This window comes from Miniopterus schreibersii (genome assembly GCF_964146895.1).
Source record: "Miniopterus schreibersii genome assembly, chromosome: 21".
NCBI classification, from domain to species: Eukaryota; Metazoa; Chordata; class Mammalia; order Chiroptera; family Miniopteridae; genus Miniopterus; species Miniopterus schreibersii.
In genome coordinates, this window is record NC_138123.1 from 1,455,085 (window position 1) to 1,525,827 (window position 70,743).

At 50.2% G+C, this 70,743-nt stretch overlaps 2 protein-coding genes across 5 annotated transcripts in view; one reads left to right on the forward strand and one right to left on the reverse strand.

Annotated features, from left to right (window-relative positions):
- Window positions 1-30,988, reverse strand: part of PTPRC (protein tyrosine phosphatase receptor type C) — a 62,212-nt gene extending 31,224 nt beyond the window's left edge. For 3 of the 4 annotated variants that reach the window (XM_081123884.1, XM_081123883.1, XM_081123881.1), the window contains exons 1-2: window positions 30,305-30,982; window positions 30,105-30,220 (exon numbers count right to left, since the gene is read on the reverse strand). In XM_081123884.1, the coding sequence (XP_080980010.1) occupies window positions 30,105-30,177 (73 nt within the window). In that variant the 5' untranslated portion in view covers window positions 30,178-30,220; window positions 30,305-30,982. Of the gene's footprint in view, window positions 1-30,104; window positions 30,221-30,304 lie in introns of all 4 variants that reach the window. The other variant, XM_081123882.1, reaches the window with a different exon arrangement.
- Window positions 30,989-46,925: 15,937 nt separating this feature from the next.
- Window positions 46,926-57,161, forward strand: ATP6V1G3 (ATPase H+ transporting V1 subunit G3). The gene is made up of 3 exons (XM_081123891.1): window positions 46,926-47,601; window positions 56,043-56,143; window positions 56,713-57,161. The coding sequence occupies exons 1-3, from the start codon at window positions 47,520-47,522 to the stop codon at window positions 56,884-56,886; spliced, it is 357 nt and encodes a 118-aa protein (XP_080980017.1). The 5' UTR covers window positions 46,926-47,519; the 3' UTR covers window positions 56,887-57,161.
- Window positions 57,162-70,743: the final 13,582 nt, after the last annotated feature.

A 70,743-nucleotide genomic window follows, 5' to 3' on the forward strand; every position in this document is an offset into this window, starting at 1 on the left:
AGTTTCAAATTTCACACACACACGTGTAAGCATAAGTTAGATTTATATACATAGGTAGATATATATATATATATATATATATATATATATATATATATATATATATATGTGTGTGTGTGTATTTGTATATATAAAATCTCTTAGTTCATTTCCACAAAGTGACAATTTCAGTACCTTTTACCCCAATGAAACTTAATATTCTATTTACAAAGCCTAAGTTGTCAAAACTACGCTACACATTTTTGAATTTTCAGGTAAAATAAAATAGAGTAAAGGAGAACCATTGGGATTCATTTCAAGCCTGCAAAAGGCTTTGAAAGTTTTTTCCGATGGCATCACTTATTTCTTGGGTACTGAGTATTTTTGAGGCCCTACTGTGTGCTAGACACCTTCTAGGGGTGTCATATGACCAGGATGGAGCAACTCCCTGCCCCTAATCGGCTCAGTTCAGTGTGAAGTTTAGACCCACAAAAACAACGACAAATGCCACAGTGGAACTCAGACGACAGGCCACGAAGAGGAGGGTGAGTTTCTCCTGAGCGATGGACGCCCTTGGCTCCAGGGACACCGAGGGGAAATCTGATGGGAGGGTTGGTGGCAGAGGCCCGAGGACGCCACTCTGCCTGCTCTGGCTCCATTGCTCACTCCACGCACACTGTGCTCTGCGGTTCTGACTGACCGCCACCAAAATACGGATAGAGCATCTTATAAAAAGGAATCAAAATCCGTCACGAGAAGAAGAGTGCGGGGACCGTAAGGAAGCTACTGCTTTTTTAACATCAGAACTGCGGGCACAAGAGCAGATACCCCAGGACGTTCTCCACGGTGCCCTCTCCACCAGCCCACTCACGGTCAGAGCCGCAGACGTGCTACCTTAGTTCCAACGGGGTCAAACGCGACGCGTTTTTAGAAGGAAATACGGGATAATAGAGCTAGTTTACGTTTTGAAAAGGAGAGAAAGATGAAGTACCCAAATGCAGAAGACACTGTCTAGAGAGTCATCTGCTCTACAGAATAATTTAAGGATGGTGTATTAGTTGCCAGTATTTATGGAGCGTTTGCTGGGTGCCGGACACGAGGCTGCACCTTTTGCGCGTATTTCCTCTCTCAAGCACCACAGCAGCCCTGAGGAGCTTGGAAAAGCCGAGCGCCTGGCCAAGGCCGCAAGGCCTGTGTGTGCTCGCCCGGCCTTGGCCTTAGCCCGCCAGGCTCCGCAGGCCACGCTCTCAACCCCCGGGCCCCCTGCGTTCCTAGTCCTTCTAGCCGGTTCTCTCCATCAGGCATGGAGAGTCTCTTAGCCAATGTTTTAGGTTCCAGAGAGACTGGTGTTTATGAAAAGCTCACAAGCTGAGTCAGAAGCATCCTACTCAGAATTAGACTACAGAGTCAATGACACAGAGGGCCACAGATGCTAAAATAAACTTACCCCTCAATAACAGATATTCAGATGAAATTCTACATGTATGGTACAGACAAATATTAGAAAATTTAGAGAGGTGTCTGTTTAATTTACTACCGAATATTATTTTGATGGGAAAGTCAACCAAACTACAGAGGCATCCATATTTCTAAAGGTATGAACTGCATTGAAATCTCTCTTACATTCTAGAATCAAACAAAAAAAATTAATAAAATAGAGCTCAGTGATAAACTTAGTGTTTTTATATACTATCTGTTTACTTTACTCTTCTGGGGATATTTTCTTTTCTTTTTTTAAAAATACCTGCTGGGTTTTCGTCTAGACAAAGGAATATCTGGAAATGTTCCAGTAGGCGGCACCATAGCACCAAAAATCTGTCAGCCGCCTCTCAGTGGGCTCTTTCCCAGTTACGGCGCTGCTGAGAATCACCAGCGGAACTGACCGGGGATATTAAACAGATGAAAATGTGATCACAGGCCTCTTGATCTTCAAAGCTCCGTTGCTCCAACACATGCGCCGTTACTGAATTTACCTTTCCCAGTGTGTTCCTCTTATGACTCAAAATGTTCAAGGGATGGCCCGGCGATGCTACCTTGAAGTCCCACCCCTCAGGCCCTCCCCATCAGAGATTTCAGCAAGCACTAGGGCTCAACTGAGTGAAAATGACATTTCGAAAGACGGACTTGGGCTTTAGATACCCCTTCCCACTCCCCACACCCGCCCCCCAAGAAAGAAACGGGATGCCATTTCCAAGGGGAATGAAACCCGTCTGGTTCGACAGATCTAAGAACAAGGTCAGAAGGGTGGAATGAAACGATGAAATCAATACTGATTCTCAGCATCTCCCTTAAAAAACCTCAAAAAGCGAATCAACACAAAAAATAAGGGCCAGCTCAAACATACGCGTGGTTTTTCTTGCTTAGTGAGGCACAATCATAACCCAACTCATGAATAAAAGGAAAGATCCCCCTTTTACCTACTCTGTAGACCTGATAAGCGGGCCACAGGCAGCCAACCCAATAGGTCCTGTCAATCGAGCGAGTATTTACAGGAGCGAGCGCACTGGGCACGTGACAAGTTCTTATCTGACCTCATCGAGCCGGAGGAAACCGTCTTTCCTTCCCTCCCTCTGTTACTTTATCAGTAAATATAATAATCACGGCGCCCGTGGCTGAAACACTGTCATGGACAAGACACCACGCAAATCTCTTCACCTGTGATTTTGCGCGTAATCGCTCCAGCCAGCCAACGAGTCGGCAGTTACTTCTCCTATTTTATGGGGAATGACTGTGAGGCTTAAAGAGGTTGGTAAATCACATTGTTGCAGGCCTAGGAAGGGTGGGATGTAAAAGATGGTGTGTCTAATAATAATTATCTTGCTCTTTTTATGGGAAGATGTAGCTTCTAGTGTCATTATGCCTGGAATCCCACGGATATAGCAGTGGCCTCCCGCCACCAGAAGACAGTTTCAGACAGTTCAAATCGCATAGAAACACAGGACGCTGATCTCAACGGGCATGTAGCTCCTTTGATAAACTCAACGAGCTGAGATGCCCCTGTGATTTCATGCAATTGAGTGAGGCCCGCGATCTACTATGCCTAACAGGTCGTGTGAGCCATCCAAGTGGGATTCAGAGGAAGTCAGACATCAAAACTTATTTTTAAGAAGAGCAAATTGCTGAACAATGACTATAAAATAGGTAGATGTTGACTGTTTAGGAAAAAAAAAAAAAAATAGAGGGAGGGGTAACGTGAAGGGGCCCTTGACGACCGTGGTAGGAACCCGACCTTCAGAATGTTTACCCGGATCCTGAAGGAGGGCAAAATGGAACATACTTGCAAAGGTTTTACTCTTATGAAGCCTATGGTTTAAACACACACAAGAAAAAGCTTGTACCTTGTCCAAGAGGCGACGAGGAAGTGCAGGGCAAGGGGAGCTCTGGGTGGGGAAGGGGCAGGGTGAGGAGGGTGAGGGGGCCGGGCCTCTAGTCCTGTAGCCGATTCCTTACAGCGCGGTCCACACAGCTTTCAGAAGGAACCAGGAGGGAAATCTAAACGATGTTCTTTGGGGAGGTGGGAGGGACCAAATGCAAGGCAAGAAGCTCCAAACAGGCAATGAATGCTGGATCGTGGGGAGGCCGCCTCACCCCCTCGAGTCCCATCTCGCAAACAGGACCAAACGTGGCCGTGGAAGTTGGTCATAAACGCCGACCAGGGCCCCGCCGGCTTCCCCTCATTTCCCCTTAATGAAAACGCCCAGCGGACGCCCCTGAGCACCCTCAGCACGAAGGGAGCCCAGGCGGGCCGAGCGGGGACAGCCGGGCTGTGACACAGAAGGGCTTAGGGTGAGCCTCACGCAGGCTGTTTGCACAGCTCGGAGCTCGGGGGCTCTGTGGTTTCTCCTCCTTGCTCTGCTTCTGTTTCTTCTTCTGAGACGTGATAGGAAAGGAAGGGGTGCAGCTCGTGTGGTTAAGCTTCCAAATGGTGCAACGGGGTTGCCATGGCACCAGGACAACCAGCCCCACCTGGGGGGAACCGCAGCTCCTTCCCTTTTAAATCCACGCCGTCTGCTGAGGCTTGGGACTGCTTGCCCGGGAACGGAGCGTCGGGGGCCTTTGCTTTTGTTTCCGTGAAAATGCGTTTCAAAGATAAAGCGATTCACTTCATTTAGGGAAGAGTTCTTTTTGTAAAGCCTGGCCAAGGATATTTTCATGGAAAGAAAGAAAAAAAAGCCAATCTTGTCTTTAATAACTTTAACAAGTAGCCCTCTCTTTGGCCAGCAAGGAAACGGGATTAATTAATTACATAGTGAAACTTGGAGAAGATAGGTCACAGAGAAAAAAGCAGGATAACTGTGCTTGCTGGTAAATAGAATTCACATCCCTTCGACCTCAAGGTGATCAGACGGCCCAACAGAGTCAAGGCGAAGGCATTCCCCGTTGGAGCAGAGCCTCTTGGCCTCACGTGTGAGATCACTCTCCCTCTAGCACACACCACGTCGGGTCCTCCGCAAGCGAACGTCCTGAGCTCGGTAAGCCGAGCGACTTCCTCAGTGTCACACTCCATGTCTCACAAAGGTGCCATCTGAACACACACACGTGGGGCCACTTTGCCCCCTTGCCACGTTACGTGACGCGCTTCAGGCCTGCGTGGTAACAATTTTCCACGCTGAGTATGTCTGCCAATTGTCTTACATTGTCCCTAAAAATAATTGCTTCCTGAAACAGAAACTATTAAAATAATATATTAACGCCCATAAGTCATAAATCCTGGAGGGGGTTAGGAAGATAACTGTTTATTTAACGGCTTTGGTAAAATTCACGTTGGCTCAGTTTCTCATGCCCTTTTAGGTCATAGTTTTCCTTTACCTTGAGTTTAAAAACCAAACTTTTTTTTCCTTTTTGAATCCTCCTACTATCTCTAGGTGACAAGGCTTGTGACTCTTGTTTTATAAATGAGGAAATGAACACGATGCCTGCTTAAATAAATCGCTCAGATACAGAGTGGATCAGTAAGAGGGTCAGTGAATCCCAGGTCTGCCAGGAGCCCAGGCCTGTGCCTCTCCCGCTGACCGCGCCAGGCCACTCCCTGCGGCAGAGGGTTCATCCGCATCACTCCCTGGAGCTCAGGGGCAGAGCCCTGACTCTCTGATACCTGGAGCCTGGGCTTCTTCCCCCTGCCCTTACCCTTGACTATGTCTAACTGTGTCCTGTCTCCCCAGCTTCTGGGCTTGGTTTCTAAATTACAGCTTCCTCCCTCCCGTGGGCCAGGCGCGGCCCCGCCCGCCCCCCGGAGCCGCAGGGTGTCTTTCCTGTGAGGGGTTTTAATAGAAAGCCCGACCTCTTTCCTATTGTGAATGAAGGCCCTCCACCGGCGCCTCCGACCGGCCTTTCCAAGAGCGTTATCCGCATCCTGGCGACTCTCCCAGCAAAGGGGCGGGTCCTCCAGCATTTCGAACAGTCGCCCCCACACGGCCCCTGCCCAGCCCTCCTGCAAGAACGGCCCGTTTATCCGCTTGGGGGGAACGCGCTCCCCCGGAAAAGGAGCCAGGCCGCGCTGCACGGAGAGGCCCGGGCCGAGTCCGTGGGATGCGCATTAACGGTTTTCATGTTTATAAGCTTCTCTGCCATGTTACAAAAGTATAAAATTCTAATGTTAGATCTTTTTTTTAAAAAAAATAAATAAAAGAAGATGCTTCCCGGGCAGAGTCGGGAGTGTTCTGTTACTACTTGTCTAGTTCTCTGTGTCCAGAGTTGGAAATGGATTTTTATTTAATGACAACAGTGACTCCTTCAATAGCCCGATTCTCAGGGCATTTCACACGTGCCTCGTTGGGACCGCGTATTATGATCATTAAATCAGAATTGTCTTATCCCTTCACTCACCTTCTTAATTCATACCGTCAGCGGCAGGATTAATCAGGAAATCAATACCACATTTTCAACAACAGGAACATTTAAGTGGTGGGGTTTATTTTTAACCCAATGCCGCCTAATGTTCCTCTCTTATTTCGCATGTAGCCTGCGTAAATTTATTTTCAGCATCTGCGTTGTTTAAACTTAATTTATCTCAGGGTCAGGCCACTTGTCTTCAGGACAGAGGCCCGGACTTTCTCTTTGCTGTGCTCTCCCCAGCTCAGAGCTCACTGCTTTGCGGTGAGTATTCGACAGCAGCTAGAACGTGTGAATGAAAACGAATGAATGAATGACTGTCCCTGCCCTTGTTGCCCATCAGCATCGCAACCACACCAAAATCGTGGCTTTCCAGACTCATTTGGCCCGAGAAGTCGGCAGCTTATATCACCACCTATTATGAGGCGGAATTATTTCCATCTGAGGCAAGCTTACTGTTTCCCTTTGATCTTTGCACATCGGGAAGTTTGTCTGATCGAATGACCTCCTATAAATTCAATCACAGCAAGTGATGACCGGCTGTGCCAAGGAGCAGACCCAGTCAGGGCCCCAGTGCCTTTCATAATCCCATCATTCCTCGTCTGACTTTACCGGAGGGGCTGGAAGGCTACACTACCTTCTTTCTCTGTGCCTCCCCCTACCCCCTAAAGCAATGAATGGCCATGTGATACATTTCTGGCCAATAAGCGCAGACAAAGTCTCTGCGAAAGGTTTCCATCCCGAATTTTAAAAAGTCGAAGGTCACAAGAAAAAAAAATTCCGTGCCCCTCTGCCTTTTCTTTTTTTCTTGCTGGAATACAGGTGAAAGGGGCGGATGTGCGCAGCCATTGTGAGACCTGAGACAGCAAACGTGACAAAAAGCCAGTAGAACAGGGTGGCAGAAGCCACATGAAAGAGTTTGGGCTGCTGGTGGCAACCTTCGGCCTCTGTGCCAGCCAGTCATGGACTGAATTCCTCCTGATCTCCAGCTCCTCTCTATTGGGACCAATAGGGATTCTGTTTCTAGCTTGTTTGCTAGAAGCTGACTGAGACAGTGACCTGACAGGAATCATTCCTGAGGTTTCCTGCAATCGTCTGTATTTAAGCAAGATTGTGTTTCACTTACAAAGACAAAAGAAAAGGAATCTACTGTTTTAAAAATATATATATCGATGATGGAAGTGCTCATAGTGCACCTTGAAAATCGTGTTGAGAGCCCTTTGCTCGTGGAATATTTTACGCCCTTCACTTTTGGGTCTGGTCTGACTAAGGCTGATGTAATGGGTCCCGCAGCACCTCTGTTAGGACCTTCTGTGTCTCTAAAGCTCCTAAACTCAGTTAGTAGATCAACAGGCCTGTTTGTTTTGCAAATGCTGTCATTGTTTCCATTTCTTTACAAGATAGATTTTTTCCGAACTGGGAGAGCTGGATTTTTCACACTCGGGCCCCAGAACAGCAGCCTTGGGAGAATATAGGATGTGTTTTTCTTTCTCTTTTGATCATAAACCACTGTTATCACAGAGTCAAAAGAAAAGAGCTGACCAAGCATTTCCTCCAGCGTTAGACTCTGTGATAACACACAGGGAGGCCTGTGCAGGTGGGGTACACGTCCTTGACCTGCTGTGTGGGAACTGTCAAGGTCATGGAGCCTCGAGGGGGGATTTGTGTTCTTTCCCAGCCAGTCTGTTCCAGAGCTTGACACCCACAAGCCTGAAGTAACCACTGGGCACAAGAGGAAAGCAGCTCCTGGCATCTCTGAGCTGGGAGTTTCTAGACTTTCCAGAAGCATCCAGTAACTATCCTTAAAGGTTACTCTACTAGACTTGGAAATAACTTGACTGTTAACAATTATTAGCTGACAGCCCTGGGCACTGGGGCTCAGTTGGTTGAGGGTCGTCCTGGGCGCCAAAAGGTCGCTGGTTTGATTCCCAGTCAGGGCGCAGGCCCGGGTTGCAGACTCCAGTAGGGGGCGTGCAGGAGGCCGCCCATTGGTGTTTCTCTCTCTCCTTCCCCTTCCTAAAATCAATTTTAAAAATATTTCAAAAAAATTATTAGCTGACAAAGGGGAAAAAAAACCCCACACAGTTGTTTTCTCCAGGGAAACAGTTTCTACACGGGCCCCGAGGATGTGGCTATAAGGACCCAGGGGAGCATCGCATCCTCGGAGACTCTTCTCAGAAGGACGCGCAGGGACTTGGGTTTTCTCCACACGCAGCATATTTAAGCCTCTTCTCGTCAACCAGATGATTTCTCCGGCCGTCACACACTTCACAGTCGCGGCAGAATTCACACCAAACAGCCATTTTGAACAAGTTATCTTCCTGTCTCCGCCCACTTCCCTTTCAAAAGTGGGAAGATCCTCTGTTCCCTTTTTCTCACAGCTGCCACAGACACCGTCGGAAGGAAACAGAATGGGAACCGGGCCCCTCCTCTGAATATCCACACACCAGTTCTCTTAGAGCATAGAAGCTTATAGGAATATGTAAAAATCACACTGAACACTGCTTTAAATAATAGCATTTTCCTTCCCGTTTACCCTGATATAGTCTTGCTATTTGGGCGTAATATCCTTTAGATGACCTAAAGGCATGGGGGGGGGGGAGATTTAGCTCCGAAGCATTGAACATATTTATTGTTATTATTACAACCGAAAAAATCCTCTCGCGTGTGTCCTCCTGCCCCCTTAGTAATACGATGTTATGCACAGAGAAATAATAATAAAGAAAATAATAGCGCAGCCGTCATAATAACTCCTAATGTAGACTCATACGTTCCAGGTGCCAACCATTTATTCTTTAGTACCTGTGAGGAAGGTACTCAAATGATCCCCGTTTACCACCGAGGAGGAAACTCAGGCACAGAGAGGTCAAGCAACTTGCCCAAAGACACACAGGAAGGGGCGGCGCTGGGACTTAGATCCGGGAAGCCTCCTTATGAAAGTCTGCAGTCTTCACCGACCACAAAGCTACCCTGTAATCAAGGCTGTCGGGTCAGTTCTGGGTTCCGAGGGAGGCTACAGGTGCCAGTGTCTGGGTAGATTATCTGCCAGACCAAGCTCCTAAAGAAAGTCCCCTTCCACTGCTTCCAGCAGCTCGCCAGTCCCTCGGACGCGTCAGGCTCAGATCCTGGCCTCCCCCCCCACACACACCCCCACCTGCAGGAAGTTTAAGCTTATTTCATTAGATAAAGGAAACTTGTGGCTAAAAGCGCTCCCCGGAACTCTATTTCTAAAGAAAGACTAAAGAGGTAAAGGCCATTGTTATTCAAATGGTTGCCACCGGCAGCTCGGCCTCGCTCAGTTCGGGGACTGAAAAGATTGGGACTCGGCGAGGTAGAGAGGAGGCCCCTGAACGCAGCGGGGCGCGGCCGAGGGGACTCAGAAGGACGCCGAGGAAGGACCCCGAGTTCAGCCCCGCCTGCGGGGCCTTTGTGCTGGGGGAACGTCTTTCATCCCCGGGGGAGTCATCACGGGCTCGGGACTCGGTGGCATTTTCCAAGTGCAGAGACCCGGGAAGTGGGACCCAGACACTCCCGGGGCAAGTGGCTCGAGCTCCGGCTGGGACCCGGGACATTCAGCCCCCGCCTCCCTCCCTCCCTCCTGGGACTGGGCCAGGGACACAGGGCACAGTCCCAGCAACTCACCCAGGGATGCGGCGTCCAGAGGGCGGGCGGGAAGTCCTGGAGCTTGGGGAGGAAACTGATTTTCCTAAAGGCCTTTGGAAACCTCTAGATGAGGCAGGTGCGGGGCCGGAGTGTTAAAGGAGCAGAGGCATCTAAGGCTGTCCCGAGAAGGGACAGAGCGGAACTGGTTTAAAATAGGCACTGATGTTTACGTTGACACGAATATAGGCTTGTTTGTATTCTTCTATGGTATTTGTCTAAACACACGGCTCCCGGGAACTTCCTAGTCAACGTGAGCCTGGCATCCACTTGTTTGGGATCAAATCTTGGCCCTGCCTCCAGCTGGCTGTGGAACCTCACACAGCGAACCTGCTGTCTCGGGGCCTCACATTCTCTGTCTAAAAGGTAGAGATAATGAAAGAATAAATATAAGTACACGCAGGAATATTGTAGGAATTAGAGGAGCGACTATGTGCGTTACACACAGCACCTGGTACGTCTCAGGCGCTGAATATTGTCAGTAGCTTTCATGATTATTAAAATAACAACACAGCAGGGAGGAGGTGGCGTTTCCTGAACCTGGTCACGCTGACTCTGAGGTTGTTAATACAATAGGAAAAGTTGGCCAACCGGTTGGACACGGTAGGTCCTCAAGAGCCATCCTTGGGGAGATAAATGTTTGCTGAGTCGAGGTACAGGCGTCTGAATTGCTGTGTCCAGTCTGGGGGTGGGGGTGGGGGTGGGGGTGGGGTGGAAGGATTGAGCCAAAAAATTTTAAAAAGAGAGAGAGAGAGAACTCAGGGACATGGACGACAGTGTGGTGAGTGCAGGGAGGGGGGTGGAGCTGGAAGAGGGCATGGGAGGGATAAATAGTGATGGAAAAAATAAAATAAAATAAAATTTTAACAAAGAATGCAATTAAAATCCAAGAGGACGCTGAAGAGGTTAACCCAGAAGGCAGGGACCGAGCAAGAGTAAAACACCACACACCAAATATAGATGAGAAAATGTAGGGTATTTTTTTTTCTGACAATAAAATACAAGATGTTTTACAAGATATACATTCAAACACGTGAAATATTGTTATATAGAAATATCGTTATAGTCCACGTTTCTAATGTAAGGGAAAGGATTTTCCCCGGGTGGCTTTAGCCGGCTGTTCTCAAAGCGTGTTCTGGAGACTCAAGGGGGGGGGGTCCCCAAGAACCCCGCAAGTGGACTTCAAGGTCAAAACTTTTAACAATAATATGAAGGTGTTGTTTGCATTTCTCTCTCTCGCTAGTAGACTAGGAGTTCACGATACGACACACGATGTTGCGAAAGATAGAATCCAAAAGCGAGGTGAGAATTGCCCTACCTTCCCCTGAGACGGAGAGAAGAGAGACTTGGGCAAATATAAAACAGGGCCGCTCGTCTTTTTCATTCTTGTTTTTAAACATGAGTGTATCTTTCATAAAAATATGCATTTCCCTGAACACGCATGGGGTTTATTATTACTATGAAGGGAATGGTAAGTAAATATTTTTAAATCCTCAGTTTTAACTTTCCTGATAGTAACTAGAGATCTAACTCGTACAAAGATAAATCCTCCAGGGTCCAGAGCTCTGTGTCAGAATGGGGTTTATTTCACTTTTAAGGATGTTGACGAAGGAGTTTTGAGACTAGAACGTCTGAGAAGCACAGTTTCAGCCGTAGGGTGGGAGGTTTCGAAACCGCACATTTTCAATCGTTTCAGCTGCTCGCCACCAAGTGAGGCTTTTCTTTTTTCCTTCTTTTTAGAAAGTGGCCTTTAGAAAATACTCAGGTGGAGGGGCTGCGTGTGAAGGGGAGGAACTCCAGGGCCCCTGAGCTCTTTCCCAGCTCAGGAGCTCACTACCCTGCAGAAGGGATGGAAAAGCGGCCTCCCCGAGACTCTGGTTCTCATGAGACTGTGGGGAAGTTGGCAGCGGCCTGCGGTCGGGCCCGAGGCACAGCGCGGAGGATGCCAGGCTCGTGGGCCCTGAGCCCTGGGCTGCTGGGGGGTCTCTCGTGAGAATGACAAGGCTCAGGGCTCACTGCCCGTGTCACCTACGCTTCAGCAGGGGACCTCGTCCCGGGGGGATGGACACCGGCTTTCACGATGGCCTCACACGTCTCCCCTGAACAAGCCAGAAACTGACAGCTGAGAGCTTTTCAGAGGACAACTGGCAGAAGCAGGCAGGTTTCTCCTCTAAACCACGTCCCAGCTGACACCCTGGGGACCTCTGCTCGCTACCCTGGTTCTAATGTGTGTGTCCCCTCGGAACCTATAGATCCCCCGCCTCTTCCATGCAGCTGCACATCAAAGTCGAAACAGACCCCCGAAGAATAAATGGGCGAAGCAGGTGAGTGCAATTTACAGAAGACGCAGTGATGCTAGGAAAGTGGAAAAAAAAAAACCCACACAATAAAAAACCAAATTAAATGCAAAACAGAGATTTTGAGAAATACTTTGGACCCATAGAATGAACACTTGCTTGGAAACAATGAAAAAAAAAATACAATGAAAAAATATAAATGTGTGAAAAAGGAAACCCACATACAGTGCCAGGAGGGGCACAAGGCAAGAAAAATACCTCCCAAAGGCCATTTGTTAATATGCATATAAAGACTTAAAACAGTCCTAGTTTTTGCCACAGAAATCCCAGGTCGATGAACCTAAGAGAAGCGGCCGAGTATCTACGGGCAAGGATTTCTGTCGAATGATATCTATTTTCAGGAAAACCTGACAAAACATTCCTCTTTGACTGCAAACTTATGAACTAGTTCTACAGAAAAATGAAGGAAACGATCCTTTGGGGCTGAACTGGTTGGGTCACCAGACAGGCCTTGTCCGCGTCCCCTCGGGGTCTCGGCGGCGGAGCGCCTCCCCGTGGGGGGCCACACAAGAAGCTCCACGTGGGGAGCAGCCGCAGGCTTCTGGTCGCTGCCCCGCGAAGAGCGACGCTCACATGTGCTGAGGGCGACAGTTACGGTGCATGTAACTACCGCGACATAGAATTACTCAGCGGATGTTGGCCATGACGTAGGAGGTGTCCAGTGGTGGCTGGCGAGAGAGCGAGGCTGGGCCGAGACGCAAGGATGCGGGAAGGTCCTCCTTAGAGACTCAGGGCGGCGCAGACCCTGCCTCAGGCCCCCTTCTCCGGGCCCGGCTCAGCCTGCCTCCAGTTCTCACCCAAAGGACAGAGCCTCACAGCCCTAAGAGCGCCCACAGCACTTGAATTTGGTCCTTCATCGTAAGTCCGTCATTAGGACTTTTTAAAAAGGTTCTTTTGAAAAATCTGGGAAGAAAACACTTTTTCTCATTTGCCACCACGAAGGCAGAAGGCTGCCCCCCCCTTGCCCCCCGCATGTAGACTCTGGCCACACGGCCCTGCGAGGTAGACCAGGTGGCCCGTTCAGCTCAACACGGTTCAACTTGGCTCTTGGGCGCTTGGAGTGAAAAATTTTAAAAAAACCAGCAACACAGCTTTCTCTTCTAAAAACTTACACCAAGGAAAAGGGAGAACAGGGTTTCTTCAAGAATGGTTACGAGCCCGGCCGGGCGGGGCTCAGCGGTTGAGCGTTGACCTAGGATCCAGGCGATCGGGGTTCGATTCCCGGTCAGGGCACAGGCCCGGGTTGCGGGCTCGATCAATGACTCTCTCATCATTGATGTTTCTGTCTCTCTCTCTCCCTCTTCTTTCCTCTCTCTGAAATCAATAAAAATATATTAAAAAAAAAAAAAAAAGAATTGTTACGAAAAGCAACCAGAAAACTGAGCTACTCTTTCTAAAGTCTTTGCGGGGGAGGCCAAAGGGCCAGGATTTTTCCAGAAAGTAGCAGATGAAGACCAGGAAAGAAATCCCACCAAGTCTTGGCCTGCGTGTGCGTGAGAGAGAAAGAGAAAGAGAATTTCTATTTATTATCCCAGGTGACAAATACCCAAGTGTTAACCACCGTTTTGGGGGTGAGAGGGACAGGAAAGGGTGGAAGAGGCACGAACTCTCGGTCCCTTGGTCTGTAAAAGGTCAAGAGAGGCTTTGCAACATGGACCAGCTCAGAAAAGAAACGCGCTCTGGTCCACCAGAGGCCACGTCGCAGAGCATCCCACCCTCCCGCGTCCTTCTGTCTCAGGAAGTGAGAGAAACAGCGAAGTTTTGTCAGAATGTTTCCCAACTTCTGCTTCTGTGCTGTCAGAACCCGGAAGCGGCAAGAGTTAAAAATGAAAACATTGTTGTTGGGTTTTTTTTTTTGGTTGTTTTTTTTTTTTTAAATGACAATTAAATTTTCTTTAAAATCCCCAACACTTAGGATACTTCATTCAGGCATGTTTGGGATTTTAGGTGACTGTCCACGATGAATCTGTTTTTATCTAAAGTGAAAGCCTGGTTTACTCTTGACATCCTTCGGCTTAACTTGGGGAAAAATGAAATCACCCTTGTTTGACTCCAATAAAAACAAAAAAAAAAACAGGGGGGGGTAAGGCTTATAAAAGTTGGATTTCTTTAATTAATAAATAAAAATCGAAAGCCCCGGTCATCTAGCAACAATATTCAGTATCAGAGAAGGTTCTTTTCTCCAAGAACATGTCATCATGTTCTAGGGGAACTTGGAAAAAACTTCATCTTCTGAAAGATTAATGATGAACGCGCCGTGATTAGGAAAGAGACCCGGTGCATTTGCTGTGCTCTGGAAACCGAATATTGAGGACATGAGGGCAAAGCCCGCCTTCCCAGGAAAGGTGGACCACAGTGTGTGTTCTACCTGCTGCGCACAATAGGTGCGCAGCGATGGAAGGTCCCGTGAGCGCGGGGGACAGGTCTTCCCATTGAAACGCAGTGGATTTTCCCCGCTAGCTTAGGCTCTGGGGAGCACCGCTCTTACTCTCCCACAGACGTCGGCCCCCTCGAGCAAGCTCTAGTCACAGGATGTGGCCGCTTCGACTTTTATCTCCATCTGGCAGAACACAAGCAACCCATCTGAGCTCTCAGCTTCTGCTCTAAGCAACCAAACTTTCCCCGGCGCCCGCCCCCCGCCCCCCGCCGCCCCCCCACCTCCGTGACGCGCATTTCTCGTAAAACCGCAAGTCAGTCAACTTCCTCAGGGAGCCTGGCGGTGCCTGGCAACCGAGGGACCCCGGGGGGTGCAGCCCAGGTCACCTGTAGCTCTCGGGCCTGGCATCTACCACCAGACACACGTGCCTGATGGCCCCTGGCCGTCCACGCACTGTGTCTACGCTCCCCTGTCACCTTCCACTACCAGGTGTCCGGACCCGTGGAAAAAAGCGAGGGTGCGGGAGACAAAGAAGGAAGCCGCAATAGCTTTTCATTTAAAAGCAGGTCAATAGGTGTCTGTTTCTTCGATGTGCAAAGAATGAAAATACATCTGTGACCCCCTTTGGAAACATTTGCTACTTGTCCTAGTAAATCTTGTCAGAAATAACAGCCCCACGCTGCGGAAATGGTCTTAAAAAGAAACCTGCGTCGTGGGCACCCCCGATTTGGAGGGAGGCCCAAGCCGTCCACGAAACGGCGCCCAGATTGTTGTGTTTCTGGTACAGCTGGTGAATTCGTAGATAATTCTTCCCTGAACAAATGCACGCCATTACCATGAAGGGATTTTTAGATTATGCTGTGAAGCTTTCTCGGGCCTGCCTGATATTTAACATCTCATTGCTACTACGAAGCTCTCCCCGTGAGTATTTCTGATGTTTTATTCTTGAGTTTCTAAACCTTGTAGGATGCCCCCTTGGGTAATTGTAAGGGGTACCCAACAAGCTTCATGCTGAATAACACGTAGTGGGTGCTTTCTGACGAAGTGTCCGAGAGTTAGCCACGTGGCCCGGGATAGCTTAACGCCACCGCCTGGTGAATCCTGGAGAAATCATTTCAACTATACCAGCAGCTCTCAAGGACCAAGGTGAGAGCTGACAGTTTTGCCCTCAAGGGGCACCTGGCAGCACCTGGAGGCAGTTTTGGTTCTGATACTGTGGGGAGGGGAGGGGGAGGAAGGGGGGCTCCTGCCTGTGGTTTGCCAAGGCCGGGGGTGGTGCCAACCCTCCCACGATGCGCAGGACGGCCAGTTATCCAGCCAGAATGTCCATCAGGCCGAGGCTGAGGAACTGGGCTGAGCCATTCATTTCACTGTTGAACAGGCTTGAAGAAGTTAAGTGACTCAGCCAAGACCACACCTCAGAATCGAAGTCCAGTGACGATGAGAGAGAGAGAGAGTGAGGATTGGAAATTCATCCCTGAATGTCTCATCTAATACTCATTTCCTTACATCAGACAAGTGGGCAGATGTCTCATGAGCAACTGAAGGAATTCTGCACCCAATGCCCCCTCTTTTTGGTATAACATAGGCCAAGTCGTCAAGGAGTTCTGAGTTTCAGTTTTGCCATTGGTAAAATAGATGAGTTAAAATAGATGATTTCTATGGTCTATTTTTTCCTCTAAAATTGTACTCGTGTGTAAATGATGGTGCTCCCATGATAGGAGTCTCCAAATCTCCAAATTCCCTTTCACTCTCTTCAAACTTCTTCTCTAGGAATCCTAACCACAGTAAAAGCAGGAAATATTGCTGCTAATTTGAAAAACCCAGTGTCTTGAGCAATACTTGACTTTCAGTAAATAGCCAAGAACAGAATAAAGTGTAAATTTGTTATCTAAACATAAAGGGGCTGGAATAAAGACATGTTCACTGTCTGGTATTTTAATGGGAAAACCAGTTATTCTGGTCCTTTTATATCCTGTGTACATATTAACTTATTTAGACCATACACATGCATTTTAAAAACTATAAAAATGAAGGAAAATGAGCCATGGAAATGGCAAACGGTTGTCCCCAAATGAACTGAATTGGTTTGGCACTTACAACCCAATGATATATTTCCTGAGATAAAAGTTTCCCAAAGTATTCAGGGATCTGTAATTCATTCTTTGTCATTTTAACATTGTAGACAAGACAAACTGATCAGTGTTTAAAATTTTCATTTTAATACTCATGCATTTGGGGTGAGAGAGGAACCAAAGTTGCTCGTTATGTGCTTTATTTTTTTAGGCTCAAGAGTTTATTAGAGTAGCTGCTACAGGAAACAGAAGGAGAAAATGTAACTAGTACTTGTAACCTTTGTGTACAAATTTTAGGGGTACCATATAGACTGTAAGCCCTAATTTTAAATCCCCCTTTCATTATAAAATAAAAGAATAAAATTTTAAATGTCAGATTACTTCATTCCACTACCTAAATTATTTTTCAACCAGAAGAAATTAAGCTATCATTTTATTTTTATTTTTATTTTTTTTAACACAGAAAGAATTTTAATCTGGCCCATGTGCCATGATGATTGTTAACCTCTGGATATTCTAACAACATTTTGATGGATCTTAAATCAATTAACACTATAAAGGAAAACATCTGGGGTCCTAATACTTCTCAGAGTGGCTCTTAATATTGTTTTAAAAGGGAGTTTAAAATGTATTTAATTAAGAAGCCCATTGAAAATTCCATAATTCATTGTGTGTGAAAACAGTAGATATTAAAATCATGTCAATGTTATGAACCAACCTGAAGCATGTGTATCTGTTAGAGAGGATTATTGGAAAAGTCAGCGGAAGGAAATGCTCTCTCGTCCATCAAATCCAGATGCTCAGCCCATAAAACAGGGGCTTAGCCTAAGTGAAAGGTGGCTTCGGGCATCTGACATCCTTAAGAGGTGTCACCGCAGAGGAAATTCATGGATGGGGAGAGCCAAGAGGGGCTCCTAAATGAATTATGCTTTACTCTCGTTTTAAAGGAATCATACTAATTATTTTCTAAATTAAATATGGATGGCTTAAGATAAAAAGGCACGGGAATTTTTCTTTCCAGAAACACCATCAGGTAAATATTTTGATTTAAACGAAAGGTTACAAGTCCTAGTGACATGTTCTCCTTCTGTCTACTGTAGCAGTTACTCCAATAAACTCCTCAGCCTAAAAAATGATTTAAAATATTTTTATAAAGATTACTTTTTAGCAAAAAATAGATCCATGATAAGCTTTTTTTTTCTTTTTTTTTTTTTATAAACTGATAAAACATACACAGAAGCAAAGACTGCACAAAACCATGGCTGAATGGAGCGCCTCGGTTCCTTCTTTCCCGAGCCTCTTGGCTCTTGAGCAGATACAGATGGTCGTGGAATCGCTGACTCACAAACTAGAAACCGACGTTGACAGGGGTCGAACGTTCCACGTCTCTAGTTAGATACATAGATTAATAGGTAAACCATTTCTCTTTTAAAAAAAAAATAAAAAATCAAGATTTCAACTTTGATTCCAAGTGAAAAGCCAAAAGGGAGGCCAATCATAGTAGTAGTAACACAAGTGCTTTCCTTTTCGGTTTTCCAAGCCCTTCAGGAGGTAACAGCCCCTCGTATTTCTTCATTTCTTTCTAATTAACAGAGGGCCGTCGCGCTCATTTCTTAGAGCCGCCCTCTACTTAGAAGTGTAAATATTAAAACTTAGCTCGAGAGAAGACGTCTTATTACGGACAATCATAAAAAGTTATTTTGGATTCTTGGAGCATCTTGGTTTTTTGCTTTTTTCCCCTTAAAATGGATGGGTCGTCAAATTGGCGTCCGTGGAGCTATTTTTAGTGTTGCGGCGCTCCCGGAAAACACACCGTGAGGAAGCTGGCACAGATTGTTGCCTTTAACAACTGAAGGTATTTTTATTACTCCTATTTTCGGCCTTTGAAGTGCCCACTGGTCGCACGTCCAGAGCTCGGAGGCCCCGGGGCTCCGATCCCCTGGCCACCCCAGCCCGCCTTGCACCCCTGCCTCCTAGCTGCCCCCCACGCAGCACCACCTCCTCCTCCGAGCCCAGGGACACTCTCCGCTTCAAAGGCCTGGCCGGTGTTCTGTCGTAGGTCACCCTGAACATGTCTTTCATCTTTTCCCCGGGCGAGAACCTCTCTCTCTTGGGCCTGGAGCTGGACCCGTGGGTTCCAGTCGCCCTCAAGCCCCCTGACGTCTAGGGCGGAGCACACGCAGCTCCTCACGTGTCAGTGATGAGCTAGATCCCTCAGTGAATGAGATAGAAGCTTATTTCACTTATTCACCTTTGTCCTTGAGACCACGGGCCAAAAAGGTCACACCGGCCCGCGTAATTGAGCTGACCCCCCTGAAAACGGGTCCCTTAGGTTCACGAGGCTGTTACCTCCCGAGGACTTGGACGCGGCTAGGTTTTCCTGCCTGGCACGAAACTCTGCTTCCTGGGCCACCGACACTGACCAGGGCGCCTACACGTGTGACCGTCTGGTCCCCACGCTCTCACAGGCTGTCAGCGATAAGCGGGCCCCTGCGCAGCAGGCTCCCCTGTCTCTGGAGCAGAAGCAGATGTGCTCCAGCTGATGTGCTTTATGTCCTTGTGAAGATGGAGCCGGGCAGGAAGAGAAAGGCCTGGGATGGGACTTTCTCCTGAGCCCAGCTCTTCGCCGGGGTCCCGCTGTCCCGATCGCAGTGAACGGGCCAGGCCGCTGATGTGCCCACTGTTCAACGCAAGCGACATGCCATCGTACAAAACCGCGCGTCAGTCATGTGTAGATGGAAAGTTAAATAGGGACTTAGTCTCTTAGCCAAGTTTCTGTTTTCCTCACTTAAGTCTAGTGACCAAGGGTCGGGGGAGCCTTTATTTAATACTCTGAGCCCGGCTGGGTGTGGCTCAAGCGGTTGAGGGTCGACCTAGGATTTAGGTGATCGGGGTTCGATTCCCGGTCAGGGCACAGGCCCGGGTTGTGGGCTCGATCCCCAGTCGGGGGCGTGCAGGAGGCGGCCGATCAATGACTCTCATCACTGATATTTCTCTCTCTCTCTCTCCCTCTCCTTTCCTCTCTCTGAAATCAATAAAGATATATTTTTTAAAAAAATACTCTGAGAAATAAGAGTCAGAAGGTACCCGGAAATCAACACCTGAAGAGCACGTGGAGTGAGCTCAGGGCCCCTTCCCTCTCCTGGCTCCTTCGGTACTTAAAACAAGAGCGGGGAAAATTAAATCCAACTACCCCCTTTCGGGATATGATCATCGGTACATTTTATGATAAATGCCAGGGAACAAATGAGTACATTTACTTATGGTCAAGTATAGGCTAGACTTCATAATGGTTTGTAAACTTAAGTTAAATGAGACCACATTTATATAAAATATTGAGAACAGGTGCCTGGCCCACGGTAGCCCTACTTTTCTTATTAGCTAACTATTCCTCTTATTAACTGACTACCAGTTAATACAAAAACAAGTTGCTCTAAGTATGTATCTCTTTTAAGAAAACCTGCCAAGCCTGAAAGTAAAATTTTATATGCATATGGTCCCAAAATAACAAATCTCTACTTGTATGCTGGGTAATTATCAAGGCTATTAAGTTCTACCTCATATAAGCCCAAGTGATAACCATTTTTCCAAATTTCTGAAAGCAATGAAAGATATAAACTTTGATTCAGAAAGAAGACTTTTATGTAACTCTCAACAAGTCTCCCAACCTGCCCAAGCATTGGCTTCAACAGTATTTTAAAATATTTTTATCAATATGCATCAAGAGGAAATATACGCCACAAGGGACTCTACAGAACCCTACCTCTCGCAGACATTTTCAAATTACATTTCTAATCATTGGTCTCTCAATGTATATTCTACACAGTTTTCATTAAAACAAATTATTTTGTTTGTATCTTTCCCTTTTTAATCTCTAAGCCAGCAATATATATGGTACTCAACTTCTGCAAGTGGTGTTGTAAACCCCTTCGCATTTACTTTTCTGATAATATTAAATAGGGACATTTAACAGTAATTAGTATATTCACAACCAAACTTCCAAGAGCGGATGTGAATTTTGATTTTTTTATGGAATTTACTGGATTCCCACTGTAAGTCAGCAGCAAGCTTGCTACGCTCTTCACGGCCGTCAGGTCTTTTTTTTGACACCTGAAGCGAACTGTTTCCCCTGCTCCTCTCTGACTCTCCCCCCATCCCTGTGGTTAGTTGTCCATCTAACACGCTCGGACCCCGTCACGCTCGGCCCCGGGCTGTAGATGCAGACTTAGGGTTCCAGGGATTTCTAGGCCTCTCTAGCTGGGTGACTAATGAGAATCCAGCATTAATGTGGACAAAGCGCAGCCCTCTGGTGCCTGGCCCTAATCGGGGAGTTTCCCGCCCCAGTTGCTCGTGGAAAACCGTGAGTCCTTCTGCGTAACTGCCTCCTGCCCAGCCACCCAGCGAGGCTCCGGCTCCCGCCTAAAGCCCCTGCCTTCTCTCCAGCCCAGCCCTGCCCTCCCTCCCACCAACCCAGCTGCCTCCCAGCTGCTCCCCAGGCCCTGGGCTCACTTCCAGTGTGGCCCCCTCACAGCAGCCGGGGTAAGCGCTTAAATATAGACACAAAATCAGGTCGTCGTCTACTTAAAAATCCCGAAAGACTTCTTGCCATTCATGCCACCTTGGGCGAAACCCAAACTCACCCCATTTCCACGCAGGCCCTGCAGGCCCCACCCCCTCTGTTTCCGTCTCCGGCTTCCCCACCCACACAGGCTGGGCCTTTACCCACCCCCTGCAGGCACCTGCCTCCCCTCTTGTGCCTGGAGCCCGCCAATTTTTTTTTTTTTTGCTATTTTCTAAAGGGCCTTTGCACCTGCCAGTTCCTGTTCACACAAATCTTTACATCTTGTCAGCAGACGGGAAGCTTAATGACACCTCTCCAAAGAGGCCTTCCTGGGTCACTCTGTTTAAAGGGCCATTCCCCCTCCCGCCCAACCTGGCCTGTCCCTCCCCTATCACTGGTTCATTTCACAGCACGTATCAGGAGCTAAAAATTTCTTAGTTATTTATTTGGGTTTTTTGGTTTTTTATCTGTCTTGCTAAGAGGTAAGGTTCGTGGAAGGCGATGTTTTATTTACCATGTGTCTGCACTTCCGACAGTTCTGGGCACATAGTAGGACATCCATCAACAGCAGTTGAATCAATGAGTGAAATCATCTCATTTAAACAGCGGCTGCTGTTATACCCATTACACAGATCACCAAACTGAGGATCGGAAAGGTAAATCCTATGTGGTTCATGATGGAAAAGCCCAGAATGGAGTCCAGGGAAGATATCTAAGTAGAGCTGGTCTGCACCCAACATTTCAAGAATCATCCCTTCAAGCTACTTCCATGAGTCCCTGAGCCTTTGCATTTGCCCGTCTGCTACCCTCCCATCACCTCCTCTCACAGCCATCACTTGGAACTGATACCGTCTGCTCTGTTCACTCCTAGCCGCTATGTATCTGGATTATACCTAAAATATCAATTAGCAAATTCAGAAAATCAAAACACGAGCCCCGAGAAGTAGAAAGACTTAGGGCTTGTTAGAAATAAGCTCTAGCCTTCATTTAGAAAACAAAAGAGGATTTGGAAACCCAAGTCTGAGAAGTGAAAGTAGAACCGTGGGCCTGCATTATCTAATCGGCGGCACACATTTACCCTACCAAACAAACAATCAGCGAAGGTTTCCTTTAGTTTCCCTCAAGTTATGGCCGACTAGTTCTGGAGTGGGGCCCATGAGACACTTGATTCCTTGATTCCTTGATTCCTTGATTCCTCTACCTGGCCTCCTGGGTGACTGTGCAAAGATGACCTGGCACCTCTGCTTTCTGGAATGAGGTGAGAACCTCCCTCGTTTTCCATGATCAAAGTGTTCAGTAAAGGTCAAATTACTTCCCTTGCACTTGGAAAAAAAAATCTAGACACTCTGGTGAATTATTCAATGGCTTTCGCTTTATGTAATATCAAAAGCCAGCGAGGGAGGGGGAAATCCATTCTTTCCATCGTGGCTCTCCGCTCGAGACAGGCTCAGCCCTGGGCGTCACGGTGGGAACAGACCAGCTTTGCCTTACACACGTGGCACCAGCACTCACAGCCGAGACAAGCTGACCGAGATGTCGTCTCGCTTTTCATGGGGGGCACGTGGTCTCAGCTGACTTAGATCTTGCCACTTACGTAGGGGGCTCGGCGCGCCGCGGCCCACCCGCGTAGCTACTCCGGGCGGATGGGCCTTGAACGCGTGTTTCACGCAAATGGCCTCAGAGAAGGACTGGCTGCCCTCAGTCTTGGGGGTGTTTTCTCACCATCACGAGGTCACTCACCTGGTTGTTAAGTGGACCACTAAGGTGCCGAGTGACCCGGGGGGTAAACACGGAATAAACACGGAACCAGGCAACCCCAGGATGGCCTCAAGTCCTCGCCACCACCACCCAGGCCCTGCTCCTTACCAGCTGGACACCTTAAAACGTTACTGTGAGAGATCGCCCCAAAGAGCGAAGGATTTATCGGTGCGGTGTGTAGGCCTTAACTTTTGCCTCTAAATACATCTTTTCCTTTCAGTTTCACTCACTAAACCAACCAAAATGAAGTGGGGCTGGTTCCTCTTCCTGTCCGCCAGCCACCTTTATTTATTAAACATCTAATAATAACCGACTGAAAGTCTGCACAAGGGACCCGGTGGGAACAGGGGCCCTGGGGTAGTCTGGCAAGGGTCGAGTTTTTACTTCAATCGTGTACTGAGCCTAGATTGAAAAATAAAAATTTTTATTCATAATTTCTAAGGATTGAGAGCACAAATGCTTCTCTGTTGCAAAAAGATGTTATAACTTTGAGGAGAAAGCTCACGAAGAATCTGGGAGATTTAAGACCTCATTTCTCAGGAGCCCCCACCGTAGTGAGATTAGACTTCACAAGGATAAGCGTGGGATGGACTCACAGCCCCTGGCACATGGGAAACGCCAATAAAATATTTGTTCACAAAATGAATCAATGAGCAGATAAGAAGACTTCGCTAACCTGGTGGGATGAACCACTCAGGGAGTTTGTAGGTGACGGGTATTGGGAACCTGTGAACTCCCTGTAGCTTATTTACTCATCTCTGTAATTCTCAAATTGCCGACAACAATCATGGTTTACTTAGAAAAAAAAAACACTTGGGCTATTCAGTGTATACACAGCACGTGACTGCAAGAGAGAAAGAGAGGGGGGAAGGAAAAAAACCCCAAAATGTTAGCAAGGATTTTAAGCAAGTTCTTTCTTTCTCTTGGTTCCTGAAATTTTCTACCAGGTAGAAACGTTACCAGGAGTCACTCACTCAAATAACAGCAGCAAAAGGGCAGCATTAAAAGAGTTTTTTATGAGTTGTTAAGTGCCTTCTGCGGATAAGCCTGGGCTCCATGCTCAGGCAGGGCCCAGCATTTTGGAGACAGAAACACATTCTAGTTTTAGGAAAATGTCACAAAGTGGGCGCAGACAGAGCTGGGGGACCTGGAGGGGCTGACTTAGAACTGCGTGCACCCCGTGTTTGTTCCAAACGCAGACACGGACCGAGGATGGTAGGACCCCTTGTCTTGGCCCCCCCACCACTGAACTTTGAGGATGTTCTGAACTTGTTATAGTGACTCTTGTTTCTCTTTGCTCCACGGGCTGATCAGAAGAATAGCTCCGGAGTGAGTAAGAATTAAATGCAGTGATTCCAGACGACACAGCCGTCCCCTCAGTGTTTCTAACGTGGCCACTGGCTGAGAAGTCACCAGAGATCCCCGATCTCGCCAGGAAGCTTAGGGATCGCTCTCAGTTACAAAACGAACGTTCCTGATACAGAAATCAACGTGTAAGCTGCACACTGGCCCAAGCTCAAGCTTTCGACAAAGGTAAACAATTACGTAAATTACTCTGTTATGTGACGTTAACATGCAAAAGAAAAAAAAGCCAGCGATGGCAAAATCTGCACGCAAGAAATTTCATTTCTGACTAAATAGAAAAATTAAAAGCTTTTTGGAAAATTAAGATCTGTATTGTTTGCCAAGTCAAATTACCCTTATGAAAGTCATAACCCTACAGGAAAATTCCCAGAGGCGGGAGCCATAATCGGGAAAATGATGCGGATAAAGATTCGTTCATAAATTTAATAGTAATTATAAAAGTTAAATGAAAATTGATTTTCTTCGAGCATGCGTTCAGGAAAATAAAAATAAAGATGGAAAAAGCTGGTCATGGTCTAATCATGCTCTGTATAAAAAATACTCAGGGAATTAAACTGGCCTTAATAGAATTGTTTTCTGTGAAACCTGTCCTCCAGGAAAACTCATAAATGGTGGAGTAGCCTAATTAAATGTTTATTTTTCACAAAAGCTGAGTCAAACGCTTGGAAGCAAAATCACGGGACCGGGACGGTCTCTCTCCCATAGGAAGCGGTTCGAGGGGCGTGAGCGAAGGTGAGTCGTGCCCTGCGCAGGACTGTCCTGGAGGGGCCTGCGGGACACGGCGGGGCATCGAGGGAGGCGAGGTTTCAGGCTGGAAGGGGGATGGATTCGCAAACTATTTAAAAGGCAGAATCCACACTATCCCCAAACTCACCCTAAAACAGGGGAGTCAGAGTTTGAGCATTCAGAGATTTTAAGGGCGTACTCGGCCCCATGGCCTCCCACTGCCTCCTGGAGCCGCCTACGGGGTGAGGGGTGATCGTGACCGCGTCCGGATGGTAAAAAGCCTCGAGCTGCGATTTCATGGGATCACGGAAATGATATTTACAGCTCCGCAGGGTATCTCGGAACTGTCAAGGCATTTTCACAAATATTACCACTTTCAATGCCCACAACATTTACAGGTGAGGAAAGGGTGCCTCCAAGATGGAAATGGTTTGGGTCAAGATCATGCAATTCGTAGAGTTAGATTTCCCAAAATAGCCCTCTCTCCAATTGCAGTGGTTTTCTCCAACTTGGGATGGCTCCCAACTCACTTCCTATGATGCTTAATGTTTCTTTCATCAGGAAATATTTTATTTTATTTTTTACTTTAAGGGGAGATACCTAACATCTAGTGGCCACACTTTAGTGCCATGATTACGTCCCCTTGATACTATTTGTTAATGTCATTGTTGTCTACACAGGTTTCCCTAATCGACTTTCACAGCTACCAGGTTTCTACGTTTTGCTTTTGTTTTATTTATAACTCAGTCTAAGGTTGATTTTTACGCTCCCTTTCCCAGCTGTTCATTTCCTAATACATATGAGCCTCACCTGAGTTGCTCTCAGCTCTCCCCCCTCTGCCCCAGAGTTGGCCGGGCGCTCTGGGGACGGTCGGTGATTTTCCTCCAGGTGCTCACACTTTGGGTTGGGGGTCAGTAAATGGTGATCATTTGCACTTGAATGTCGTCACACGGAGCTACCATTTCACCACACTATATACGGAGTGTCCCCCCAAAATGTACATACACTTTGAATAATCATTAATTGCAATGGCTTAAATCTGAAAAGAAAGAAACATCAATGGAGCCATCAAAAATATATATGTATACATTTTGGGGGACACTATATATATGTGGAAATGAAGTTTAGAGAATCTGGTGGGAACATTAATACTCCTGCTACCTTTTCAGAAATGAATCAGCTGGAGGCCCCATGGATGGACGTGGAAGGTGCTTATGAACTGCACTGACATTGACTCTGTGTACACTCGGGCTCGTCCTGGCCGAAGGAGTAGGAGGGTTTTTGTTTCTTTATGTTTTCTTCCCAAGACTCCTGACAGACTGAAGCTGAAGCAGCAGGTTGACATGTAAAAAAAGGAATGCACGTTAAAGATTTTAGGCACTAATGAGATGTTTCCTAATGTCAGTACTGGTTAGGGCCTTGTACACAAAGGTGAAGAGCCACCATTGTTTTATTTCTGTGTATTTAGCATCACGTAGAAATGGGTATTAATCCCAGCATTCGGCTAAATACACAGCCTGCGGTATTTCTTTTTCCCCTTGGACTTCCCTAAAGAGTCCTGTCCTTATGGATGCAAAAGTCATAGCACTAATCCTTCGGTGACAGACAACGACCGCGGGTATCTATTGCTGAAAGCTGCTTAGACTGGATTGAAATTAAGTTTAAGCGGCGATTAAGTTTTCATTCCAGTTTTCTCCGGTGCAAATACACTCATCAACTCATGACTGGAAAAAATGAAAGATTTTCTTTTTTGTCTGCACCAAGGGGACCTACGTCCACATGGTCAGCACTCAAAGCTTTATCCGCATCAACTCTGGGTTCTCACCAGGGAGGGAATCCATCGGCCTGACTACCGATCTCTGCTCTGGACCAGCGCGGACTGAAAGTCCCTCTCACGTCGTCGAGTAAGAAACGATGCGCAGCGAGCTTGCAAACACACACGCAGAGCCAATGGACGCCGCAGACAAGAGCGTGGTGAAGGCCTGGGCGGGGCGGGGGCTGGGAGGAGGGGTGCGAAGGAGGGGAGGGAATTGGGGGGCATCCGCAATACCACCAGCGATACGAGAAAGAAAGGAACTGATGCCCAGGCTCCCCACAAGCTTCATTGTCCGCTTGGTCGACGTGGAGGAGCTCCGCAGCACGAGCGCCCGTGGCCAGGGCACCGGCACCCGCAGGGCCGCACCTGGCCCCCCGTCCGGTCCCCCCGCCAGGGGAGTCTCTCTCCCCCCATTTTTTCCTGCCTTCCCATCAGCGTCTGGGTCTGAAGAACCAACCTGGCCCACCATTGAGATGCCATCGGCGAGAATATCTATCCACAGAGCAGGCCAAGGCCGGTGCAGTGTGTCGAACTGTGAATTTTTAAGAAGCCGGAGGATCTCTCCGGAGAAGAGGTGCAGCAGGAGGTGAAGGAAGGAGGGAAAGCCTGCAGGAGCGCGGATCCGAAATACGTTTGCTGAGACTGTCTAACCGCCCCCGGCCTGCTCTGGGTGCCTGTCCCGCGGATTTTTGCCTCGCGTTTCTGCCTCCTCGGGCCCTCGCTTCCCGAATGCGTCTCCCCCCCTTTCCCTCTTTTATGATAATCTGCAGTTTCGCCCCAACACACCCGTCACTTTTTCCAGTGCCTGCTGAGAAATCAGGTACGGCTGATGACTCAAAAAAAAAAAAAGGCATAAGACGTGGTTTCTGCCCCCCTTGGCCCCAATGGCAGTCAATCGATTGGTTAAAAAAAAAAAATTAATAATAACCCCGCCAATGGCAACTTGAAATAGATGTGAAAATGCCAAGGAGAGGGGGTTAAAAAGTACAGAATTTCAGCGGCCGTGTTTTGTGGCAAGAGTGATAAAAGGACATGAGAGAGGAAACAGGATTTGCTCAGAGCCCGGGCGGCCTTGAGGAAGTAGCGAGAAGCCGCTGTTGAAAGGGCCCGATGCTCACACGATTTTAATCAGCCGCAAAAGAGAAAGAAAAGGGGCCCCCGCCCAGCTCCGGGCCCAGCCCGGGCCCAGGCCCTCGCTCCCCCCGCACCCAGCTGCCCTGGCCAGGAGTTTAGGAGGCGCACCCGAGGCAATGAGAAGGAATCGGGGGACTTCCCCCCACCGCGATTTTTTAAAATATTTTTAAGCTGTGGAGTGTGGGAAGAAAGAAACGAGACGGCAGATGAATTAAGAACCTGCTGCAGTCCTCCAGGTGGAAGCCGACGGGGTGTGAGTTGAGGGGCTGGCAGCGGAGATGAAGGCGAGAAAGATTTTAGAGATTCTTAAAAGCTAAAACTACAGAAATCGGGGAGTATTTAAATGCATATTTCAGATTGTGGTGTGGGTGGGGTTTTTTTTGTTTGTTTTTTAGTTTTTTTCAATCACAAAACAAGATTAAATTTCCAAGAGCAGGTAGGTCCCACATGTCGGAAATGAAGCCAGAGATAGTCCAGAGCAGGAGTGAGCACAAAGTGATAAACGCAGGCTCTGTGTGTACAGAACACAAGGAAAAATGGCCAAGAATTAAGCCCCCAGGACCCTAATTTTTTTAAAAAGTAGACAAATACAGAGACCCAGTAGACAGATGATAGACTGACCTATAATATATATAAAACTCCATATAAATATATTTTTATAACATAGAACTAGTACACATAACTCACACATACCCTGTGCTTACATAGAACAGGAGAGAAAAGGGGAAGGAGACCCCTAACCCCACCTTATCTTTCCTCTAACGCAATGTCCCTGAAATTCTGGCGATGAGAAGGGTCCCAGGCAGGTAGTTATTACAAAAATATTTTTTTTTAATCGATAAATAATCACACTCCTCCCCCCAAATTCTCTAAATCGTAGACTATTTAGAATTTCACAGGATTACTTATCAAATTCAATTTGTAATTTGTACTGACACCTGCGATGTGCAGGTTTGCCACGTGAGCTATTTCCTTTCGATGTCGATGGAAAAATAAAGATTTGGGTCCCGGAAATGAATCTTCACTGCTAAGACTCAGCTCACACACTCAGAGCTGCAGCCTCAAGTCCATCCTTGGCCCTTACAGTTACTCAGAAATTTTAAACCAAGTTTTGGTTTTCAGTGTTCAGGGCACCTTTGGAAGGATGGTCATCACACACATGCTCTGCCCTCAGACACAATGCTGTCCCCGTGCGAAACACCTTCAATTCATTTTTGCAGGTTATAAAAACAACACACTCTCTCACACTGGTTTCTACTGTCCTTGGCGACACAAAATATAAATGGACAATGTAACTTGCTCAGGAGGGAGCTATTGCCTCGTCTTGTAGAGGAAAGGAGACTGAGGCTGGTAGAAAGACCAAAAAATAAAAATTAAAAAAAAAAATATATATATATATATATATATATATATATTTTTTTTTTCCAAAGTGAATGCTGACAAGTAATATTTTTTTTAATTACTTTTTTTTTTTTTACTTATTTGGAATTTCTACAAAAATATCATTTCCATAACCAATAAACAGCTTTAGATACTACATCATAAGAAGCAATATTAAATATCAACTTGGCAGTTAATAATCAACTGAAACGTACTCATGACCTGAACTGACACGGTTCAAAAATGTTCCTTAAATTAGACCAAAGATCTGCAAAGACCTGTACAAAGATCTCAAACTTTAAAAGGTGCCTAAAGTTCCGTAAGTTGCACTTTCCTGTGGAACAGAGCATTGGGCATGATCGTGGAGTGGACTTGTTTTTATCTGGCTGAGGCTCTAATATCGACCCATCACCCAGGAAGGGCGGTGGCCCCGTAAGAATTTCCAAAGCAAGTATTAAAGCCACTAGTGAGGAACCAAAAGAGCTTGATTTAGAACACGTTCTGTGATAAGAGTGTGCAAAAAGGTAATATTTTCTTAACCAGCCACATGTAGTATTGCCACCTACCACACAACTAAATATTCAATAAAGTATATGACTATTAATCAAAAATTGAGGAAGCAACCTCCTGGCCCGGAAAGAGGGGGGGAGGGTCGGGGTAGCTACGTGCAACCAAAGGCAGATTAGGACTTTTAAAAAATTCATTCCTTGTTTAAAAGATAAAAATTCACTTGTTTTGTCACCAAGTGTCCAGTTTCCTTAGACTTGACAGAAACTCACGTCCATGGACTTAGAAGGACTAAGGAGCATTGCTTTTGTGATACCCTTGAACAGTTTGTAAATGAAGATAAAAGCAGACCAGGTTTTCCCTTTAAACTGTGATCCCCCCCTTCCAAAAAAAACCCACATTTATGTCTTTTTAAGCAGAAACAGTGCGCGTCTCAGAGCAAGCCGGCTCTGACATTTCTCAGGCGGCTCCCTCGCTCCCGGGCAGCAACCCTCCGCTTATATTTATGCTTCTTTCAAACCGAGGTCCGTCCACAGGCAAAAACGAGGTAAGGAAATAATGCCATGTGCTTGCTTACCTTGAACGAAGACCCCTACGTCCAGGAAAACACAGCCGATTGCCAAAAGTTTAAGCCACAAATCCATGGTCATATCAGGAGATCGGCCGTGTCCCTAGGAACCAGCATGCGCCCTCCTGCCAATGGAAACCAGTGGTTATCTCCGGGCCGAGTTTTCCTCCCCGAAACCAAGAAAAGAAAGAAAGGCCCTGAACGCGTACCCTTCGCTGATGTCTTATCAGACCCGGAGCAGCTTCCTCCTCTGCTGCCCTGAGAAGAAACCGCTCGCTAGCTCCACGAGCTACCAGGTAGTGATGTCAGATTCGGTTTTACTGACTTCTCCAAAAATACTGCACCAGGGCCTTTAGAGGAAGTCGAGAAATTATTGTTCAAATTCAATGCGAAGGCATCTTACTTCCTTAATTCAAGCCATCAGACCAAGTCGCTGGGCCTTTTGAAGGGTTTTGAGTATCCAGATGAAGTTCCCTCACAATATCCGTTACTGTTCGGAAATGTCCTATCCTGTCCCAAGGAACCAGTGATGTCCTTCCCGAAGCGCTGGTCTTGCATGGGTGGGGGGTGGCCAGATGATCCCCGAACTGAATGAGCAGGCAATGCCTGGATCTGATTTTAAGTGAACAAATGAATGATTAAATAATCACCTCTCTGGTTATTTTTGGCCACCCTTTGTCAAGTACCACTAGGGCATCCGAAACCCAGCCGTGTGACAGTTTGAACAAACCATTTGCTATGCAAAAAGCCCTCCGGGAGTCCAACAAGGTGGCCCCAAATCTTTCATTGATGTCCTTGGTGGGGTTGGGGGGCCCAGGATTGACATCAGAACTCACTTCACGACAGCAAATCCTGCTGCAAAAGCTTCGTGCTTCCTCGACTTCAGATATTCTAATTGCAATAAAAGTCAAGATCTGTCTCTTACAGGAGTTAACCCATGTTTTCCCCTCAGCAATACTTCCCGAACTTTTTCATTAAAAGGCGACAAACTAGCCCACAACGCTCATCAGGACTCTGATGGGGTCCTTGGCGTGTCCGTGGGCCTGCATACTGGCCAAAACCCACCGTGAATTCAGCAGTGCAATTAAATGAATGATCACAGTGGCTCGTTCATTTAAAAATAATAGGACAAAAAAATAGGACACGCACATGTAAGGCATGATCATTGGAACTATATTGCTCAGGGGACTGCCAGACAGATGGAGCCCTTGCAGGAACTCCCCAGGCCCAAGTTAGGAAGCACCACGGTGGGCCGCTTAGATTTAAGAATTAAATAAATCTTTTGATGTTTACGAACTTATTTGTTTTACTCTTACTTCGGCTGCTGGGATCCACTCAGTCGCAACTACATGCACGACCCTTTGCGCAAACAGAAATAATCCCACATCGGAAATTCTGGATAACAACATTATAATAAGATTTTTGTTTTGATTACGACTTCAGTAGGATGATTTTTGTAGCTAACTTACCAGGCCGTTACCACGTCCTGGGCTATGCTTCGCACTTTAATTGCAGAGTCTAATTTATACAACAATGTTTGAGATAGATAATGTGATTATTCCTCATTTTATCGATGGAGTTCAGAGCCGTTAGGTAGGAAGTGGACAGGTCATGCTTTGAACACATCTCTCCGTTTCATCTTACTTTCCTTACTTTCCTTACTAACCTCCTTCATTTTCCTCCCTTCTTTCCCCGATTGTTTTTACTGTGTCTTTTTTATTATTTTTCAATCTCTAAAAGATAGAACACTGTTTCCAAAAAGATTACCTTGCTCTCTTTTTGCAAATGTATTTTTAAGTAAAATAGCCGTAAATGTAAGCCCAGCTTTTCTGTAGGCTGGCCCATCGAGTGTCACGGGTCATACATTTAAGTACCGTTGACCCTCGAAGAACACAAAGGTCGGGGCGCCAACCCCCTGCACAGTCAAAAATGCGAGTATGACTTTTGACTCACCAAAGACTCATCTACAGTCACCCCTATCTGCGGGGGTTTGGTTCCAGGACCCCCATGGATACCAAAATCCGTGGATGCTTAAGTCCTTTTATAAAATGAAAGCGAACAACGCCTACAGTCGGCCCCCCACATCCACTGACTCCCAGTTTTCCATCCACAGTTGGTTGAATCCATGGATTTGAAACCCGAGGATACAGAGAACCAACTGTATATTTATTGAAAAAATTGGGTATTCGTGGACCTTCACAGTTCAAACCCATGTCGTTTAGTTCCACAGCCTATTTCTTAAAATACATTTGCAGTGGAAACCCATTTTAGCTCTGAATTTTTTAAAGCAAATACTTGTGTTCTGTTAGCTCACTGTCCTGGCAGTAAATCTGACGGGGGGGGGGGGGGGGGTGCTTGACATCCAATCTTTTAAATGAAAGTTAAGTCTATAAAATATACTCTATAACAAGCTAGAGATGGGGTGTAGACACCTTAAAGAGACATTTAAAAGGTTTTTTGAAGATCACGGCTTTGAAGACTTAATAAGAATTTAGGAGATTCAATTCTGTTTGGACAGGTGGGCTGAGTGATTCTACCCAATGAATGGAGATTAGTGATCAACCAATGAGTTAGGTTATAAGTTTTATTTTAATGTGTCAAAATGGAGCTCAGTGTCTAAAAGAAATATGGTACTTTGGTAGCAAGATTGATATTGCATGACCATAGAGGTGCAAACAGAACCTAAGGTAGAGAGACCTCGATGGGTAAGTACGTGTCCAGTTCAGCTGCTCTCAGGCTGGAGGCAGTGGTGAGCCAGGGGGGTGGCGTCCCTGAGCTACTTCGGTCGGGGGGGGCGGCGACAAGGAAGCCCTAGCGGCTTGCTGGGGTCAGGGCTCAGCTCCCCATTGACAGTGGGCAACTCTAACCTGGACGCCTAGGCCGGAGTCTGGGTAGGAGCCGGCCGTGCCACCCGGCACCCAAGGAAATCTCCACGCTCACAGCGGGGCCAAGCATCGGGCCCAGAGCATGCCCACAGTGGTATATGTCAATTCTAGCTCGGTTAAAAAAACAAAAAACAAAGTCAGACATAAAAATCAAAGAAATAAAGATGACATTTCAGAGGGAGATAATAGCCAGGGTCGGCCGACCCTGTGCATCCTGAGAGATGTGTCTTTATCCTAAGAGAAACGGGGACCTATGGCAACATTGTTCTGTTTTTAAAAATATGTTTTTATTGATTTTTTTTTTTTTTAGAGAGAGAGAGGAAGGGGGAGGGAGAGAGAACATCCATCGGGTGCCTCTGCGCGCCCCCTACTGGCCACCGAGCCTGCAACCCAGGCATGTGCCCTGAGCGGGAATCGAACCGGCGACCTTTCGGTTCACGGGATGAAGCCCAACCAACTGAGCCACGCCGGCCAGGGCTGTAGGACTGTCCTTGAATCTTCCTGCCGATGGCATCCGCATGGCCAGACCTTGAACCATCCCTTCTTTCTCCTCTCATGTGACTTCTCAGCAGCATGTGACAGTCAACTTCTCCTCTAAACTCTTTTCTTTGTCAGTTTCTAAAACACCAGGATGGGCTGACCGTCCTTGACCTTGGCTTGTCCTTGGTGGCCGCCATGCTGGGTCCCCTCTCTCTGCCTGACTTCTGAAGACTGTCCGACGTTGAAGCCCAGCCCGGGGCCCACTTCTCTGTTTCTGGGTGAGTTCCTTCAAGCTGATGACTCACGGATCTTTATCTCCAGTCAGATCCATAGCTCGGGCCCCTGGAATCCCACCTGCTGATCAACAGAAGTGGCAGTGTTGGCCCATCCCCTGCTTCAACGGCCCTCACTCGCCCCCCTAATTCCTACCTGTAAACACACCGACGTATGTCTCCAGTAGCTTGCGCCAGAAAGCTAAGCTTTACTTTGTATTCCTCCTTCTCTGGGCTGAAATTGAAAAGTTAACAACGGCTGGAGTTGGAGCTTCTCTCGCCCCCGGGCCAACTCTAAATCTAACGCCAAAGCAGCTTAAACGCAGCCACGGAGGTGGGAGCCGAGAGACGGGGGAGGACGCGCTATTGCCGGGAGCTCGGTCTGGGCCCAGCTGACCCAGGCCTACCCCTCCTGTCACAGCTCAAGCCGATCAACACAGCACCTCCTCTCGCTTACACTGCATGGGGTCAGGCTTGGTGACGGGCGCAACAGAAAGTGCCCGGAGCCTCCCTAGGGGCTTGCTGAGGAACAGTCATTCCTTCACTCCTCAGCCAATATTTATAGAATTATATGGAGGATGGGCACTGGCGATGGGACTGAGGAACACGAAATCAGTGGTAGCGGAGCCCATCCCCACCCCACCGGGAGCTCGCTATCCAGTAGTGACAACGGGCTGGTAAACAAACAATTAAAACGCGGCGCGAGGTGTGGTGTGGCCTGCAGGAGGAAGCGATCAGCCATGCCCGAGTGGCCCGCGTGCCAGGGCCCGAGCTGGTGGCGGCGGGCGGCAGGCCTGCGCAGGTGTCCCCCCAAACACCTTGTCTGAGGAAGGGGGGCGCTTGGGTCTCCCAGCACCGCGGGCAGAGGAGGGGCCTGGAGAGACGGGCGTCCTCCAACCGGGAGAGGCCTTGGATGGGATCCTGGTGGGTTAGATTTCAGCCTGTGGGTGGGGTCGGGGTCCCCAAAGCCTCGTGAGCAGGGAGGACAATGGTGAATCTCTTCCTGGTAAATCACTGTGTCCCCAGCACAGGGAGGCCTTGACGGAGTCGGGGGACAGTCATCCTGACAGCGTGACCAAGGTCAGGCCCAAGGAAGAGCCAGGAGGTGGGTGGTGGAAACCAGAAGCCAAGGATAATGAAGACGCCGGGTCCGCGCGTTTGGGCTCGTCGGTAGGAGGGGCTGAAACGGAAAGCCCTTGGATTCAGGGTCGGCGTGGGTCCGAGCAAAGGCCGCCCCGACCTCGCCCAATTCCAGCCCCTCGGGCTTTGCATCTGTTACAGATGCTCCCTTCTCTCCTCTGCCGCCAGCTCGGTTCCACCTTCCCGCCCAAAACAACGCACACGGAAAAGGCATAAACTGAATGGGAGCCGCCCTGCAGATGCAGGGAACCAGCTGTGGTTGCCCAAGGATGGGGGCAGGGGAGCTGCAAAAAAAGGGGTCCATGGGGGGAGGCGGGGGGCATCTGTAATACTTCCAACAATAAAGATAAATTAAAAAAAAATAAGAATAGAAATATACAATTTGGGAAGAGCTCATTTTTTTAAATTTCATCTTTATGTCTCGCCCCTTCTGGACGCCTTTTGGCCAATACAGTCTCTCTCTCTCTCTCCCCCCCCCCCCAGCCTCTCAGGACGCGTGTGAAGTGACATTAACTCCCAGGAGAGAGGAGAGGGAGTGGACCCGTGTGATGGATGCTCCTGGAAACTGAGGGAGCACAGGGAAGACTCCTCAACCCCGAGCGCTTGCAGGGTGAGGTCCCCTACAGCAGCACAGCCACGTGGTCCCCACACACCCCGTGTAGGGAGGTGTAGGAAGTGGCACCTCGGTCTGTGAGATGAAAACAGCTAGGATGTCACACCTCACAGCCCCTGTGGGGCCTCTGATGTGGGCAGAGAGGAGCTCGGCTGAGATGCTCCACTGGTTCCTCCCTCCCAGGGCTGCTACAGCTGCAAAGCACATGTTCTGGACCCTGAACGTGGACCCTGGGGAGCCACCGAGGGGGCCACAACCGTGGCAGTAAGTTAGGAACCTACAGAAACCAGAGGCATGGTGCCCGTAGCAACAGGACCGTGGCCCTGGGGTGGGATGAATGCCTCCCTGACCTGCAACCCTGGGCTCCTGGGAGCGGGTCCTCTGGGTGCTGGGGGCCCCTCCTTTGTGATGAAGGACCAGAGAGGCCAGAAAGCTCACAGGAAGCCGTGGTTCCCCTTCTGCAGTGCCTGCTGCAGCTGAGCCCCTGGGTGCTGTGCAGAGCTGGCTGTCCTGCTGTGGGGGACTCTTTCCAGTGGCTGAGTAGAGGGCAGGTTGTGGGGAGCAAGCAGCAGGCTGGGGTTCACAGCGCAGGTGGGGGACTGAGCTTCAAGGTTAGAGCCCAGAGCTGAGTGCAATGCCCGGGTCAGAGCCCCCTGTGGTTGCGGTAGACGCAGCCAAGTGCTTTAACTTTCTCAAGTCAACGGGCGAGCCTTCACATGTATGTGACATGCGTGCTGGGGACAGGAGCTCCTCCCCTCGCATGCATCCCTGCCCCTGCCTAACGTGTCCACCCATCCTCACTCCAGACAAGATCCGTAGGAGCAACACCACCGAGAATGGCTTAACAATGTCTGGTACGCCCAGGAGTAGAGCAGCGAGGGGGAGAGAGCTCTTTGCTTGTTTTCAAGACTTTTGTTGGCTGTAAAATGCTAAATCAGTGATTGAACAAAAAGACGGAGGGCTGACTAGCCTGTGTCAGTGACGAAATTGACTGTCTTCTCAAGTATATTATGAAAGTCTCATTTTAATCTTAGACACCTGATTAAACACTGTTGAAAAATTCAACTCATTCTATCCGATTTATTCATCCCTGTGATCCCAGCAGACACAGATGAAGAAGGCTCATGGTCCCTGAACTCTCCCCCTGTGCCCCAGACAGCGTCCTCAGCAGGGGGACCCTCCCACCCAGACTCCATCCCCCCGGCCAAGTCCCGCTGGGAGTGACTTAGCCCTGGGCAGCTCCTTGCAGAAAATGTTAACAAGCCCAGGCCTTGAGCACCGGCCGCCCCCCTGCTGGGGCTCCGCCCTGAGGCCACAGGTTCCTGGTGACTTTACAGCCCCACCGCCTGTTTTCAATTTAGTCATCTCTGAAGATTTGTGCCCCTCAGACTGGCAGGCTGCGCACCGGCTCCCATCCCTGGGCGCCCCCGCCCCCGCCCCCACCCCCAGAGGAAGTTTCCCTTGTAAAGAAAGCCTCCGGTCGGTCGCTAATGAGCTCCACGCCGCTTGACCCACAGGGCTGTGTGTTTTTCTTTGAAAAGGCACTTTGTGTGTGTTCACCACAAGCAGCCCCCACTTGGTCATGTACATGTTTTTATTGATTTTGAGAGAGAGAGGAAGGGAGAGGGGGAGAGAGAGAGAAACGTCAATGATGAGAGTCACTGATCGGCTGCCTCCTGCACGCCCCCAACTGGGGATCGAGCCCCCAACCCGGGCCTGTGCCCCGACGGGGAATCGAACCCCAATCTCCCGGATCCTAGGTTGACGCTCAACCGCTGAGCCACACTGGCCAGGCAGGACCCCCTCCTTTTAGTGTGACACTTCCTCACGTGTAAACCGGGGGTGATAGTAATACCCAGCTCACAGAGTTGGTGTGAGAATTAAATAAATCGTGTCTGCAGAGAATCTAGCATAGTCCCTAAGGCATCGTTGTTGTCAGTAAGAGGTCCTGACTCCATTTGGACAGATGAAATAATGTAAGAAAATAAAAAATTAAATTAAAAAAGGGGCCCTGGGTAGGGTGCCAGTATTTATCGGTTTGCTTAGACCCGTCCTGGTTTTTGGGTGTCAAAATCCAAGGCAATAAAAGATTATTAAAATGAAGAGACGCATCCAGAGAGCTCAAGTACCTCATTTCTGAACTCGGCCTTTGGAGCTCATGTTCTTACCACGTGTCTCTGTTTTACATTTTCACAAAAATACAGCGTTCTTGCTCTCCCACAGCGACTTTTCAGGACATAAGTCCCAACAGGTTATTTAGATTTTTTTGGTGAAAGAAGAAAATATTTACCTAAAAGGCCATTGTGAGCAGAGGTAGGAAGGGAGTGTGTCTGTACGACTATTGCATTTGGAGATCATTTCATAAAGCAGAAACTAGACACTTGAGAACCCTATCCCTGTACGTGGCCTGCCATAAATAATAGAAGATTTCCTGTGGGTTGCTTTTTCCTGCTCTGTAGAATGAAATCCCTCGGGAATGCGGTTGGATTATACATCGAAGCTTCTCGGGCCCCATTTCTGATCCCTTTATTGTGACTCAGGTCTCTGAAAAGCTGAGCAGCTGCATCTAGGGGTCCAATGACATGAGACTTTGTCTTTCCTGGTTACTTTTTTATTCTGGACACATAAGCACTTACTACTTTTTTCTCTCTGGGGAACATCATATTCCCTGCCCCCCGGGGAACGAATGTCATCGTTGCCCACAGGAGGAAGGGAGTGGGCCCTGGGGCTGTGAGTCTGGGAGCTTCGGGAAGAGTTTCCAGGCTGCAGAATGTCTCCGGAGCCTGTGCAGAGGCCCCACGTCTCAGAGAACCTTGGAGCGAGCAAACCCGATTGGAAAGGGAGCCGGAGCTTCTGATCCCGGTCACTGCTGACGTGCAGGGAGCGCCCCCGCCAGGCGCCCCTCAGCCTCAGCGCGGAAGGCCGCGCGGTCCAGCCCGTTGTTTCCCCGGTTGGGTTTGTACAAACCCCCAGACACTGACGGGTGCCAGAAGGCCTGGGCGTCTCAGGATGAACGCCGGGCATTTTCTGGGGTGACGGCTCCCCTTGAGGGAGGGGGTGTCGGAGAGTCAATCATTTATAGCAACTGGACTGTAAGTTGTTGACAGAGATAACACCGAAGTGGACATGTAATGGAGTAAAAGCCTAAATTTGCGCAAACTTTAAGGTCATCTTAAGATAAACTTTGGATCCTTAATAGGAATGTGACGCCTCCCCAGGATACGTCCAGCAGCAGCATCCCGTGTCCTCTGGGGTGGACAGCGTCTCCCGCCCTTAGACACTGTAAAACCCGCTCCTCGGAAGGGTACACACAGGGTGTCGAGCGTGGTCGTGGGGAGGCGACAGAATTATGGGCCGGTTTTATTTTATTTTCCCTGACTTATGTATTTTCCAAATTTTCTTTGTGGACTCTATACGGCTTTTGTAATGGGGAGAAAATTAGAAACAGGTGGGGGAGCCCAGAAGTCCGGGAGTCAAACCAAACAGGTCACTAACGTCAATCGCTCCCAGGCCCGAAGGACAGGAGAGGGGCAGTGGGCACTGTGGAGGTGTCCCAGCCTGGCTCCCAGGGGACGGACGAGCGCCCATCGTCCCCTCTCCCACCCGGAAACACAGACCGAAACTCACACACACCGTGTGAACTCACGGGCCAGCACACACACACACACACACACACACACACGCACACGCGCACACACACACACACACACTCATTTCGGCTCTTTTTTCTCAACAAGACAGGAAACCCTCAATACCATTAACACGGCGACCACAGCCAGGCATCTCCGAGGGCTTGCGCCTGGCCGTGGACAGTTCCGCCTGTGCCCCTGAGTGTCACCCGGACGCCGTGGACAGTTCCGCCTGTGCCCCTGAGTGTCACCCGGACGCCGTGGACAGTTCCGCCTGTGCCCCTGAGTGTCACCCGGACGCCGTGGACAGTTCTTCCTGTGCCCCTGAGTGTCACCCGGACGCCGTGGACAGTTCTTCCTGTGCCCCTGAGTGTCACCCGGATGCCGTGGACAGTTCTTCCTGTGCCCCTGAGTGTCACCCGGATGCCGTGGACAGTTCTGCCTGTGCCCCTGAGTGTCACCCGGATGCCGTGGACAGTTCTTCCTGTGCCCCTGAGTGTCACCCGGATGCCGTGGACAGTTCTTCCTGTGCCCCTGAGTGTCACCCGGATGCCGTGGACAGTTCTGCCTGTGCCCCTGAGTGTCACCCGGATGCCGTGGACAGTTCTGCCTGTGCCCCTGAGTGTCACCCGGATGCCGTGGACAGTTCTTCCTGTGCCCCTGAGTGTCACCCGGATGCCGTGGACAGTTCTTCCTGTGCCCCTGAGTGTCACCCGGATGCCGTGGACAGTTCTGCCTGTGCCCCTGAGTGTCACTCGGATGCCGTGGACAGTTCTTCCTGTGCCCCTGAGTGTCACCCGGATGCCGTGGACAGTTCTGCCTGTGCCCCTGAGTGTCACCCGGAAGCCTCGGGCACAGGCTAACGCATTGGGAAGGCTAATTAAAGTCAAGACACTTCCCTGTTTAATATTTCAAGTCCCTTCTCCCGCCTCTGTCTCTCCACTCCCATCTTCACTTCCCAGTAAAACACATTAACAGAGAGATAAATGGAGCCCCTGTCCTGGAGCTGTGGGTGGCTGAAGGACAACACATGACCCTCGAACCAATAGCCTTATTGGGGGTCCCTGAGTGATTCATTAATGCCACTACCTGGGCGATTTCTCTCCAAAAGACCATCCTCCTGAAATGCGCACACTTTCCCTTCTACCCCCCAGCGATCGTGGCCTATGTGTCCGGTTTATGTCCATCCCAACGCGACACTTGAGACTGGCTCTCCCGTGCTCCCATGTGTCGCCTGTCCCTCCCGAGATCACGGATCAGGGAGGAGAAACGTGCAAAAGGTACAAAGAAAGTAGGCCCATCCTGGCAACGAACCAGGGCTGCGAAAGCAGAACCGTCGGGTGAGCCACAGCCGAGAAGCCCCTTTCCCCTGATGAGGTGTTTCGTTTCCCCGACACACCCGACTTCTAACAAGCAGTAGTGGGCAGCGGAAAGGGCCAAGGCCGCCCTTCCCGAGGGTTTTCCTGCCAAATCTGATGCCTGTCAGTTCAGGAAGGATTGGCAGGGCGCGGGTTGGGTTTTTCAACATCCCAGGAGAATTCTGCAGCGAGGGCCCAAATCCCCAAGTCAACCTCGAGACCGATCGAACTGCCCTCGGGAACCCTTCAGACTTCAGGTTGGCGCCCAGCTCGCCTCCACCCCCGACCTTCTGCGTGAGGTAGGTGTTGACTGGTCCGTAACAGCAGCCCCAGGAATTGGGGTCCTGGGAATGGAAGGCAGGGCGTCGCGGACAGGTAATTTGCCTAGAGCCTCCTTAGCTTTTCATAATCATAATGGCCCTGCTCGCTGGTGTGGTCTTAATACCTAGAATAGAGCTACCTGGAGTGATAGATACTTGGTGAATGAATGAATGAATGAATGAATGAATGAATGAATGAATGAATGAAATGCTTACTGTGCAATAGACATTGAACTACTTTTCGTATATCACTGCACTTAATTTACAAGCTTACGATCGCCCTACAGGCCACTAGGTATTTCTCTTGCCATTTTAAAGGTAAGTAGATAAGCCTCAGAGGGGCTGGGAGCCTTGGCCCGGCTCGAAATGGAGCTGATTCTGAAACTCCTGCAGCAACGCACCATCACCTCATCTCACCCTTCAGTCTTAAAATCAAGGACTATTCAGGGACCATCTGATAATCGGGACAAAATAATTGCCTGAAATTATCCTAAAATATGCTTTGCAGAAAACCAGTCCCATTCGTCATCGCCGCGTGCGGTCAACTTTCACTCACCCCCTTTCCAGCTGGAAATCTTGGGGGTTGTTTTTAAAGGGTTGAACACTGGGTGTTAGCATTCCCTGCTCCCAGACATCCCGTTTTCTGACGTGATGGCCCTGAAATCACACCAGGTGCTTTCTTCTATGTCCCGTTTCTGTTTTCATCCCGCTCCTCTGACCCATCCCGGCTTCTGGATTTTTCCCTGTCTCTAAAGGTGGGCACATGGGGCAGGTTTTAGGTTCGAACCAAAGCAAATTAGACAAGCTGTGGGAGAAGAAGCCAGCAAAAAAGCGAACACACCCAAAGAGGCTGCAGAGCCTCATTACACAAGTTGCCAATTCCTGCGTAACTTCTCGTTTGCAGTAAACATTGGTCTGTTTACGCTACAACACCCACCCTCCTGGTTGGACCCTGTGTTTTCTGTCACATGGGTCACAAAACAGAGGCTGCTTCGTGGGAGTTCATGGATATTATTATTCTGACTACCAGCAGAATGCTTTAGTTGCTTTTTTTGTAGCTACAACGGGGGTGGCTGGAAATACAGAAGCATGTCCCTATTTGACGCTTTCCTTAGGGTTTATCTCTGACGTGTAGCTGTGCTTCGCTGAAACTCTTCAGATCAGACAGATAAATAAATAAAAGCAAATAAATACATGAAAAATAAAACTATGATAAAAGCACTTTGTAACAGTGAACACTTTCATAGGTAACTTTGGTGCTCCCCACACAAAAACACATGGATTTGTTACAGCTGATAGGTGCTGGTTAAGATAGAGAGACAGATGGGTGACGGACAGAATGATTGATAGGGAGATAGGATAGATGAGAACAGCTAAATTTTCTATATGCAAGATATTTTTCTAAGTGCTTTTCATATATCAAATCATTTCATCTTCACGGCGCAGTTACTTTACAGTTGAGGAACCAGAGAAACAGAGGTTAACTAACTTCCCCAAGGATGCACAGCAAATAAAGGGCAGAATTAGACTCAAGAGCAGCCCTTTTCCAATGCAAATATAATAGCAGCCATGTCTGTAATTTTGAGTTTTCTAATAGTCACATTTTAAAAAGTAAAGAGGGGAGTTAAATGAATTCTTACACATTTTATTCCACCCGGTACATCCAAACTATTATTTCAACACGCAATGAGTAAAAAATACTGAATATGATATTTCCACATTTTTTATGAATACTACATTTCTGAAATCGGGTGTGTAAGTGCATTTGCAGCACCGCTCACTTTGGACTGGTCAGCCACAGGTCACGACCTCAGTAGGCAGGTCCAGCAAGTGGCTGCCATTTGGCACAAGGCTGCTCTACAGTCTGGACATTTTCGTTTTATGCTTGACATTGATCAATGTCGGGCTTTAAAATGATGCACCTGGCAGACTGGGATAGAGGATTGAACTTGCATAAATGCACTCAGCTCTAAAGAATAAACAAGCAAATCATCTGTTTCAGCTTCAGAAGGATCCTGTGCTCTCAGGCTGAGAAGCTCTGCCTGCATTAGGCCAGAATGGGAACCTATTTTATGCCGATGAGCTCCGCCCTCCCCAGCCGCCCACCCTCACCCCAAGCCTCGGTTCCACTCTGCAACATCAGGACCACTTCTTCCTCCTTCCCCTACTTGTACCCATTTCCTTCTGCTTGGTGCAGCTCTTCCTGCCTAAGACCATCATCTGAACAACCCTCCTTTCTCGTGTGAGTTCCTAACACAGAGATCTTTTTTTTTTTTAATTAAAAAATATATATATTTTTATTGATTTCAGAGAGAGGAAGGGAGAGAGAGATAAAAACATCAATGATGAGAGAGTCGTCGATCAGTAGCCTCCTGCACACCCCCTGCTGGGGATCAAGCCCACAACCTAGGCCTGTGCCCTGACCCAGAATCGAACTGAGATCTCCTAGATCCTAGGTCGATGCTCAACCACTGAGCCACGCTGGCCGGGCACACAGAGATCTTCTTGAGATGCAAGTGGTTCTTGCAGGCCTCCTAATACCTCTGAACACCCTCCTGTACTAATGTTCTCTGAAGTCCACTGTGGTCAGCTGCTTCTTTGACCAAGAGAAGATGGTACCTTTGGAGCCAAAGTCGCAGAACTGGGCATGTCCCAGAGCCCAGAAAGAGGGTGTGGGGATGGGACCTACCCCGGGGCAAAGGCCACATGACACAGCCTTTTCTCTGTCTCTTCGATGCCTTATCTCCCCCTCATTGAGGTTTCCTGAACATCTCCCAGGGTCACCAGTGGGTAACTCATTAGCTGTTCCTCCTTCCCTCGCCCATATACCGTAAAGGAGGAACTAGGCTAAAGGAGCATTTTGGACTAGTCCTAGAAGATTTAAAATAGCTCATAAAAGGCAGCCTGGGGGGGAGGTGATAGAAAAGAGGAACACTGTCCCCTCCTCACCTCCCAGACAAGTTTCTAGTAAGAGAAGTTATGGGCCGATGGTGTGCAAAGCAGTCTCAGTTCTCTATGAGATGAGCTGGGAAACACCCTCTTCTCCCAATCTTGTGATGTCCTGGGTCCCCCAGGAGCAATCTTTACCCCAACCAGGGACATGGGGTCCCTACGGACAGCTTCAGCCACACCTCAACAATGGTTTCAGCAGCTGGGAGTCTCAATCCCATTTTACCTCCAGGAATCACCTTGGGGACTACGCATTTTCAGGTCCATCTCGAGCTTCCCTCCCTGTTTTCTTTGATCGGGTGGCAGACGGGCAGACACTGAGTAAGGAAGAAGCTAAAACTTTGAGTGGTGCCCGGCCGGGCGTGGCTCAGTGGTTGAGCATTGACCTGGGATCCAGGAGATCAAGGTTCGATTCCAGGTCAGGGCACAGGCCCGGGAGGCGGGCTCCCCGATCCCCAGCAGGGGGCGTGCGGGAGGCAGCCGATCCATGACTCTCATCATTGATGTTTCTCTCTCCCTCTCTCCCTCTCCCTTCCTCTCTCTGAAATGAATAAAGATAGATTAAAAACAAAACAAAACAAAAAAAACTTTGGGTGGTTTTCCTCCCAGGCTGCCGTGAAGAACTGATAACTCGGGATCATGGTCAACGTACACCAGCGGGGTGTCTAACAGCACAGGCTTCGCCAGGCCGTAAGAATGTTCTTCTGCAGAACGTGACGTGAGACTGCGCGGTGTGGACCCAGGAGAAGGAGACCGCGCCGTTCAGAGGGGGCTGGACAAGCCCCTGCCCTACCTGGTGCGTGTGGAAGTCCCGTGGGCTACATACCACTTTTTGGCATGATCTCTGCTTTACCCAGGCAAACAGGGGGACGCTTTTCCAGGCAGCGGGGAGAGTCTGAATAAAGGCGCAGAGGAAGGCGTCTGGGGCGGGAGGGGGAATGAAGGGTGTGGCTGACGGGGCGAGGGAAGAAGAGACTCAGACGCTGAGAGGCGGGAACGAGGAAATCCTTTCTCCCTACCTAGTGAGACAGGTAAGAAAACAGGTGTGATCAATATTCGATTCGTATTTGCCCGATAGATCCCTGCTCAGCTGTCACTGGGCCCCCAGCCGGTCCTGGAGCTGTCCTTCGAGGCTGAAGTCGACGGTTTTAAAAAACCTAGAAGCTCCAGGCCTTCGGGAGGCCAGGGATCCATCGGCTGTTTGCTACGATTCGGGGCCCAGGGCGCAGCCAGCATGGGCCAAGAGGAGGAAGTATCCGGGTATCTGAACCGTGCAGGGGTGGCGATGATGGAATGACTGGAAGGGGAAGTCTGAGCAGAAACGAAACTTCGAAAAAGAGAAACCAAAAAAAAAAATTAAAAAAAAAAAATGCACCGAACACTGGCTAAACTTATAGTTATTCAAAACATTCAACGTTCAATCTTTTTTTTCTTTTTTTTTCTCAAGTTAAGGACAAGAAAAGATCAGAGGCTTTCCCGTGTCATCCTGACCGTTCAACGCTGGACGTTTTCCAACGGGCACTGATTTTGTGTTTAAGGTTTTGTCATTTTTAGTAACTTTTTTCTCTCTCGCTTTGTAGTAATAAAAAGGAAATATAAAAATATCTAGAAAAGAACAGGGATCTAATTTACGCCGTACTCATCTGACACTTCCCTTTTCACAAAGCGGCTGTGAGCAATGCGCCCATTTCTCTCCCTCCTCCAGCAAACCAAGTCCCTTCCACTCCTTGGAATCTCTGTAAAAATGGGCAACTGAATACTCAGTTTATCATCGAAGATTATAATAAATAACAGTGACCACGCCTTATCACATAAGAAATATCCGTTAATCGTTAGATTGTTCGACGACACAGAAATGATCACCGTTAACATCCCATTAAAGCAGAAACCAAAGATGACTGAGAACCACTCCAGCGAAAGAGAAACATGTTATTGGATTCACAGGCCGTAGGAAAGACTCTCCTAGTCGACAAGTCACGAGAAGGGAAACCTTTGTCTTAATGTGAAAAGGTCGGTGTGAGATCTCACAGGGAATACGGTTCGAGTTCCCTGCCCCCGATACGTCCGCAGGGAGTCAGGGGCATTCAGAAGGGGCCCAGCAATATTGCTGCTCTAGTAGCTGGACGCATCTCACAGGGTCCCTCCGAAGCCCAAGGCCCATGAACCAATGAATTTATTATACATGCATGGTCCGTGGACAGACAGGAAGCCTGGGGAGGAGAGGGGAGCAGGGTGGAGGGGGCCAATGGGGGGAGAGGGACATCTGTAATACTTTCAACAATAAAGATTATAAAGCAAAAAAGATCGAGCCTCACTCGGGGAACTGCCTCCAGGAGGTACTGTTGGTGCAAGATTACAGCCAGTGTCTTCTACTGATCCCTGTTTACCACTCACGGGACCCTCTCCTGTTCTACATCTTTTTGGTTAATAAAAAAGGGCTGACCCAGGCCCAAGACGGCTGAACCGGAGCCTGAGGAGCCTCTCTCCAGTTCACGTTCGCGTCTGCTCCTCGGAGTCAAAATGGGCTGTGCCTATTGCCGCTGTGCTCACGGCTGTAAGGATGTGATAAAAGTTAAATGTTACCAACCGATTCCATGGGAACGCAAAAAGAAAGATGTTCCTTTTGAAAATACGCCGTTCCTTTCAGGAAGATTTGCTCGGGGGGATGTGCCCGTAGTGTTGTGACAATGAGAGGACTCTCAACCGCCGGGGGAAATGCCCATTAAAGCCTCAGAAAGTGTAGCTCTCAGATTTAATTATCTTTAAATCCGCACACCGGCTTAGAGAAGTTGAAGCCGGTGTTTATAGGGGGGGCGGCAGAGGTGTAGTTCAGGGAAGCGATAATCCACGAAACCCCAATCTGCAGATCTTTTGGGGGGGGGTATGTCTTGGCCACAAGTCAAAAGACTAGCTTTTCGTATCTAAAATAAAAAGTTCAGATACGTATAAGCGATGTTTGGTAATTCCCCACTGTGACCAACGTTCCCATTTGTCCCCTCACTGCCGGACCAAACCCAACCGAGGAAGGTGGATTTCCCGGCCCTGTCTCAGGACAACGCCCGAGGCAAGCGCTGAGCGACGCAAAGCGCGCGTTTAGATGATTTCAATTCAACCTCCAAACCTACAGCGATGATGTCCCTTGCTGCCGGTTTAGTCACCTCACTGAAGCCTCCCGGGGACTCGAGCACACGGCGCAGGTGGAGGGCAAGGCGGTCGGCTCCCCGACCTGTTTGCTTCCGTCCCCTGAGGGCTGGGGGGGAAGAGAGCACAGCTCCCCAGCCCCGCTCTCTGCTCAAGGCCAGAAATCCCCTTCCTCCCGGGAGCTAAATAAGCTTGTCCCAGGGAACCGTCCAGTTACTAGAAACAGAGGAGGAGCCCTGCAAGTGGAGCTGCACAGACTAAGGACAAGGCCAGCGCTGTGACCCGGGAGAAACGCTGGCCGAACGGGTCCCGGCCCCTTGGAGGAAGAGGGAAGGACTCTCCCTCGTTCTTTATAAGTGGGCTCAGCACCTCAGCCGTGGGCTTATTTCGTGAAGAACTGACATTGGCAGAAACAATAGGTTCTCAGCTTCCGCCTCCACTTAACTTGTTTTTCTGGATTCCACCCTTGGGCTCTCCTTGAGGCCCAGCGGCCCCATCAGGCCCTTTGGGAACGAGGAGCTGTGTTTACAGCTCGCTGTTGACACCACAAACTGAGTGGCCGGTGATTTCTAGAAGGGTAAAGAGACCTGTCCCCTCCCGGACTCCACAGAGGCCACCTGACTCGGACAGGGCCACCATGGCCAGCCAGTCCCAGGGGATCCACCAGCTGCTTCAGGCAGAAAAGAGAGCCAAGGACAAGCTAGAGGAAGCCAAGAAGAGTAAGTACCCCTCGGGCGCGGCTGCGAGGGACGTGTCGCCGTGGGCGAGGGGGGCAGTGGGGTGAGCAGGGGGCCAACCCTGGCTTTCCTGTGAGACCCTGGCCAGTCCTAGGTTCCTCATCTCCGCCATGGGGACAAAAGTCTCTAAGGCAGATCCTTCTGAGAGGTTGAGAAATGCGCATGGATATGGAAATTTGGAGACACGGGCTTCCCCCCGTCTCTGCAACTTCCTTCATGCTCCTTGCCTGGTGTCGCAATATTGTGAAACGACTGAGAGGGAGACAACTCCCTGATTGAACCTCCTGCCGTGGGGGGGACTCGAGCCGGTGACTTATCCGTGGTCAGCGCCCCCGCCTGCCCCTGTAAGATCATAGCACGGTTAGCAGCTCACTCTCCGCCCCTTCTTGATGACTTTGAGTTCCCGATGTCTCGGCATAGTCCCATTTTATTATCGGTTGTTAGCTTTCTGCCGACGTCCTCATGCATCTATGTCCTGAGCCGCCGAATTTCTCAACAGACTTCAGCTCCCCCCCTATGTCCTTTCTTATGCACAACCAGCCATGTGATTTCGGAAGCGCGATCACTCCCGTTGTAGGTACGGAGAGGCTGAATTTTAAAACATAGCAAAGCCTGTGCCAGGCACCAGGCTCAACACTTGCTCACGGGAACCCTTTTCACAAAGGGGAAGGACACGGACGGGCAGGGAAACCGTGCGAGCTGCCGAGTCCACACAGCGGGGAGAGGGTGCGGGCGGGTCGGGACGGGGTCTGATTCCCAAGCCAAGATCTTAACGCGGGCGCTGCCCCAAATGTGCATCGTTTCCACGGCGGGGAGTCCGGCGTCAGGGACCCGCGGCCCGGGTGCAGGCTGCTGGGGCCGAGGCCCGTGTTCCCCTCACCCAGCCATTTCCCACGGCCGCTTCGTCTGTAATAAATAGTCTGTGTGCCTTAATTTCTCCTAATTACACTCAAGGTCCCGCGAGATAAAGGCCGCGTCTTAAACCGCGGCTCGCGTCCCTCTTGGGGTGAGGGTGGTGGCCGGGGCAGGGGAGGCCCCGACCGCGTTTGCCGCGGTGTTTTGAACGGGACCCGGGAGCCGTGGCCACAGGGCCCGGCGGGCGGTCGGGAGGGAGCCGCATTGGGCCCCCGGGGGGGGGGTTGGGTCGCAGGTAAACCACTGTCCTGTCTTAAGACGAATGGATTTTCTGAACACTCAGCAGCGTGGGTGCCGACGACATGAGGGAAGAGTCCCTGGGGTGGGTGGGGTGGCGGGCGGAGGGGCTGCGGGGAGAGGAAGGGAGAGAGGAACGGAGGCAAACCTGACCCACTTCTCGGTTTCTTCTACAACAAGCCATGCAAATTAATTGCAAAACAGCAGAGCGCAGATAATCCTCCAGAAAACAGACCAGGCAGCACCTGCTGGTCCGCCAACGGGGGGGAAAACCCTCCCTTTGCATTTATTCAAATATCTGTCACCGCGCTGAACGCGCCCAGGACGGAACGACTTAGTCTCAGATGCTTCCTCTTTATGGGAGAGACAGAACGACAGTCCCGTCATCACGGGCGGCCGTGTAGCCGATGAGCCCACGGGCGATCGACACGAGCACCCGGTTCAGCCGATTTGGGGCCAATCGGTTCCCTTTTCAAAGTCATCTCAGATGAAAACTGTTAGGAATCGTCGCTGGGAGGCGGGAGCCCCTCCGAACGATCTGTCCCCGGGCTTCACCACAGAGACAAAAGCCAGACGCCGCCTCCTTTCCTCCAAGTCGGAAAGCGCGCCCCGCGTCCTGCCCCGACAGGTGCCCGCGGCCGCGGCCACTCGCTTACGGCGCCTTCTGCACCTTTCCCTCAGTCTCTTTGCTCATGAATTTTCAAGCAAATTGTCAACCAGGCCCCAGAGACACCCAGGCATTGAGAACATTCTGGAAAATATTTTGACTTTCCACAACTAACCTGTGCTCCAGGGAATGTCAGCCTGTCCTTCGCTTCAGAAAGTGCAGGCTCGCAGGACGGCTGTCACGGGATGCGAGCTGCTATCTTCCCCGGTTATCGGCAGTGGACGCTCCTGGTGGCAGCCTCCCCGGCCGCACCCACCACGTAACTTCTTCAACGGTCTAAGGCAAAAACAAGCATTGCTTTTCGCGCCTGGTATTTTGTAAGCAACTCTCCTACTTCCCTCGTTTTTATTTCATTCCCTCCTTTAATTTAACGAGTATTTACGGGGCGGGTGCCTGTCTCGGAGACGCGTGCGTGTGTACGCGGAGGACAAGGCCGAGGCTCTTCCTTAAAGAATCTCCCGGTGACACAAACGCATAAATGAGCCTGAACAAAAAGAGAGAGGAAGGCGGTCGTGAGAGAGTCAGGCAGCCACCCCTTAGGTGTCACCGTGTATTTTATTCCATAAAGAGATGCGTTTGAAATCTGACATGGGTGAAGGCCAGACAGGGACTCAGAACGAAAACCCACAAATGAGGACAGTGGACACCGCTCAGAAGGCCTACGGCCACATCTCTCGCTTAAATCCATTTATTGGAAAGCCACTCTGCAGCCGGCAGAGTCTTTGCTACAGTGGGCGATGGAATATATATTTAAAGACATGAAGGGGCGGGGGAGAGGGGGGTGGTAAAACCAGAGCAATGCACGTGCTAATCGGTTTAGAAAGATGCACGATGAGTGAGGTGGTCGCCTTCCTAGACCACGCTGCAAACATATTCACGCGTCCACCAAGGAGGGCATCTCAGGGCTCGCGAGCTGTGACCTAATACAGTCCGTGGTGTAAATGTTTTGCCTCGAGGGGCGCAGACCTGCTGGATCAGGGCCTCTAAAGGGTGCGAGGCCTTTGGGAACGGAAGGCGCTGCTCCCTGCTGGCCAGACGGCCACCGGCTACTGAGAGAGACAATGGGGGGTTCGGTCGGAGCAGGTAGCAAACAGGCTCGGACAGCTGGGATGGGAGGCCGCAGAGCACAAAAAGCCCTGGCTTATGAAAGAAATGGTTCTTTATAGGAACTTAAGTCTTTGTGTGTGTAAGTCGTTTAGCATCTCCGGGCTTCAATCTTTTCTTTTTGCAAAATGAACGTATATCCAGGGTGTTTCGAATGATCAGAAACTCGACCTAAGATAGTGGGGTACAGACGAAACAGTTGTTTTTCATATACAGGATGTTTACGTGTATGTTGTTATAAGTGAATACAGTGGACGGATGGACTAGAACAGCCTGGTTTCATTGTCTCTTTTTTTTTTTAACTGCTGCGAGTTCTGGGCCAACTTTTCCTATAATTGGAGAGCCCTGGACTGTTCGGGGAAGATGCCTGGAAAAGCTCGGATATTCGCTTCTGTTCTCTGATTGTGGGTTAAATTACACTTATTAGTTAAGACACGCGGATGTTTCTATGCAAAACGCCCTCGCTGTTTGGTTGAGTTGAGATGGAAACACAGTGGGTTGGCCTATTTTAAATGATCTGACTTAATTCACCTTAACACCTTCTGCCTAAAAAATTGTTCGTTAACCAGAACCTCAAAGCAGGTGTGTTGGTCCAGGACCAGTTACCCTTTTTACAGCGGGGCCACCGACCCACCCTGGGGACTGATCGGGGTTAGATCAGAAACTCAAGGGCCCACTGAGGAGAAACACGGACCATTGTTTCTCTGAAACACGCGGCCCTCTCATCCGGCTGGGGCCCCGTTTCCCACCCGCCCGCGGCAAACCCGGACAAGGCCCCAGCCCGGCGCCGACACTCCCCTCAGACGCCCCAATGCACCTGCCTCGACGTCGCCCAAACAACCCGCCGTTTATCTTTTCCTAACGCGCACCACGGCCTCTCCCACAAACAAACAACCCGTCTACTTCGGCAGCCGCAGGAAACAGCGTCTGTGTTTAACTCGAAATGACGGATGGCACTGAGGGCTGTCGGTGGAGAGACGGGGCAAACGATGCCCATGTTCAAATCTGAGCAAAACTGAACAAGCAGCCGACCGGCGTGGCTCAGCGGTTGAGCACCGACCTATGAACCCGGAGGTCGGGGTTCAGTTCCCCGTCGGGGCACAGGCCCGGGCTGTGGGCTCCATCCCCAGTCGGGGGCGTGCAGGAGGCAGCCGATCAATGACTCTCATCATGGATGTTTCTCTCTCTCCCTCTCCCTCCCTCTCTAAAATCAATCATAACTTTTTTTTTTAAAACTGAACAAGCAGGTATATCCTAGAAATGTTCTAAAAACCACCAGAGTCCCCCAAAGGTCTCCCAAGCACTGCCTTCCATGAGGTCCTCATGGAATGGCCCTTCGGTACAAAATGAATCCTTAAGAAAATATTCCTACTTTTTTCTTAGATAACACGCCTGTTATTACCGGAACGTGGATTCGTTTCTGCTAGTCTCCGGGATTGCCAACCCCGCGTACTTTTTTTAAACCAGTTAACTGCCTGTTTGTTCCCAAATACGCAGATATTCTGAGTGAGTTACCCGAGCCCCTTGATTTAATAAAGTCCTCACGATGGGAGTGGATGCTTGGGTTCAGGAAGACATGACTTTTAATAAACTAATAAACTGGACGTGGTTATATTAGAGCTTTGCAGCCCTGTCCTCCGGGGTTTGTAGGCCTGTAAATTCTTCCTCTCGCTTTACGGCCCACAGACTAATGGGCGACGCAAAGGTATATTGGACTTTCATTTCTTCGAGGGGGTCGTATTAAAATAATAACCACATTCTCATCGGCGAATAAATACCCTTGGCTTATATTCCACCCGGGAGCTACAGAAAACTCCTTGGGGTATTTTTTAAAGTAAGATAAATTCAGGCAAAGGAGAAAGAGCCGAGAAGCAGATTAACGACCTAAAGCGGGTGGGGGTCGGCCCCGGAGCTCGGCGACCGTCCCAGGCACCGGACGAGAGGCTGGTTTTCCTGCCGACGTGGTCGCTTTTCCGATGCTCGCGGCCGGGGAGCAACACAGAGCATCCTCTGAACGAAGCCGCTTTGTCAGAATATTAACACCACCAGGAAAAGGGTTGTCTGGTTGTTCCCCGCGTGTGTCCGGACAGAACAAAAATCATTCTTGGCAGCAGGTAGACACCTCCCTGCGACGCCAAATGCCCTTTGTTTTCATAGCAAAGCGAGGCTTCCTCTGCTCTGTCCGGGCACCTTCTGGGCAGGTGGCGCATTCGTTGGGGTCCCCGCTCTCCTCGCCCGCTCAGGCGTCTGGTTTTGCCTCCAAGACTCGGCGGGCACGATGCCTCTGTGTGTGTCACGGGGCCTCCGTGTTGGTTTTCTGGGGCTGCCGTGACGAATTCCCACAAACTGGGAGGCTTCCGACAACAGAGAGACCTCGCCTCACAGTTCCAGGGGCCCGCTGCCCAAAATCCAGGTGCCAGCGGGGTCCGTTCCTTCCCGAGAGTCCGAGCGAGTGTCCTTGACTCCGGTCCAAGCCCGTTGCTATGACCGGCGCGGACGCAGACCCAGAGGACAGGCCTGCAGACCTCTGTCTCCGCCCGAGACCTTTCCCCTGGGTCCCAGCCCTGTCTGTCCAGCCGCCTCCTGGACACCTGTCCCCCCCGGACGTCCTCAGGGAAGGGACGGAGGCCTCTTTGGTGACAACCTGAGGGTTTCTTCTCAAACCCTGGCTTTTGAGCCAAAGGCCCCGGCAACGGGCCCTGTTTTCCTGACGATGATTACGAACGGCCGGGTATTCCGTCAAGCATGTCGTATATATTTTTTCTAACCCTTCCAGTGGCTTCTTGGGGTAATTAAATCTGGTGATAGCTGGGGGAGCTCGGGTTCGGACCAACCTGCTGGACGTAACGAAGCGTCCCGCGTCTTCCCGTCCTCGTGGCTTGTGCATCATTCTGATCCCCTCTGAGATGGTAAATGAAACCCCATCTCCCCCGTCAGAGAACTGAGTTAGCAGTCGTCCTCTCCTGCAGGGCCCCCCAGTACCTCCTGAGCAGTATTTAAAGTTATGATGCTTGAGACAACCACGTTTTCTAAGCCAAAAAAAAAAAAACAGAACATTTGGCCCTGATGAGCCCGTGTGACCTTGTGGGAACTTTGGGATCAAATATCTGACTGTCACAGTTAAAATCTGATCCCCTGTGGTCACCCCTACGTGTGACGCGGGAGGCAGTTGTTTTTCATGCTTAAGGGGGAAGAGTCCTGATTTTAAAATCTGGAAACCTGGGTCGGCAGGCGGCACACGGCACAGCCGGGCGGGGGCCAATGCCGGTGGCTGGGACGCGTGCATCTGGCTTCACCTCCAGCAGATCGGGGGCTGTGAGCCCCCCCGTTTCTCCCACCGGATTATGGGGGTGGCATCTGCGGGCCGTCGCCCGGGCAGCTCGGAGTCTGGCCAGACGAGGCCCCGGTGACTCTCCTGTTTAATTGAATGAGAACCAGCAGGTGACCGGTGCCACCACGGGGGAGTCGCAGACCCTCGGAGCCTGTCGCTGTGCAACGGGGCTCATAGACTAATATCCAGCCGCCGCGTGGAGCGCCGGCCGGCCGGCGAGCGGGGCTTCCTGTGATCATTACTTCTCCTTTAATGGGCTGGAGTGGTGGCTTGAAACCAACGCGAGCCTTCAGGGAGGCGGGAAAGACACCTTGCGGGTCAGGTCCCTGGAGCCTCCAGCCTCAGGCGAGGCTAATTCTCAGGGGACCTTGGATGTCCAAGAGCATGAAGGCAGGGAAATAAACACCTGTTCTGAGTGGGGTTTACTGAGTCCCCTCCACACTCGTGGAGCCCGGCCAGGGAGGCTCAGCGGTTGAGCATCGGCCTAGGATCCAGGAGATCGGGGTTCGAGTCCCGGTCGGGGCACAGGCCCGGGTTGCGGGCTCGATGCCCGGTCAGGGGCCTGCAGGAGGTGGCCGATCCATGACTCTCATCATTGGCGTTTCCCTCTCCCCCTCTCCCTTCCTCTCTCTGAAATCGATAAAGACGTATTTAAAAAAAGAGCACATTTGAACCTATAACTCAGTGACTCTAGTCCGTATAGTATCCAGGGATTCGCGCCTGGCAGAGAGAAACGTAAAAGCCGCCTACACCCCGATGTCGCAAAGCTTCTTAAAAACAAAGACACGGGAAACCGTGTGTCTGGGTGACAGACAGACATTTCCCTGGGGGTTTTCTCCTGGGCTGCTTACCCAGGAAACGGCCACTTAGTTCAAAGTCTACACCACATGTACCCAGCCCCTTGACCAGAACGATCCACCGAAGCTCAGGAGAAGAGAAACCGTGTTAAACGGACCAAAGACGGCAGGCGTTTAGCCGAAGCCGAGAGACAACAGGGTCGGGAAAGATTATTTTAATACAGTTCGGAGTTTCTTTAAAGTTTTAATGAACGAAAGCGTCAGGACCTGGCCCCCCTGAAGGTGGCAGTTAGGCGGGGGCGGGCGGGGGGGGGCACGGCAGCAATTAATCTGAGTCCATAACCCCCCAAACTTCCTCCGGCCGTCAGGAGAGTCACGTGCTCGGCTAATGACCCCCCAGCCTTGCCTCTGTCTGCGACTTTCATCTGTGTCGCTTGTGTGCTGGCTTAAGGCTTACACCTCCGCTCTTAATAAAAGCAGAGAGGGCTCCCTAACTAAACTCCTGGCCATTAAAAACCATTGGTTTTACAACCACTTTCAAGTCCCCCATAGAGAAAGCTACCAGGAAAAAACACACCCACATATCTGCTTTGATGTGGTGCGAGGCTTAATCAGACATCCTAGAGCCCAGGAGCGGCAAGAGGGGGAAAAAAACCCCAATAAAATGCTTTTTAAAACCGTAAGTCGGTTTGATAGAGTCTGAGCGGCACGTCTGGGGGGCTTTGGAGCCCTGCCAGCGTTAATGGGATCCAGTCGCCGCGGACTGAGGGACGCCTGGCCCAGGATCGGACCAAAGGCTGCCTTTCCCAGCGAGCGACCGCAGGAATCTGTCCCGCGGCCGCGACCGCTGTGCGGAAAGAGGCAGAGAGGGTTATTTAAACGCGCGCGTGTCAGAGGGCGTTGTCAGGTCCCCGTTCTGCGGGATCCCGTCGGGGGGGGGGAATTAAGTTTTTCAATATTGTTATTTTGGTGAAGTTGGCCGTTCTAGGGGACAGTCATGAAAAAGTAGACCTGCCCTGGCCGGTGCGGCTCCGCGGCTGGAGCGGCGTCCTGCTCACCGAAGGGCTGCAGGTTCGATCTCGGTCAAGGGCAGGTACCTGGGTTGCGGGTTCGACCCCCAGCCCCGGTCAGGGCGGGTGCGGGAGGCAACCAGTCGAGGCGTGTCTCTCACATCGATGTTCCTCTCTCTCCCTCCCTCCCTTCCCCTGTCTCTATCGATCAATGGGAAAAACAGCCTTATGTGGGGATTAACAACCACAAAATAATAATAATATAATGCAGACCTCGCCTTGTGTGTTTAAAAATCAAGCCTGAAGGGCCACGTATGTGACAAAGAAATATAATTCTTTTAATGCCACTGCTGGTTTTTCAGGGAAAACGAAACGCATTAAGCAAGCCAAGGACGAGGCCATGGTGGAGATCGACCAGTACCGGCTGCAGAGGGACAGGGAGTTCCGGACGAAACAGTCGAAGGTGAGGAAGGAGGTCGGCTCGGAGCTGCCCGCCGCGTGGACCTCGAGACAGACAGTCACGACCTGTAGCGCAGAAGACACGCCGGATGGGGCGGATCTAATCCAACCAGGGCCGGACGTCAAACTAAATCTTTTTTTTTTTTTTTTTTTAATATATCATTATTGATCTCAGAGAGAGGAAGGGAGCGGGAGAGAGAGCGAAACATCAATGATGAGAGAGTCACTGACCGGCTGCCTCCTGCTGGGCATCGAGCCCGCAACCCGGGCCTGGGCCCTGACCGGGAATCGAACCAAATCTCCTGGGTCCTAGGTGGACGCTGAACGACGCCGGCCGGGCGACAGTTCCTTTTTTTAAGAAAAGTTTCTCCATCCCACTCATGACCCTGGTGGCCTTAACCCATTCTCAGAGAAAATTCTGGGAAAACACCCCGGAACCGTCATAGAGAGACAGGCCAAAGCAAATTCAACTTGGAAGAGCATTCGGGTTTCACACGCCGTGTAGGTTCTGCTTCGTCCTGGCAGGTGGTGAGCTCCCCGTGCGGTGCAGTGAACTCTGCTTTGTCTCGGCAGGTGATGGGCTCGCAGAGCAATCTCTCGGAAGAAATAGATGGGCAGACGCTAGAGACCATCAAGGACATGAGGGGCGGCTACCACCAGCGCGTGGAGGGCGTGTTGGCGCAGGTCCTGAACATGGTCTGCGACGTGAAGCCCGAAATACACGTGAACTACCGAGCCGCCCGCTGAAGGCGAGGCCTGCGCTTCAGCAAAGGGGTCGCCAGGCCGCCCGGCTGCTCCTGGCTTCCAGTTGATATCAAGAAGCTCGAAAAGTAGAAATCTCACAATTACTAGGCGGTTCCCCAGGTTTCTCTGTGAATTAATCCACGCGTCGGCTCCGAATGTGGGAGCAGACAGACGCCACGTGGTCACCTCTTTCTTGGGGACAGGCCTTGTCTGCTCAGTCTCCCTGGGATCCGCTTCCTTTGTAAATGTCTTAATACAGAAAATGGTGTTGAACCGCGTGATGTCCGTGAGTCCTTCTGCATTTTATTCTACACCCGAAATCAGGCCGGTTCCAAGAGCGAGACTCCGTGCCCTCAGCCCCTTGGGTCGTGTTTGTTCCTAATTTCAACAACCCACCTCCCAAGGCCTGACGCAAGGCCTCTGCCGCCCGCCAGCATCCCAAATTCTCGGTGACTCAGCTCCTTTTACATTCAAATAGGGTTTCAGATCCTCACTCCGGGATGAGTCACCTTCCCGGGATGGCCGGCTGCCAGGTGCGGCCTATTTACACATGAAAGAGGTTTTCCGATTTCAGAGATAACTCTCTTATCTCGGGGTGGCTTTCTCAGTCCCTACAGAGGTGGCTATTTCTGCTCACACGCTGGTCCTAAAATGCCTTCTTGGATCACACGGAAACCGGGTAACCCGAGGATGTGTGAGTCCTCCCCGGCCCTGGTCTTCATCTTCTGCATAGTCACAAGTTACCAAATGGAAAGGGCCTCCCTGAAGTTCTTACTCAGTTCGAGGGTCCCCGAAATCACAGCCACACTCCTTACAGAAATGGGGAGGCATGAAAGGGTTTGGGGTTTGGATTTTTCCCCCCTCTGTTTTAGATCCCAAAGTCAAGAGGTGGCAATAAATCAGCACTATTACGTTTTCATCTCTCTTTTTTAAAAATATGTTTCTATTGATTTCAGGGAGAGGAAGGGGGAGAGAGAGAGAGAGAGAGAGAAACGTCAGTGAGAGTCATGGATCGGCTGCCTCCTGCACGCCCCCCACTGGGGATGGAGCCCGCAATCCAGGCCTGTGCCCCGACGGGGAAACGAACTGGGACCTCCTGGTTCATAGGTCGACGCTCACCCGCTGAGCCACACCAGCCGGGCAACACTATTACTTTCTAGGTGGACAGAGTTGGTAGAATTAAGTTGAGCAGAGTCTGCAAAGTGACCCAGGTGAAGATGGGGTACACTTGGAGGGCGTGGGGTTCCCTGCGTCCTCAAATCAATCCGACCCTGCGTTTACTGGGTCTGCTCTGGAACAGGTGACAGCAGTTAAGGGGCCGTCCCTGCAACTAGGCCGTCTGGGTCCCTCTCCAGGAACCATCGAGCTTGTTACTGTGTGTCCACTTCTCTCCTTCAAACAGACGAGTAACAATGTTACCACAGAGAGCGACAGTCAGTGATAAATACCCAGATACTCGTAAAAATGTTACCCGGCCCGGAATGAGTGATATAGGAGAGTTTCTATTAACAGTGACAATTATTGTTATTATAGTTGAACACAAACTAAGCTAACTAAGCTGATTTAAGGGGAAAAAATGAGTATGGAAGGAGGTGGTGAGGAGGGGAACGGCAGAAAACCGCTGTACTTCACCTCCGCAGCAGGTTTCAATGGGCTGTTAGGAAATTATCCCATTTTTAAAGGGAGCTGTTTGTCTCTGGTTAGGCAGGAAGCAACGGAACAGAAGTTGAACGGAGCCTGTTTTTACCGTGTTAGCACTTGCATTGCAAAAGCACCTACAGCTGTTAACTTGCTATCATTTTATTAACGTGCCATCGGTTAATACGAGTACGTGTGTCCCAGAGACAAACAGCCCAGAGACACTCGCGCGGAGCCTGCGGTGTGCCCGACGCCGTGCCAGCATCCCAAGGCCTGCTTCCTAGTGAATTCACAGCTTGGAGTCACAGCTCCGGGAGATGCTTTGCTAAGCGAAAATGCAAATATGTCCAAACACCCCAAATAAAGCCACTGGCACCGAGTGTGGTGTAGATAACAGTCTACCCAACAGGCACGTTCCCCACGGCGACGATGCCGGGCTCGGTGGTGTCAGAAAGGGATGTGATTTTGCGGATGGAAATTTGGGTGGGCCATCATTTCTGGAAGGGCTTTCCTTTTTAAAAATATTTTTATTGATTGATTTTTAGAGAGAGGAAGGAAGAGGCAGGGGAAGAAACATCGATCTGTTGTTCCACTTATTTCTGCATTCACTGGTTGATTCTTGTATGTGCCCTGACTGGGGATCGAACCCGCAACCTTGGTGCCTTCGGATGATGCTCTAACCAACTGAGCTTCCTGGCCTGGGCCTCTGAAAGGGCTTTCAAATGGTCTGTGACCAGACAGAAATGAAAGAGAAACCCTCAGGCAGTAAACATGCAGCACTACCAGGCCCCCACCCCGGGCAGCTACTGTGAATGCGGGTTTGGGTGCTGGGGACCCAGCTCCAGGCGAGAGGACTGGCCGCGATGCGGGGAGACAGGCCTTGCTCTGCGCCCCAAACGCAACAGCAAAGTCAAGCACCTGGAGGACACCTTCTCCCTCCTGGCTGCTCGCACCTGCCAGACACGGTCCCCAAAGGCTCTTCCCCTTATTTCAGGCTTTGTGTGGGGTAAATTAATTCATGATTTCTTGTTACTAAAAAAAAAAAAAAAAAAAAAAAAGACAAAATAAAAAACACACCTCTTTCCCCAATCTCCCTCAAAATACCCTCCAGGAACCTGCCCAATAGAAAGGCCTGAAACAAACCACTTTTGTTCAAAGCCAGCGAGGCTGGGAGGCTGCAAGCTCTGCCCACAGCTACCTGCATCCGGGTGGCTGCTGAGAAACATGCAAACGGCCCAACCAGGTACGTGGGGCTGTTTTCCAACAATGGGTGTTATTGTTCCCAGGCAAAGCTCTTTGCCAAGGGCGAGGAGCGCTGGGGGAGCTGGGGGCGGCCGGGCACAGCTGTCAGCCGAGCCACACGCCCGGCACCCGCGCCTCGCCCGGAGGGACGGCGCTTGCTCACCACGACGTCTCCAGGAGCTGATAATGCAGGTGGACCGGGTCATAAATATTTTAGCGTGTAAGCATGTTTTCCATCCGCGGTGACACAATACTGCAGTGCCCAAGGACCTCCCCCCAGGACGGGCAATTAGGGGGCGGAGGGGACGACTGGAAACGAGGGACAGTCAGAGAACCGCTGTTGGCTGAGCACATTCCAGGGCTGATCTCCAGCCGCTCAAACAAAGTGCTACTTAAAATTCAGCGCACTTTAAAAATCGATACGACGTAGTGTTCTCAGTTGCGAAATAGTTACAAAATAACTGCTTCTCTGGCAACATGGAAACCAAAGAGCCAATTCTCCGAAATGAGTCAGAATGAACGAGAAAAAGCCAAACGACAGCAACAAAAATCGTGGTCGTACGTGATCAGCCGCAGTTGATAAGATGATGCTCGGCCTGGTGACAGTCTCCCCACAGAATTTCCATCCCTCTGGCTATTGGCAATTTTCAGTGTTTGGTAATTATTTTTAAGTGTTTTTTATTGATTTCAGAGAGAGAGGAAGGGGGGGAGAGAGAGAGACAAACATCAGCGATGAGCGAGAAACATGGACGGGCGGCCTCCTGCGCGCCCTGAGATTCGAACCCGTGACCTCTTGGTGCCTGGGTGATGCTCAACCGCTGAGCCACACCAGCTGGGCAAGTGTTTGCAATTATTTCTATTCTGCTTGGGGGTATGTCAGTGAAATCGGATTGTTACACAGCCTTGAACAAAATGCTGCCTGAAGGTTTCACGGCCGCCTGTCATCACGCGTGTGAGCCGCCCCCTCTCGCCGTCCAGGGCCCTGCGTTCCCCCTCCCCTCGCCCACGCCTTCTCCTCCGGTCTCACCCAAGCCCTCAGGGCCCCAGGAGGAGGGGGAACCCGGGCACAGGTAGCTGGGCCGCGCCTGGGGCCGTGGGACACGGGTCTGGGTGCCGCCTCCGAAGCTCACAAAGGGGCCTGACGCCGCTTCCCGGAGCTGCTGGGAGACGAAGCCACCCAGACAACTGCTCCTAAAACATGACCATATTCTAACCAAGGACAAAGGGAAAAATGGAAATATGCACATTTTGTGCCTTGATCAGAAATGGCTCCGAATCAAGAGCTTGTGTATTATGCTTGTTTCCCTCATCAATTTTAAATAAGTTTCCGAAAGTATCAGCCCCATTTATATGGGGGGGGGGGGCGGGTATACAGGGGGGCGGGTATACCGAGGCGGGGACTGGGCGGGAAATAGCTTTCGCCTGTTGACTTAAACTAGAGGCAAGGCGTCTGCCGGTCGGGCCCTGTCTCCTCCGTAAACATCTTCCTCTCTGGGTTTAGCTCAGAAAATAAACGTTTTCGGAAGCGCGTGGAGCCAAACGCCACCAGTCCTCAGATCCCTCTATTTTTACCCACCCTCTTTGGGTGGGAAGAGACTTAATTTCTCTAACGTTGGGGTTTCCACCCTTTATCTTGGGCGTAGCTACCACTGGGTTTTGTTGGGTTGTGGTTCACGCTAATTCTCTGTAAAGAAAAGGGGCGTGTGTTTCTGCTTCTGTGCCCGGGGGGGGGGGGGGGGGTACGCCCAGCCCGCGCTTTAAAGGGAGATTTCTCACAGCGGTGGGTGTGCTGAAAACGCCGCCACCCAAACCTTGGGGACAGTAACCCCCAACCAGGCGACGCTGGCCGGGCTCAGCCCGCGGGCCGGACCCCGGGCTTAGCTTCCCCGCCGCGCCCGCCATCCCGCCTGGAAACACTAGATGGCGCCACGAACTCGCTGAACTTGGAACCCAACCGGCCCGCCCAGAATTTCAGAGACAAAAACACACACAGATCAGAATTTTCCTGCAGGGATCTGCTGGTCTGACACATACTCTTAAGGAAAAGCATTTCTATGATGTAACGGTTATTTCACCGGGTTTCGGGGCGGGGGGGGAGCATCTCCCTTTTTTTTTTTTTTTTTTTTGGCAAGGGGAATGTGAGTTTCTACAAACACGAGCCGGTCTAATTAGCGCCCAAAGGCTAGTCAGGAAAAAAAAAAAATTCAGACACGCTCGTTGGCTCGCTTGGCTGTTTTGGGCCTGAAATATTTTCTCGGCTACGTGACAGCCCCGCCGCCGGTCTGCGTGTGTCCACACAGGCTGCGGTTTTTATGCTACAAAGCGAGAGGCTGTGTTGGTTGGGTTCCTCCCCTGCCAGCTTTGTAGCCCGGCTGTGAGCCCGGGCGCTGCGTCAGGGCAGATACTAATGAGACCAAGGTCACCCCGATCCCATGCCTGCCCCGGGGTATGTTCTACTCGCAGAGCCAAAGGCCCTTCCTGGGCTCAGCGGCGACCTTGACTCCGACCAGCCCTCCCACGGAAGCCTGGTCTTGAAAGACTCCTGCACACTGAACGTTACATGATCGGAATACACATCATTACGAGATGGAAACAGCTCGAATGTGTCTCCTGTTAACAGCCGATCGACAGTGTTCTAGAAAACGGGGCTCTGCAATCAGCTCTGTTGACCAGCGTTAAAATATAAGCGATCAGTGGTTAGAGCATCGGCCCTGGGGCTGGAGGGTCCCAGGTTCCATCCCTGGCCCAGGGCACGTACCTTGGTTGCGGGTTCAATCCTTATTGCCCAGGTGGGAACAGGTGTGGTAAAGGGTCCACTGGATATGCTTCTAGTTATTGCTTTTTTTTTTTTTTTTAATTTCCTGAAGCCTTGCCAAGGGATCCTAAGAAAAAAATTTCACAACCACGTAATTATTGCTTTTCTGGCTGTACGTTGCTTCTCGAATGGTGGTAGAGTGAGAGAGAGATATATCTTATTGTTATTTATGCCCTGGGTGTTTTTGTTATTTTTTTTAGCTTACTGCAGTAGCCGCATTTCACTTTAAGTTATATCACTGTTTTTTGAAACGGTGACGTCTTCACGGAGAGTCTACACACCAAGCAGCCTAAATCTCCAACTGGCCTTTATTCTTTAAAAAAAAAATTTTTTTTAAGTGTATTCAGAAAATTCTATGCAGAAGGGTCTCGGGTTCGATTCCCAGTCAAGGGCAGGTACCCGGGTTGCAGGTTCCATCCCTGGCCCCAGTCGGGGCACGTGCGGCAGGCAACCAACCCATGTGTCTCTCTCATCGGTGTTTCTCTCCCTCCCTTCCACTCTCTCTGAAAATTAATGGAAAAATATCCTCGGGTGAAGATTAACAACAACCAAAAGGGAAAGAAACCAGAAGACCTTTGCTGGCAGTTGTACTGACGCACAGGACGGCAGGGAAACCGTAGGTCTGGAGCAAAACCGTCTGCGTTCAAATCCTAACGCTTTTACTTAGTAACTTTATGTCCTTGAGAACATTACCTGACACTGAAATCAGGTTTTCTCATCTACAAAGTGTCAAACGTCTGGATTTGTTGAAAGGATTGCTTGGATGTGTGAGGCGGGAACATAGTAGCTACGTCCTGGGCTAGTGTTTCCTTGGTTCTCAGGGGCTGGGCTTTCTCCGATTCTTGCCTAAGTGGGTCCTGATGGCTTCTCGGAAGGAAAAAGTAATAGTTTGTTACGCGTGGCTAAGTGGGTGAGGGTAACAATGTTTCCAGTCATTCGCAGGCGTCTGTCAGCGTCACCACACCCAGCTTCACGTCTAGACAGAGCCCCATCCAACGCGAACAACGGGAGAGGGTGCAGAATTTCCCTACCGGGTGGTCCGGCATTTTCAACGTTTGTACCTCAGGTGAAGCACATCGTGGAAGAACGCGCCCGTTCGTTCGTTCATTCATTCAACAAGCCTGTGCGTGGGGACCAGGTGGGGATCCACACGCCGTGGATGCTGCATCGTCGTGAAGGTCAGACGAGAGCCCCTGACCTGTGAGGGTCCCCTGAGGGTGACCTGATCTCGGCGTCACATGTCATTTCACCGATTGCGAGGGACACGGTTGGAGTCGAAGGAAGCGGGTTGTATTCCCGGCTCTCCCCCCATTCGCTGTGTGGTCTGGGGCTAGTGACACCTTCTCGGAGCTTTACTTTCCAAGACGTACAGGGTCCTTCAGCTGAGGTCTCTGCAGCTCCCAAACGATAGGATTTCATGACTGTACGAAACGCTACATTAGTATAAAAAAAAATCTGAGGCTACAAAGGGTACAGTTAGGAACTACTCATCCCTAAACATTGAGTTTACTGTTCTAATACGTCAAGTATATTATCTTTTTAAAACTATTTACTTCCCACATTCATATGCAGAACTAAGCTGAAGAGGAGATGAAACGTGTTCGGGACGCGATGATCTTCGTTCCCATCTTTTGCTCTAAAGGATGGTCTGAGAGTTTATCCGCTGACTCTCCTTTACATGGTCTAAATGCCAATGTTTGTCTGTGTTTGGGGGGGACAGGCAATGCCCAGAACTTTCTCTCTTCTCCAAAAATAACCGAGAAGCAAGCGTTCCTGTGAGGGCAGGTGTCTGGGTTCAAACAGCACCTTCGTGGAAATCAAAGGCAATTTCCCCCAAACGCCGACCTGCTGTCACCATCGCGAGGATGTGAGCTGGCACCCAGGGGAGCCAGTGCCACAGTCCCAAGGCGTCAGCATCGCAGGGACCGCTGGACGCAGGTGCGACGCTCCTCTTCCCGCTGAAGAAAAAACGCTTCGCGGGGGACCAACATGGTATCCGGGATACCTCCGGGGAATTGCTTCAGGACCGAGGGTAAAAGGTGGCAGATGGGCTGCTGTTTCCCTTTGCCTCCCACCTCCCTTTATTCCCGGCGTTGTCGCCGGCTCCTGGTTCAGACCAGGACTGTCCTGAATGAAGGCGGCCGGGCCCCTCCCTCCCCAGCCTCTCTCCGGCTCAATTAAGGGGCTCGCTCTCGGGCTAATTAGCATTCCTGGGAGCGGGAGCTCTCGGAGTGACAGGTAACCATGGAGAGCCGGCCTCCGCTAGGTGATCCGCACGCGTCCGGCTTGGCTCTCTAATTAAAAATGAGAGAAGCCTTAAAGAAAACGCGTAGCATTCCCGGCTGTCTGCTGCTAGCCCCAAGGTCACTTTTGCTGGGCAGGATGTGCCACGTCAAAGGGACGGAGGAAAATGCCACGGGAGTCGGCTCGGAAAACTCGCATTGTCCTTCCCGAGACCGAGGCCCACCAGGAAAACGCAACAGGGCGGAAGATCCGGTGGCCCCGGGTGTCCATCTAGGTCGCCATGATCTCCCCGCAAAACTGCAGAAACAATAGTGTACTTATTATTAACAACGGGGCTTTTCTGTCATTTAGAAAGTGTTACAGTTAGGACTTTGGAATACCGTGCACTTAATTCTGAATAATACATATCATCTAAATGTTGATGGCTGGTGACAAGGACAGTCTCAAAATTAAAAGGTGGTAATAGGCTATTTCAACCCTAGGAAATATTGGGAAAAGCCCCCTGATACATGAATATTGGATCTGATCTGAAGAGTTGATGTCAGGCCCGGCCGGCGAGGCTCAGCAGTTGAGCATCGGCCTAGGATCCAGGGGGTCGCGGTTCGATTTCGGGTCAGGGCATAGGCCCGGGGTGCAGGCTCCTCGATGCCCAGCAGGGGGCGAGCAGGAGGCAGCCGATCGGTGACTCATCATTGATGTTTCTCTCTCTCTCCCTCTCTCTGAAATCAATAAAAACATTTAAAAAACTAAACAAAACAAGAGTTGATGTCAGCAGGCAGCCGCCTATCTTTCCAACAAGGTGAATGTTCTAAGGAGGGCCCGGCAGTCATTTAAATAGCGTCACGTTAGCTTGGTAGCCTGGATTCAGAGGAAAGAACATACACAGCAATGCCGTCCTGTGTCGAGGGCACGTCGGGCTAATTGCCCTGTTCGGCGAGTAACCTGGACCCTCGAAGTCCGTTTTAACTTTCCCGAAACGGAAAGGAAACGGCTCTGTTCTCTTCTGGTTCTGCTCATTTCATAAAATATTCACTTTGAACGGGCCTCTCCCGTTCCTGTGTTTACCCCAAGCAGGGTTATTGTAAAAACACCCCTCGCTGTTGTTTCTGGCGGGCGTGAGGCCCGAAGCTCTCCCGGGCTTCGGGGAGGAGAGACTCTCGGCCGTCTCACTCCAGCCCTGGGGACAGGGGAGGCGCAAACCCACCGCAGGGACTCCTCGGCCATCATTTCAGAACAATCCCTACTGTGGGAAGAAGTCACCGAGAAGACAATGATGAAACCAGTCCTATCCATTACAGCCCCACTTCCCTTCAGTCCCCCTTCCAAAAATTAGTGTTTCTCCTAAGACAGAGGCCAAATAGAAGAACAAATGCTGGTTCCATAAGCCCGTCCCCCGCAGGACATGAGCAGCGGCCACTGTCCACAGTCCACCAAGCATTTTTTTTAAAATTCTCTATGTGCTCGAATGCTCTTCCTTACTAAGCATAGTTCCTCAACTTCCAAATTTTCTGCAAGAATCTTTCCAGAAAACAGATCCCGCCCCCCCTCAAGTTTCATAAATCTGGCCTCAAGGTTCCTCCCTAATCACTGGTGATTTTCGTTTGAAGATACAAAGAAAAATTATGCCCCCAAAATCTCACAACTTGTTTTATTTTTATTTTTATTTTCCTGGATTCCTTCTACCTGGGGGGTGCATCTCTGCCCCTCCCAGATGCGGCTGGTGGAATTCACAACGTGGTTCTAGAACGTGAAAAGGGCTGAACGCACCGGGTCATGTTTCTCCCGAGGATTCGGAGGCTGTGGTTATGATTGTGGACGGACCTGCTGAGAGGCGAGGGCCCGGGTTACGGTAGACGGTTAAAAGTGGCCCAGGCTTTGGGCACATACGATGCCGTCGACCAGAAGTGGAGCCAGGTCAGCGTCTGCGGAGCTGCTGGGCTCAGCGCCTTCCTCTCCGGGCCGCGGAGCAGCCACCAAACCTGCCTGTGACATTCGCACGCGCCCCGGGCCTCGGCGGGTCCTCGCACACCCGAGAATGAATTTTCCATGGAACGCTCCTGCCAGGGAACTTTTTCCCCCTGGCAACGGTAGAGGGATTACCTTGCAGCCACAGGCTCAAAAAAATAAAATAAAAAATAACATCTGTGGGGAAGGACGGCCGTCCAAGAACACGCGGGCGACGTGTGAGGGAACCGGAGACGGGCGCATCGACATGCGGGCAGATCGAATTTTCTGAATTCATCCAGAAACAATCACGTTGCATTCATCAGGCTTTTCAAAGGTGAGGTAATGGTTACGGAAAGTCGTCGGGTCTGTTACAGGCTTTTCCCACCCCGTTGGGCCAAACTGAGTCCTACCCAGCTAAGGCCTTGCTTTAAAGCAAACTCGTCAGGGCCTGGAATTGGGAGAGCGGTTCACGGAGGGCCCTGCTCTGCTCTGACCGCCGCCCGGCGGTAACTGGGAGACGGTCTCCCTGGTCTGTGTCACGGGTCGTTCCGACTGACGATCTCACCCGTCGGTGCCATTCTGAAAGCCTAAAGTAGATCTTCCAAATTGGTGAGCTCCCTGAAAATATCTATCTACAGAGAATATCTGTCTACACTCTCGATGATTCTCTCTCTCTGTCTCTCTCTCCCCAAGAGCGCTAACTAACTACAAAGCATCGTGCTAGGGCCTTCTAAAAAGAATAAATAAATAAAACATATAGATAATCCCTGCTGTCTAGGCTCTTAAATTTTAGTACTAGATTTAAATATAAATATACATATATTATATATATTTGTGTGTGTGTGTGTGTATTTGTCTAGATCAATCGGAATGATTTGTGACATAGACCAGCGGGCCCGTCGCAAACCTCAAGTTCACACCGACGGCCAACGGCCAACGGAACTGAGCCAGTCTTTTAACGGTTTCGGAGAAGACGCGAGATCCGGCTGAAATGGCTCACAGCCGCCCCTGGCCTCAGAAGCGAGCCCGTCCCCGGCAGTCGCTAACATCAGCGCTATCTCGTGGCCGCAGGAACTACAAGCCATCGCTAATGAACATCAGAGTGTGAGTTTGATAAAAACCAGGCGGCTGCTCAGAAATCTATTTAAGTCCCCCGCCCCTCCCTCCCGCTCTCTTTTTTACGAGGTGTTTCTGGAGAAATCCTGTCTACGCAAAATTCTCAAGGATTCGGAAGTGGGGGCGGGGGAGTCAGTGATTAGGTGCCCAGGGTTTCGACCTTGAACCACTGGACCGACCCCACGATTTCCCTTTTCCAGTAAAAGCCCCACCCATGGGAAGAGTCTTTTCCTTCATTTCCTTCTGATTTTCCTACCGGGTTGGAAACTGCACTTTTGTAAACAAAACTGATGACTCCCTGCCCTGGCCCGTGAGGCTCAGTGGTTAGAGCGTCCGCCCACAGACTGAAAGGTCCCAGGTTCGATTCCAGCCAAGGGACGTACCTCAGTTGCAGGCTCGATCCCCGGCCCTGGTCAGGACACGAGTGGGAGGCAACCAATCGATCCTCCCCTCCTGTCCACTCCCTCTGAAAAGCAATGGAAAAAATATCCTCGGGCCACGACCAAAAAACAAAACACAACAAAAACTGATGACGATTTGAATGGAGCAGTTGTTCTAAGCGATTCTGCCGTTTGCACAACTATTTGGGTCTCAGGAGGGTGGGACCAGGGAGTCAAACCTTCTCAACATAGATGAGGGTCCCAGGGGCAAAGCTCGGACGAGCCTGCTGTTGCCGAGAGACGAGCTCCCCGGTCCCCGGCGTGGCTTGCTGCCGGCCCTAACCTGTCCTTTTCAGTAATGGCGCCCAGATTTGTCACCGGGAAACTCCCATCTTCCATTCTCGGTCCGTGTAGCGCAGGATTTGAACCCGGTCCCCGGGGCTCCGGAAGTGGGCCTGTAACCCGGGCCTCGCTAACGAGAATATTCTCTCCCTTGGCCGTCGTGGTTGGTTCGTGGGCAGGCGTGTGACCCAGGGCTCGTGAATCCAAATCGGTCTTCAGAGCTCTGTTAGCTATTTGGGAGGTTAATGGGCCTCTCTGATTGGACAGCCAACTTTCCGGTGATAGAAGCCTAGCACGTCTCAGCTTCTGGCAGCCAAGGGAGGGTTGACAAGGAGGAGGGGTGGCGACTGGAGGGGGCGGAAGAAGAGAGAGAGAGACGCAGAGCCGACTAGGCCGGTGGAGCGCCTGGATCAAGCCATACCTGCAGGCATCCTTGTATTTTGCAGTTCCCCGGGCTTGATAAATTACCTTTCCTGCTAACAAGTATCTGAATTGATTTGCTTATAACTGAAAGAAGGCTTTGAACACAAACGCAGAAACGGGGGACAAAGTCACCCCAGTAATTAAGGGACAGCGCAGGCTCATTCTGACCGTCTGCTGGACCGAACTGCACGCATAACCACAAATGGGCACGAGTTGGTAGATTTATTAGGACCTTAGCCAATAAAATGTGACTTTAAGCCATGGAACATTTTTGCGGCTTATTTGGGCTTATTTAATAACTTGCAAAACTGGTCTGTGTTTATATTTATTGATTCATGTCAGTTTGACCCGGAGATTTATATAAGCGGGAAATGGTTTGTTTGAAGCCACTGAGATTTCTCTCTTTGTTACTGTATCGTATCCGAACACATCGTCACTAACCCTGGATCAATGCTGAAATCAGAATTATTTTGTTCCACAATTTCCTGTCTCCTGTGGTTATTGAACTTACTTTCTAAAAAGCTATTATATTTGAAAAGCAGGTATCTCATGGATAATCTAATACATTGTAGCTTCGAGCTGACACTCAGTAATATGCTATCCTATTAATTTTAACTACATACAGACAGATTTCCAATGGGACACCCCTTCCTTCTTCCAGCCACAGTCCCTCCTGACAGCTGTAGGAATGTCTTTCCAAAGCTGATTTGGCCTCGGACTTCGTTACCTTGAAGTTTAAGGCGGGAGCAAAGGGAAGGAGTGAAACCTGCCTTGTTTTCCAGGTCGAATTCTGCAAGACAGCGTCTTTTTGGCCCTGAAGAGCTGGCTCCGTTTCACGGGCAACCTCGGTCTTCGTTTCCAAGCCTGGCGGGCCAGTAACTGGCGTCGTTTACGGAGCTTTGCTCGAGTTGCAGTATTTTTTAAAAACCCAGATTTCCAGCCACAGTTGTCAACTGCCTCTAGACTTGCAGGCGATCAGAAAAAACTTCTTGTCCACAGACCCCGTGAAAAACAGAACCTGCGCCCTGGCCGCGCGCTCGGCGGGCTGGGTGTCGTCCTGCGTACTCAACGGTCTCAGTTCGGTTCCCGACACGGGACAGGCCCGGGTTTGGGGCTGGATCCCCAGCAGGAGGCGGCCGGCCCATGACTCTCATCATGGATGTTTCTCTCTCTCCCTCTCCCTTCTTCTCTCTCTCTAAAAAAAAAAAAATCAATAAAAACATTTTTTTAAAAAGACTACGCAATTTTTAAAAATCTCTCCATTCCTTCATTTGCTGCCTCATGGGAGGTCGAGTTTCAGAACGAAGGCCGTCTACAGAACCACTGTCTGTATCAGCGTGACCCGCCCACACCGTCTGCATCGCCGGCAATGCTCCCTCGAGGGACACGTCGCAAACAACCTCGCTGCCCGTTTCGCAGGCTTCCTAGCGGCTCATCGGCTTTTCTCTAGAAAGCAGCACAGGGCAGCCTGCACCCCGAGACTCATGAAACCCGTGCCTCAGAAGCCTTGTCTGGCTACGGCGAACCCCTGACAAGCTATCCCCTTAGGGTCCCCTACACAGTCCCGCCCGAGCCTCCGCTGCAGGAAGGTCCCCGTGTCCCTCGGGCGCTGAGTGGGTGCCCACGCCCGGCTCCGTCCCCCGAGGGGCCTCTCCCTGGAGGGGGACGAAGCTCGGCTTTGCCTTAACGCGGGTGCTGCTGGTTTGTGGATCC

What these genes read in the sequence shown, in the direction of transcription:
- ATP6V1G3 (XM_081123891.1), top strand. Translation starts at nt 47,520, where the DNA reads ATGGCCAGCCAGTCCCAGGGGATCCACCAGCTGCTTCAGGCAGAAAAG. An exon ending in GCTAGAGGAAGCCAAGAAGA is followed by an intron (nt 47,602 to 56,042) that starts GTAAGTACCCCT and finishes CTGGTTTTTCAG; the next exon opens with GGAAAACGAAACGCATTAAG. An exon ending in TCCGGACGAAACAGTCGAAG is followed by an intron (nt 56,144 to 56,712) that starts GTGAGGAAGGAG and finishes TTGTCTCGGCAG; the next exon opens with GTGATGGGCTCGCAGAGCAA.